Below are 69711 nucleotides of genomic sequence, written 5' to 3'. Positions count from 1 at the left end.
GGGGCACAGATAAGTATTTCCATTTTATCCTCATTTAGTTGGAGAAAATTGTCTGCCAACCATGTTTTAATAGAGTCTAAGCACAAAGTTAGCACCTGTAGCCTAGAAACATGTTCGTGCTTAAAGGAGATATAAAGTTGAGTGTCATCAGCGTAACAGTGATATGAAATTCCGTCAAAGGTACCCAGGATGTGCTTTAATGGGAGTAAGTATAAAAGAAACAATAAAGGCCCCAAAACAGAGCCCTGGGGGACACCACAAGAGAGATAAGCACAAGAGGACCTGAAATCAGAAATAGCCACATGAAAGGATCGTTCAGATAAATAGGAGGCGAACCACTTCAAAGCAGATCCTGATACACCGACCCAGTGTTTCAACCTATCAAGCAGAATTGTATGGTCCACAGTATCAAAGGCAGACGTGAGATCCAACAGCAATAATAGAGAACATTCTCCTGCATCACTACTCAACAAAATGTCATTTGAAACTCTAAGGAGAGCTGTTTCTGTGGAGTGGGGCTCTCTGAAAGCCAGACTGAAATTTGTCAAAAATATTATGTTTTTCTAAGAAGGCTGAAAGCTGATTAGCTACAACCTTCTCTAAAATCTTAGCTAAAAAAGGCAGTTTAGAAACTGGTCTGTAATTATTAAAGGTAGTAGTGTCAAGATTAGATTTCTTTAAAAGAGGATGAATAACAGCAGTCTTAAGATAAGCTGGAACACGGCCAGAGGCTAATGACGTATTAATTATGGAAAGGATGCATGGACTGATGTGACGAAAGACATTTTTGAACAGTGGTGCAGGCAGGATGTCCAGAGTACATGAAGATACTTTCAATGATTCAACCAATTTTATCAGCTCAGGTAAGGAAACAGGAGAAAAGCTTTCCAGAGTAACAGACCGGGCTGGAAGAGAAATGGCTATTGAAAAACCTGGGTGCGAAATATTGGATCTTAATTTACTGACCTTGTCTATCAGAAAGGATAGAAAATTATTACAATCTTCACTTGAAAAAATTGGCACAGAGGGTAGAGCAGGAGTAACGATATCAGTAATTGTGTCAAATAACACCTTTGGATTTCCTCTACTTCTCATCACCAGCTGAGAAAAGTAGGAAGCCCTCGCATCTTTAACAGAATTATTATTACTAATCATTCCCCACATTGGACTGACATGGAGACTCAATCTCCAGACTAAATCTGACTCTCCCCTCATATATTTATTCGAATACAATAACTAAACTGCTGAAAAAAACTGAAAACCCATTCCTTAAAAATATGATAAGGGTATGGAGGGATGTAAAGAAACTTTTAAACGAGCCATTTTGCCTATCTCAGTTCAGTCCAGTGTGGGGTAATCAATTATTTTTACCTGGTAGAGCGGATGCAACATTTAAACTATGGAAAGACAAAGGACTTCAAACAATTCAAGATCTTTATTTGCCTGAGTCTGATATATTAATGAGCTTCCAGGATGTACAAAGACAATTCCACCTAGATAAGAAACATTTCTTTAAATATCTCCAACTTAGAGACTTTATAAGAAGACATCAAAACAATGTACTGACAAAACCTGGTCTATCAACTTTGGAAGAAATGCTGACAAAAGATAGTGGGAAGAAAGGTATAATATCTGAGTTTTATCATTTAATGATGTTGCATGTTTCTGAAGGATCCTATGATAGACTTAATGCTTGGAAGGAAGACTTGTCACTAGAACTATCTAAGGAGGATTGGCAAGAGGCATGTGCATTGGCCCACACTAGATCTATCAACACACGTTTCAAAATGATGCAGTATAAATGGTTAATGTGGGTTTATGTAACACCAGTAGATCTCAACAGGTACAAGAGCGAGATACCTGATGTATGTCCAAAATGTGCAGAATACAGAGGAACACTGATCCACTGCATGTGGTATTGCAGGAAAACAACACTGTTTTGGAAAGAGGTCAAGGATATAATTGAGAGAATGTCTGTGTAGATTCTCAGTTATCCAGGTCATAGTAGTCTCTGGAGCTTGAAAAAGGCGACTGGACTTCTTTTTGTTTCTTGAAGACGTTTCACCTCTCATCCGAAAGGCTTCTTCAGTTCTCAACCAAATGGTGGAGAGACCCAGGTATTTAAACCCCTGTGGGCGTAGTCCCCTGGAGGTGGTTATGACCCTCTATTGATCATGTGCTTGAACACATGTGCCCAGGTGTGAAGGGGGCGTGGGTCATATTTAATCAGTGGTTTCAGTTGAAACCAACTTAGGACTCCGCTCCATTGTTTCCTGTGGCCTATTGAGGTCACTGGAACAAAGCACCTGGACTGTGCGGTGCTTATCGAGGAAGATGGAAGCCTCAACATTGAAGTTTACCGGAAGCCCACACACACAGACCAGTATCTCCTCTTTGACTCCCACCACCCTCTGGAACACAAACTTGGGGTGATCAGGACCCTACAACACCGTGCGGAAAGTGTTCCCTCTAAGGCAGAAGGGAAGCATAAGGAACACACACACATTAAGAAAGCCCTCAAAACATGCGGTTACCCCAACTGGGCCTTCATCAAATCAGCTAAGATGCACAGGAATGAAGGCCAAACACAAACTACAGAGAATGGGAAGGACAAGAGGAACAACATTGTCATCCCATATGTGTCAGGCTTGTCAGAGAAACTCAGAAGAATTTTCTCCAAGCATGACATCTCAGTATACTTCAAACCAAGTCACACCCTAAGACAAAAACTGGTTCATCCCAAGGACAAACCCGCCAAACACAAGATCAGCGATGTAGTGTATGCTGTTCAGTGCAGTGAAGAGTGCTCGGACCTCTACATTGGTGAAACCAAACAGCCTCTTCACAAACGAATGGCACAACATAGAAGAGCCACCTCGACAGGACAAGATTCAGCAGTACATCTGCATCTGAAGGAAAAAGGGCACTCTTTTGAGGATGCCAATGTCCACATTTTGGACAGGGAAAACAGATGGTTTGAAAGAGGAGTGAAAGAAGCCATCTATGTCCACTGTGAACAACCATCATTGAACAGAGGAGGTGGATTACGTCACCAACTTTCCCCCGCTTACAGTGCTGTCCTGAGCTCCCTTCCCAGACGTCTCAACCCCCATTCACACCTTTGTTCCAGTGACCTCAATAGGCCACAGGAAACAATGGAGCGGAGTCCTAAGTTGGTTTCAACTGAAACCACTGATTAAATATGACCCACGCCCCCTTCACACCTGGGCACATGTGTTCAAGCACATGATCAATAGAGGGTCATAACCACCTCCAGGGGACTACGCCCACAGGGGTTTAAATACCTGGGTCTCTCCACCATTTGGTTGAGAACTGAAGAAGCCTTTCGGATGAGAGGTGAAACGTCTTCAAGAAACAAAAAGAAGTCCAGTCGCCTTTTTCAAGCTCCAGAGACTAATTGAGAGAATGATTTCCAAACAATTAAAACTGGATCCAAAGCTGTTTTTACTTGGATTGTACCCAGAAAAATGCACATACACTAAAAATGAACGGATATTTATAGATTTAGGCCTGCTCAATGCAAAAAGATGTATATCGTTGTTTTGGAAAAAAATTCATAGACCGACTGTCAACCAGTGGATCCAACAGATGCTAAATGCCCTCCCATTAGAGAAGATTACGTATGTACTAAAGGGCAAACAAGACTTGTTTGACAGTATTTGGAACCCTTTCATTATGTATATTAAAAACCTAAAAATGCCAGAGGGCGGGACAGGTGACTGAAGGAAATGGACACTGCAGTTCCTAAATATGAACAATCCTTTTTTTCATTTTTTGTTGTTTGTGGCACTGATGTTACTGTGTGTAGATCTGTGGCAGGTTGCATTGCATTCAGGGTTTTGTGAAAGGCATCTTGTTGTATTGTTCGGTTTTGCTTTTGAGTGAATTTGGTTCTGTTATTGTAACGGGGTTTGCTTGTTTTTGGTTTTTGGTTTATCTTTGTTCCTTTGGCTAAATCATTGAAAATTTAATAAAGATACTTTGGCAAAAAGAATGATATACACACATACATACACGCATCCACATATCTATACACATGCACATACATACACACACACACAATCCTGCTGTTGCTTGAAAATAATGTGTGTATGTGCCTCTGTCATGGAACGTACTCCGCAACCATGTCCCACAGGTGCCAAGGCTCAGCAAGCCACAGACCCAGGCCCTGTTGTCCCCCCACACACACACACACACACACACACACACACACACACACACACGCAAGAGAGATAAGTGGAACCACTTCATGTTCATTCATGATATTTCATAAACAGTGAAAAAAGTATGGGAGGAATGCTTGTGTACAGCTAGATGAAATTGTGTGCATCCAGTGAACAGGAAGATTTTATTTATTTTGTTTTCTTAAATGAACAAATAAGACAAACTGTTTTTAATCCGATTGACTCAGTGCAGCTCCTTTTCTCATTAGTCATGGCCAAAATGCAGTGTGGTTGTGGACCGTGGTGGAAATCGCTATTTACTTTTATGGGTTTATGTTTTATTCCATCTAAAAAAATAACCGAAATAAAAATCCGCTTGAAACGCACACACCGCCAGGCCGACGTGCAGAACCGTTGTAATTGAGAAGCATTGTTTGCAGAGGTACTGCTGACACTTTGAGATTGAAAAAGTGGAGTGGCGGCCGTGGTAACAGGCAGACATTATTGTTTCCAGAATCACCCTGTTGACACTCTGAAGACTAAAGCAGACTGAATGCAGAGAAAAAACTGGAGCCGTTCCCCTGAACGCTCCCAGCGGGATGCCGCTGAGAGCCACCGATCATGAAAGGCCAGAGAGTGTCATGGCCGGGGAGGAAACAGGCGAGGAATGGCTGACACGAAGGACTCCAGAAGTCAGCGTAACTTAAAAGGGATTTATTTCAACGGGAAAAAACAAATACAAAAACCTTGGATGACAGATAAGAGGAGACGAAGAGGAGACGAAGGGAAGCCACAGGGAGCACAGGAACATACGGGCACAAAAACGTCACACGCAGGCACAATAACATCAACGACGCGACAAGGAGCATGGGAAACACAAGACTTAAATACACAGAGGGGCTGATGAGGGAAGAGGAAACAGGTGGGCACACAGGTGATTATGATTACCCTAACGGGGGGAAAGCAAAACTGAAGACAAGGAACAGACGACCATCAAAGTAAAACAGGAAGCCAGAAGGGGGAGACAAAGACGCAGACGCAGACTAGACACCAGGAAAACATGTGGAACAAGATGACAACATAGAAACCGAGAAAATAACAAACACCAAGAAAACATAACACTGGGCCACCGGCCCAGGACATGACAGAGAGGCTCTCCAAAGACTCCCCTCCCCTCAATCCAGGGGTTGCAGGTACCCCCTTCCCCTTCAACATCAAACCATTTGGCTGATAACCCCCCCCTTCCTCGGGCTGCACCAAACAATCTGTATGATCTTCTGAAAATTATGACACCTTAACCGGAGATAAGGCCAGATGTGTGTCATAAACGCCCCCCCTCCCTTGCCTCATCTGCACCCCCGGATCTCAGCGGGGGTTTTCAGGAGCCTTTCAGGCGGACCCCCCTCGCTGCCCCTCCTGACCTGAACTAGCACTGAGGATCGGAAGGTTCACTGGAGACGGTTGGAAGCTGACTGACCCCACCAGAGACCTCAGACCTCTGCGGGCAAAGCCCCGCCTCGGGAGACCTGGGCTCACGGGCCTGTCAGGTGTGCGTATTCCCCCGGGGGGCGAAAAGAGCGAATCAGCGGCCGGTCACATGGAATGAGCCGAGAGCCAATCAGTGCGATGTCCTACCGATAAATTAAGAGGTTTGTGTGCTTAATCATCACTGAAAATCTAAAAAACCAATCCAGGTTTCAAAACAACCTTGTCTATCAGCCGTGGAGACTGTGATGTCTCATGAGCTTGCAGCTGTCCCACCTTCTTTGTTTTATGATGATGTCATCATGAAGAAGATGACACAAGCTGACATTGCCAAGAAACTGGAGTCTGTCACTGAAGAGAGACAGCAGCTTCATAATGTTGATGAACCATCAGCATATATCATCGATGGCACGGCTCTTCTACAGAGTCTCCGTGATTCGTTCAAACATTCAATGATCTCAGAGAATGTGTTTGGGACAAGATCACAATGTTAATGAGAGAGGAAGCAGCGAGCTGTGTTGTTCTAGTATTTGATATATATGACCATCAACACTCAGTCAAAGATCTTGAAAGGCAAAGAAGAGGCACCATCCAAACCAGCAGGCCAACACATGTTGATGTAATGGAAACATACCTAATTGAACATTCACATAGTTAGCATATGCAGAATTGTTTGCTTGTACCTTATGTTTTGCAGAGATCAGCTTAAAGCATAGGCTAACCAAACACATATGTGTGTGTCCCGTGGGTACTGTGTAAGCTGTGTAAATAGTGTGTGTACGTGACCTTATGCAGCTGTCTTGCTCTAAGAACTGTCTGTAGAGTTTAGTTGTCAGACTTCTGCTGCTGTTTGGCAGGAAGAACTCTGTCCCTGTTTGGCCAAACAGAACGGTTTTGACTTGACCTTTGACTCTTCCTCTGACTCGTGTGTGAACGATTTTGTATTGAAAGGGTTAAAATCTGTAACGGTTCTTTGTGATATTTTTATTTGGAAAACTAAATTCCACCACAATTTTGGCGACGAAAGGATGAGATTGGATGCGCGACCCTGGACTCTGGCTGACTGACAGAGGGCCGCGGCACTTGATCCTCCTGTTAGGGTGAGGAGCTGTCATCTAGCAGCACCCGGGTTGCCAATCCAATCCAGAAAAACAGTAAAGCAAAGTCCTGTATGAGAACACTCAAGACCTCTAACACACAGAGTCATAGTGAGACTCCAAACTGAGGCAAGCCATTGGTCTGAGAGAGTTGGTGACAGACATGTCTTGGTTATGACTGTAGTGTGATCGGGGTTTGCCCGAGCTGAATTGTTTAGTGGTGCACACCTCACTGGTACCTGAAAAGTACAGGGGTTTGTATGCATTGTCTGAACCTTTAAGTAGCGTGCACCTTAGGTCACACAGAAAGACGGATAATCAGAGATATGAAGCAGCCAGAGAGGGCCTGCTGCAGACAGGGGGGGTCCTGTTCCCATTATGCAAATGTATGTTTTGACAGTACCCTGGCAATCTGAATTAAATACAAAATGGATGGAGCTGGAATTTCCTGCAAAAGGGTGCCTGAGCATCAACGAACTGAAGCACCTGGGGCCTCAGTTGTAGAAGTTGGAGGTGAGTAGTGCAGGCCAGCATGCAGCATTATCTAGTTGGAGACAGAGAATGAATGTAGTGTTTAATATTAAAAAAGAACTATGTGGAAAAGTGAAGCAGAGAAGGAGGGAAAGACAGAAAACAAGAACCTCTGACCCATCCACGGTTAATAAAAGACTAAAGTCTTGACTGCATCAACTAATATTAACCCACTTTATCCCTGTCTTTCCCAGGAACTGAGGGGACTCAACCTGGAGTCCGTGCCTCCTGCCCCCCCCACTCCTACATCATCCACAATTCAACTGTCTACACACCTGTAATGACCCAGTGGGTTCACCAGATGCTCGCTGCTGTTAGGAGCAACAAGGAAGCTCCTGTGTCATCTGAAGTTCCTGCTGCAACCACCGTGCCCATGGTTGAAGTGACTGGCCCTGAAGGAGTAATGTTGGTGTTTAGACCCTGCTCAGAGGTTGACATGGCAGAGGCAATGAAACACATTTGCAGCCCAATTGACAACCTGACCTGATGGGAGACTGAAACACTAGAGTTTGTCACTAAATGCAGACCTACAATTACGATTATAAAGTGGACCAAGATGTCTGATGAACTGGTCTCTGGGTAATGATTATCACAAAATCCAGAGTGTGTTTACCCCACACAGGATGATGGCTCAACTGGAGCATGTGGAGTTTGACCATGGGGACAATGCAGAATTCAGAAGAGCACTATTGACATTGTGAAAGATGAATTCCCTCGGAGGCTCAACTTATCAGCCATCACTACCCGCAAACACGAGCCAGACGAAACGCACAGTGTCTTCTTGTCACACCTGATGTCAGCCTTTGATCTGCAAAGTTGCCCCACGAGACCCGGCCCCACGGGCAGAGTTTTTTCAACTTTATGAAGTGCATCTCAAAGAACATTTTCTGAGCAGCATGAGACCTGAACTGTCACAAATGGTGAGAAAATCCTGCATAACTTGGAAGACTCGTCCACTCGCGGACATCCTCCAGCACGCTGAACATGCACAGGAGGGGCTGTTCCATAGAGTTGAAACAGAAGATTCAATTCAATTCAATTCAGTTTTATTTATATAGCGCCAAATCACAACAAACTGTCGCCTCAAGGCGCTTTGTATTGTGGGTAAAGACCCTACAATACAGAGAAAACCCAACAGTCAAAACGACCCCCTATGAGCAGCACTTGGTGACAGTGGAAAGGAAAAACTCCCTTTTAACAGGAAGAAACCTCCAGCAGAACCAGGCTCAGGGAGGGGGGGTCATCTGCCGCGACCGGTTGGGCTGAGGGGAGAGAAAGACATGCTGTGGAAGAGAGCCAGAGATTAATATCAATTAATGATTAAATGCAGAGTGGAGTATAAACAAAGTAAATAAGGTGAATGAGAAGAAACAGTGCATTATGTGAACCCCCCAGCAGACTAGGCCTATAGCAGCATAACTAAGGGAGGGTTCAGGGTCACCTGATCCAGCCCTAACTATTAGCGTTATCATAAAGGAAAGTTTTAAGCCTAATCTTAAAAATAGAGAGGGTGTCTGTCTCTCGAATCCAAGCTGGGAGCTGGTTCCACAGAAGAGGGGCCTGAAAGCTGAAGGCTCTGCCTCCCATTCTACTCTTAAGTATCCTAGGAACCACAAGTAAGCCAGCAGTCTGAGAGCGAAGTGCTCTGTTGGGGTGATATGGTACTATGAGGTCTTTGAGATAAGATGGTGCCTGATTATTCAAGACCTTGTAGGTGAGGAGAAGGATTTTAAATTCTATTCTAGATTTAACAGGGAGCCAATGAAGAGAAGCCAATATGGGAGAAATCTGCTCTCTCTTTCTAGTCCCTGTCAGTACTCTAGCTGCAGCATTTTGGATCAGCTGAAGGCTTTTCAGGGAGCTTTTAGGACAGCCTGATAATAATGAATTACAATAGTCCACCATAGAAGTAATAAATGCATGAATTAGCTTTTCAGCATCACTCTGAGAAAGGATGTTTCTAATTTTAGAAATATTGCGCAAATGCAAAAAAGCGGTCCTACATATTTGTTTAATATGTGCATTGAAGGACATATCCTGGTCAAAAATGACTCCAAGATTTCTCACAGTGTTACTGGAGGCCAAAGTAAGTATATTTGCACTGACTCATATTATGCGTTCGGTGTAGTGTAAGATTTTGGTACCCTATGGAAACATAGGGGATTCCTCACTTCATCAGGTGAACACATCGCACACCACACCTTTGTTGCCCCCCTTATGAGCATGCTGTTGCTGGTCTTAAATGTGAAGCTCATACCTCCTCCTCTGTTTCTGTTTCTCTAGGTAACAGAGCTGCGGCAGATGCAGCTCGATCTGGGTCCTTCTTCCCTCCCATGATTCTGCTTTCAACACCTGTTGACCTTGACCCATATGCTGGCCTGCCCATACTTCAGTCCCTTCCTGGTGCACAGGCACAGTCCCTCTGGGCTCGTTCCAGCATCACTCTCCTAAGAGTAGTGTGGATAGAGTCCTGACAGTAAGCCATTTTTGCCACGTGCTCTCTTCCATGTGTACACTAAGCTATTCCATGGGAAGGACCGTGGGTGCAAAGGGGGGAATGTGGGCTGCTATAAACATAAATTGGTACACTAGAAGGCTTTCAACTTTTGCAGCCAAATATCATAGAAGGTGTGTTATTTGTATAGCATATAATGCTGATCCAGGATTTGCCAAACAAACCTGGGCTGAAATTTTGCAATATTTGGATTTTAATATTCCACATCACTTATCATCCAGTCAGCAGGTGCAGTGGAATGAGAGAATGGAACCATCAGAGCTAAGCTGACCAAAGCTCTCAGGACACAGGTTTAATTTCCACTGGTGCTTTTCTGTATGCACATGTGAACTATGGACAAACATGGTCTCAGCCCCTTTGAGCTTGTGTTTGGAAAAAGTCTCCCTTTACTGGTCTGGGTCTAGTTACAGTAGTTATAATTTGGTGGCCCTTTCACACCTAGGTGTGAAAAAGCCTTGCGCGTGCGTGTGCATGCGTCCGTGCGTGTTTGCGCTGACGTGTGATAATGACGTATACGTGTCTCCGATCAAAACAATGGAGCTCATTGTCTCTTCTTTACAACTGTTTTCCCCCCAGACGGACAAAGAGGTTCAAACTCACAAGACAGTGGTTAATTAAAAATACAAAGGTAAATAATCTAATATCTGAGCTCACCTGTCTAGCATGATACAGACAGTAGCTAATTAAAATACGGTTGTTAAATAATAGCCCTATATCCTCCTCAACAGTGGGGCTGTTCATTTACATACAGTAGGTCTGAGGGTCCTGGCTACACATCAAAAGGTTTATGAGGTGTGTCTCCACCTAGTGGGATGTGTCTTAAGTTATAGGGTGTATATAAGATCGTATGTAGCTCACTTCTTCAATTGACCTCCAACATCAGCACATCTCCGGAGAATTTATTTATTTATTTATTTATTTTTTACATCGACAGCGTGCGGCATATACAACTTTGGAGATAATTAGCACCAGCTAGTGATCAACCAACCCCCATCTAAACAGCCATGAAGTCCTTCAACCCACTTGCCGGAGTGAACCCGTCTGACCCTTTTGGAATCAGGACCGACTTCGGAGGTACATCATCAGGTGCGCAGATTGATGCATGATGATGAAGAGGGTGTATTTAAAACAGATTACCAGGGTGTGAACGGGTACGTGTATTCAGCTAAATATAGGGACGGTAAGGTGTTGCTGTGTGTGAATTGTGGGGATGAAGAGATTTGGGGCGTTGGTGGTTCACACCATATGTCTATCAAAAACTGGAGACTTTTTCGCACCGTGGTCGGGCCTGACCTGGACCAGACAGGCTTCCCCTACATGCTGTATGCATCCCAGTGGTATTCACCAACAGGGCCTGAGTTGTACAGAGTGGAGGCTGATCGTTACAACCGTCCCACCGAGGAGTTTATTTTTTTGAGTGTTTGTGAAGACAGGGAGAAAGTTATTGCATCCAGAGGAGTCGAGAGCTGGAGATTAAACCCATATCCTACCACAAAAGCTGAGCGCATGAGTTGGTTTACGGACTTGTTTTTTATCCAGTGGGCAGATTGGAGAGCTGTGCAGCGAATGTTTAAGGAAGTCGATGCGTTTATCAAGAGAGACCAGCTCAACAAGGGTTATGAGAACGTTAGAAAACGCCTTGTTTTTGATGATTTCACCCTTACTACGAAGACTGCTGAGCCTTCTGCCTTGTGTAGGCCGAAAATCATCAGACTGTCAGACTACTAGGAATAAAAATAAATAAATAATGGGACGTTTTTTAGTGTTCTGTATATATATGTATATATTACATTAATGCTGGATACATAACTAATGATGATTGTTTTCCAGACGTTAAAACAGCCTCATCTGTTACACCTCCACATCCAACACAGATGTTGACCATTCCTCCTCCTGATTCACCACCTCGGTCACCATCATCACCGCCCCACCCATGGGTAGTGGAGCTGTCAGACGAGAGTTTGAAAAACGTCAAAATCGCCACCATTCGTCTACTGACGTGTGCTATACGAAAGTATAGAGAAGAAGGTGTATGTTTCGGATGTATCGTTAATCACCCGAGCCAAATGCAGCATGAATGCATATGGGAAATCCCAGATTTCTATTTCGCTACACATTATGATGAGATAGTAAAGATATTGTGGACCCCAAGATTCATCCCGGCGGTCAGGCTCTTTCTCTGTGCCACCAGCAGCCTGTGGGAGTCACGCAACGAGCTAATGTAACGGATTGAAACAAATTTTGTGTTAAAACAGAGACCCCCCTCTATTTTTTTTAAATATACTAATGTGTATTTCTTAAGTCAGAGGCACAAAATGTATGTCACCAATAGGGGGTGCTATTGCATTACTGTGGAGACTAGAGGGCCGATACGCAGCCGCAGCGTCAGAATTAAACGAGCTGGTGGCCTGTTGTCATCGTCTCCTCTCCGTCTTTTCCACAGGTAAGCGATCAAAGTTCTTTTAGTGATCCAAACCTTGTTCTAAAGTTATCTTAATGAGTGTGGAGTTATGTACAAACGTTTTGAATAAGATGGGAATGTTTAAGTGTGTTTTAGTGTGGGAAAGAGTTGTATTTGCCAGTAAGGCAGGCAGCTTCATTTCTATCGCAAGTCCGCCATTGCTCGGGGCTAGAGGAGACAGTAGTAAAAGAAGTTGCTGTTAGGCACTATACAAGCGGTGTGATTTACAGAAGTGCCTTTAATAAGATGAGGTCAGTTTGGATTATATTGTGTATGATTACTCTCTGACTTTAGGGCGAAGTCAGACCGCCATGTTAAGTCTTTTCAGTGTGTTACCCGCCATCAGGCATACTTCCGGTTATGGGGCTAATAAGCTCTTGGGGGTGTGTTTGGGGGTGTGTGCGTGGGTGTGTTATACTGGAAGTGAGGTAAAGCTACGAAAGCTGTCTGAAGCAGCATCATAGAGTGGGTTAAGCTATATTACAGTCAAATCGAAGTAAGCTATTGTACAAATGGAAATACAAATGGTTTGTTTACATTATTTTGTTACAATTTATTACTGTCCTGTTTGAAATGTGCATTATTTGGGCGTTATGTATCATATTATTTGCACTTTATGAACAAGTTATTTGTCTACTGTAGTTTTGGTTTATTACTAATAATTATTGAAGTTGTTTTTATATCATTTGATGTTTATTGTAAGCAATGAGTTTGGTTTTTCTCATGATGTCAGAATTAAACGAGCTGGTGGCCTGTTGTCATCGTCTCCTCTCCGTCTTTTCCACAGCCACTGCATTAATTCTCACCCGCGGGCAACACAGCCTGACCTCAGCTGTGTGCCGCTTGCTACCACCCAGCTTCCCCTAGGGCTGGCGCCGGTAACACTAACAGCCGTAAATATCATTCTAACTGAATTGTTGCCTTCAGCAAACATTGAGCAGGCTATGAATGACGTATTCCTTCCTCTGATGAGTGAAGATGGGGATGCATCTGTTAAATACGCCCATCTAGGAATGATAGAACACTATTGGTCTGGAAGACACATGTTGTAACATAATCATTGCATTTTTGTTCTTGTCATCCGTGTGTTTGAAATAAAAACGTGTGTTATTCCACACAGACTGTTCATTTTACCTTTGCATTCATCATGGAAAACGCACTGCGCAAAATATATCATAACCACGCTCACCCTGCGGGGTTGGCTAGTGTGAATAAATTATACAATGGTGGAGTTGAGTTGCTTGATAAACCACCAACATACACTGAGGTGAAACAATATTTAATGACAGATGATACATATACTCTCCATAAACCTGCCAGGGTAAACTTTCGCAGAAACAGAGTATTGGTGAACGGCATAGACAAGCAATTTCAGGCTGACTTGGTTGACATGCGCGAATATGCATGTGATAACGACGATGTGAATTATTTGCTAACCTGTATAGATGTATTTTCAAAGTATGCGTGGGTTAGGTGTGTTAAAACAAAGTCCGGACGTGCTGTAGCTGCTGCTTTTGAGGATATTTTGGCTGAAGGACGCATCCCTCTTAAAATTCAAACAGACAAAGGAACTGAATTCTATAACGCACATTTTCAAAAAGTGTTAGACAAATATAATATTACACAGTTCTCAACACATACTGAAATCAAGGCCGGTGTCGTCGAACGTTTTAACAGAAGTCTGAAAACACGAATGTGGAAATATTTGACCTCTGCAAACTCTAGAAGATATATAAACATCATACAGGATTTTGTACAAGCATATAACGGCTCATATCATAGATCTATTAAAATGGTACCAAAAGAAGTGAACGCAGAGAATGAGGAATTAGTGTTTAAAACATTGTACAAATCGAAGCCTGATGGGGTGAATGGTTTTAAATTTAATGTGGGGGACAAGGTAAGAATTTCAAAACTGAGAGGTAAATTTAGAAAAGGCTATGAACAGACTTATACGGACGAGTTGTTTACCATAAAACAGCGACTGGGGAGAAGATCACCACATGTCTATATATTAAATGATCTTAGCGGGCAAGAGATCGAGGGAACATTTTATGAACAGGAAATACATGTTATTATCGATAAGAATAAAATCTTTAAAATTGAAAAAATACTAGCTAGAAAAAAAGTGGGCAGGAAAAAGATGGTTCTGGTGAAATGACTAGGTTGGCCGTCTCATTTTAATTCCTGGATACCTGAAAAAAGCATATTAAATGTGAAATAAAAACACGTAACACAGACTACAACACAGCACTCTTTTTTAAGATTGTGAAGATGAAAGATGGAGAAAAAGAATGGGTTTTATGTTACGCTACCATCAAATGCCTCACACCACGTTTATCCAAATAATAAGATATGGAGTTTCAGAACTAAACTGGCTAAACCTATCATTCTGAATGAGCCGTATGAAGTTGGTATTATCGAATTTCAATACCCTAGAATCTGGAACACCTTTTCAAAATCTGACTCTATAGTAGCTGTGTATGTCCCTAAAAGAAAATCAAATGTCTATGTGCACCTTCCCGTGGGATATTATGATTCAATAGCGCAAATAATAAAAGAGTTTTATTCTGAATACCTTAAGCTGACACAGTCCACGGACTTCAGCATTTATCACAACCTGATTACAAATAGAATACATGCAGTAGCACAGGAAGGAGTTACTTTAACGTTTAAAGGTCGGCTAGCCGAAATACTGGGTTTTAATCCTGGAGAAGCTTTTACACTCTCTAAGACATCCAAATCCGCCCCTCATCCAGCTGACATTCACGGGGGAAGATATAATATTTTTATATACAGCGATATTGTAGATTACCAGCTGGTAGGCGACTCCCATGTACCCCTCCTCAGATGTATAAATGTAGCGAACGAAGACAGCTCCATACCCATTCTCACATTTGACAGATCGCATTACACATCGGTGTGCAAATCTGTTATAGACGATATTGAATTATCTTTGAAAGACGATCAGAATCAGTTCATTCCCTTCATCTACGGCAAAGTAATTGTAAAATTACACTTCAGACTGGCGAGACATTATTTTAAAAAAATAAATTAAAAAAAAAATGTTACGCACACCATACATTCGCGACGAGACCAAATATCTCAACTACTATATCAACCAGGCTGGTGGAGATATGCCCGGGTTCATAGGAAGCAGTGTACAATACGGTAGCGAATTAGGAGGAATCTTTCGCACACTCTTCAGGTTTGCTGTCCCGTTGATAAAAAGGGGATTTAATATTGCCAAGCCTCATCTTAAATCGGCCGCCACGGGGATCGTATCAGATGTGGTTTCAAACATCGCAAGACGTGTGGGGTCTGAAAAACAAGAGGGAAATGGATTATTGGTTTACACATCTAAACCGTCGAGATCCCCTCCCACTTCACACACACGTCACACCAAATCGTCCAAGAAACGCAAAACACGCTCCTCCTCATCCTCCTCCTCCAAAAAAAGAAGAAAAGCCATCAAAACAAGAAGAAGCACCACTTCAAATTCGGCTTTTAAAGGGAGAGGACCGGTGAAAGACATATTCTAAGATTAGATAATCATGTCTCTCATCCATACACAATCAGCTGATTGCTTGAAGTCTGAGCTGGATATTTTTACAGTACCGTTTACACAAACGTCAATTGAAAAATGTACATTTATTGAAATTCCTCCCCTGTCGGCTGTGACAGACAGTGGGCCTCTTGAGTTTTTTATTTCATCAAGCGGTGAAGATTATCTGGATTTGAATGACTCTTATATATTTATAAGATTATTTATATTATTTATAAGATTATTTTATAAGATCCTGTGATTTGCTTACATGCAAATCACAGGAGACATGTGAGAGGAATGAGAGCAGTGAGAAGGCAGGACTGCTCCTTGCCTCCTTTGCATGATCTATCCAACTTTTATTTCCAACAGGCCAAAAAGGGCACGTTACTGTGCATTATTAAACAGTCCATTACAGCTTTAGGGTCTGTGAGGCAGGATGATGTTTATGTTTCCATTGGCAAGTTGAAAGCCTGAAATAAACCTGAATGCTGCTGAAGGCGTGCCAGAGGCTCACACAGCACCCCGCTCCCACCCCCCCTTATATATTTACACACACACAGTGGGTCACAGACGAGGGGCCGTGATCACAGGTATACCTGTAGTCCTTTAGGGTTAGGTCCTTTAGGTTAGGGTTATGTTTCTCCCACTGTGGCTGGTGATGGCCAGCTAGCAATGAAATCTAAACAGGTTTGAAAAAAGAGCATGAAGCTTAAAACAAAAATTTGTTTGACGATGTCCACACAATGTCTTGGCATAATTTTCAGCCATTGTAGAAGCTGTTCAGGGAGCTGAATCTTGTCCTGATCCACCTGAGGCTGCAGCTGGGTCAGTCACATAAAAAGGTGCCAGTTCTGCCCCTGGAAGAAGGACAGCAAGACAAAAGCTGTGTGCTGCACAAATACATCTGCAAAGCCCATTCTCACTGTCCCACATGTACTAAATATAGTGTATGTTCAAAGTTGTTCACAAAATCAAGCAACACTTTGTTGTGTTATTGACAGAAGGATTTTTATTATTTCACTTCCTAAAAAATATGAAAGAATAAAGTCTTGTCAAAAAAGTCCAGATTGTTGACTGTTTTTTTCCCTATCAATGCAATTAATTCAGAAGTAAATACTTCACATTTATATAATAGCAATGATAAACCTTTACTGTGTAAAAGAAAAATGTTACGACAGTCGGTTTGTGGGGGAAAAAAGTGTAACACAGTTCACTGCTGATTGTCTTTTTGTACTGTGTAACAAAAAAAAGAAGATATTCCAACATGCAGTGCCAATCAATAGTTTGAACAGACTAACATGAACATTTGAGTGTGTCCAAACTTTTGACCAGAACACTCAGAGCAACTTCACTAAGCACTTACCCTGCCATGCAGGTACAATTCGCTGTGAGGACGTAGTTCTCTGACTGGTTTACAGGGATCCAAGCCTCATACACAGCGGTCCTGTTTCCTTTTCTTTGACTTGGAAGAACTCCTGTCTGCAAGACACAAAACTCCGAGTCTGTGTCATGACATCTGAGGTTCGGTACATGGCCACAGAGAGCATGACTGTAAGCATCCAGTGACGTGTTCTCTCCGGTGTATATGTATGGGTTTGTGCACCTATATATCAGTCCGCTGGATATTGGACCACTTGCTAACGTACCGCAAGTGGTCCAATTGCCAGTAGTCAAAGTTATTGATAATCCCTTCTTGTCGATTGAAATCATCAGTCATCGGTGAAAATGTTTGTATACTTCACAAATTCATTGTGAATTTCACCTCTTTGTACCGATTGTCAGATGATTGTCAGATCTACTTACCACTCAAGCGTAAAGACCCTAACTCTTTTAGACCTTTGTTAGAATGTCTTAAAGATATCAGAGCGTGGCTGGCTCTGAACTTCTTGGATTGTAATGATAAGAAAACAGAGGTCATTATAATTGTGCCAAGTGGCCCAGGTGTTCCTCCATCTGACCTGGGTCTGCTTACATCCTGTGTAAAAACAGTTGTGACCAATCTTGGGGTAAAAATCGATACAGCTTTTAAAATGGACAAACAGATAAATGCAGTGGTGAGAAATGGCTTTTTTCAGCTGAGACAGCTTTCCAAAATTAAGTCATTTATATCTTTTCGAGACTTAGAGAGGGTTTTGCATGCTTTTGTGACCACCCGTCTTGATTATTGTAATGCACTTTATGTTGGTATTGACCAGGCTTCACTGTCGCGCTTACAAATGGTCCAAAATGCTGCTCGTCTATTGACAGGGACACGTAAATGCGAGCACATCACCCCTGTTCTTGCTTCTCTACACTGGCTGCCTGTCTATTTTAGAATTTATTTTAAAATTTTATTGTTTGCTTTTAAAGTCTTAAGTGGCGTGGCCCCCACATACCTAACAGACCTCTTACACACATACACCCCACAAAGGTCCCTCAGGTCGGCTGACCAGCTACTTCTTACTGTCCCCAAGTCGAGACTGAAACACCGAGGTGACCGAGCTTTTTCTGTGGTGGCGCCTAAACTATGGAATGGGTTGCCTCTCTATGTTACGCTGGCCCCAACACTAGAGGTCTTTAAATCTCGATTAAAAACACACCTTTTTTCTGAGGCATTTCAAAATAATAGTCTCTAGTTAGTATTGAGTCATTTTGGGAACTGTTTTTTCTTTTTTTAAGTACTCCTTTTATGGTTTAGCCTTTTAAATTATTATTATTATTTTATGTACTCCTTTTTTTTAAGTACTCCTTTTATGGTTTATCCTTTTAAATTATTATTATTTTTTTTTTTGTGCTGTATTGTATTGCTGTCTTTTATCTGGAAAGTGCTTTGTTCAACTTTGTTGTCTTTTAAAGCGCTCTATAAATAAAGTTGGATTGGATTGGATTGGACGGCCCGTCGGCGGGCCCGTCGGTGTCCTCATTTGCATGCGCATTTTGTAATGACGCTTGAACTGCAACAAATAAGAGAGAGCAGTCATTCTTTTTGTATATAAAACCAGAACATTTACAGTTACATATCATGCATTCAACATGTCCCCAGAGCACTATATCCTTCCTCCAGCAGGTTCGCAGAAATCGTGTAAAATCGCATATAAAGCGCAAACAACAAAACATTATAATCCTTGCGGTCATTGTTTTCATTAGCTGCTAACAGCACTTCTTATGTTGGAAAGTCCGTCATCACGTTGTCACACGAACTATCACATGATTTCATGCAAGCCACTACCTGCAGCAACCGGAAGTGACGTCATTTCCCCGCGAATCGCTCATATTCTTGCCGGGAAACGTAGTTTTATTCTCCTAGGCCTGGCACAGCAGAAACCACTGCATGTTTGACTTTATACCTTCCTGTATACGTTCCAGAGACACTTAGAACTTTGATTACACTGTTGAAAGTAGTTTATTTTGATGCACATGCTGTCTTTTTGCAAATTCTGCACAGTATTCATTTTTTTTCCTTTTTCCTACACTTTATAAAATGAGTGTATCTTACAAATGAAATTAGGAACAGACTCAAAATGTATTTTCTGTGGTTTGAAAGGCCTCTGTGCATCTTTTTCTCATTTACACTTTTGAAGAATACAGCTATGGCTTTTCTGTATCTAGAAAAATATGTAAAAATAAAACACGATTTTCAAATGTTTTTGTGGGTTATTGGACTTTTTAGCTAATTTCTGTAGGTACTATGGATTTCTTTCATACATATTTTGAAATCTTAGGATATAAAGATTCTACTGATGTATAGAAAATTGAAATATTCCAAAAAATGGCACTACAGCATGTAAAACTGTAAAGATATGGCCTGGCGGACCTGTTCTGTTGTAGGTCATATTAATCTCCGCCATCTATCTTCTTCCGACATTCCCGCGCGTCGTTTCCTACGTCATCTTTGTTTACAAACAGTAAACGGGACCCTAGCGTGGTCTGACAGGCGTGGCGAATTCTGGCCAACAGAGGCCGCCAGAGGAACCGAGCTCCATGAGTATTCCAGGGGCACGAAGATTGTAAAAGATGAGGCGATGAATCAAAAACAGAACTCTGAGCATTAAAATGATCTTAAACACACAATTGCAAGTTTAGAGGAAAAATGTCAGCTTTTACTTTGAAATACAGGAAGTGACATCATGGCTCAAACTGTTTGCTGTGAAACCATTTCTGTATTTTTCACACCTAACTGTTATTAAAACAACCCTTACAGAGAATTCATCAAATATATCTAACAGTTTAACATTTGCAGGATTTGACAACACAAACATAAAGTCAGCAAGAAAACAGCTGGAGAGCACGTGGATCACAGTGGGTTTATTAAAAACGAACATGTGGCCCTCGAGGTTACAGAACACCAACTGAAGCTAAATTAAGAACTAAACCTGGAGGTTTAAAAGCCTTTGAATTAACTAAAAATTAAAAACTAGCAGGAAATTGTCAGTGTTGTCATACTCATTAACATAAACATCAGACATTATACTCTCAACTGACTTTTCTGTTCCATTTTATTCTGATCCTTTTCCAACTGTATTATTCTGTTTATCTGTGTATTTCTATCTCACCTTTATCCCTTCTGTCTCTCTCTGTGTTTGTGTGTGTGTTTAAATGTACTTGGGGACAGGCTTATTGAATGCACACCAGCTCCTGCATCTCAGCCTCCTCAGCATCTTTGCAGGAGTGACAGTGACAGCAGAGCCTTGACCAGTGACTTGGTCAAAGCTCTGCTGTCACCAGGTTGGTTCGAGCCTGGTCGTTTGGATTGGAGGACTTGTTGAGTTCTTCACAGGCTGAAACATCTGACCTCTCAGTCCTAATACTTCACTTTTTGGGGCTCTACTTGCTCTTAAGCTTGTTTATACAAAGTTTTGACCTTTATTTCAAGTCACTGAAATCTGTGGAATAAATTAATAGAAAGGATAAAAACTGCACATCCTAATCACAGTCGCTGCTTTTATAGAAACGTCTCCTTTGTTTTTTGAATAACCCGTTCGTTTGTTAGTTGTCTGCAAGAGATTATTCTGCAGTGTGATTTCCACAACTGAAAAGGGAACTCTTTTCTTCTTTGTTAAATATACACTCAACTGCCACTTTATTCAGTACATCTCGCTAGTACCGGGTTGGACCCTTTTTGTCTTCAGAACTGCCTCAATTCTTCATGGCATAAGTTCAACAAGGTGCTGGACTGTGTATCACACCGTTGCTGCAGATCTGTCAGCGGCACATCCATAATGTGAATCTCCCATTCCACCACATCCCGCAGGTGCCCTATTGGACTGAGGTCTGGTACCTTTGGAGGCCATTTAAGTCCAGTGAACTCACTGTCATGTTCAAGGAACCAGTTTGAGAGGATTTGAACTGTTGGAAACAGCCATCAGAAGATGGATACACGTGGTCATAAAGGGATAGACGTGGTCCAACAACAATACTCGGTTAGGCTGTGGCACTTTAACAATGCTCATCTGTTACTGAGGGGCTTAAAATGTGCAGAGAAGGTAGCACCCACACCCTTACACCAGCAGCAGCAACTGTCTGAATTGTTGATGCAAAGCAGGATCACAGTAAATTTTGCAGTGTTAAATCAACACTTAGAGTTAAATTTAACACTGCGCCCGAGTCTATTTGGTCCTTATCGGAATTGGTGTCAATTTAACTCTTTCCATAGTGTTACATTTTCAGAGTACAATTTAACTCAAATTAGAATTAAAAATTAACACTGACTAACACTGTACAGTGTTAATAAAACTTAACACTACAAGTCAAATAACTCTGATGAGTGTAAATATGATTCTAAGCAGAGTTAATAAGTTACTCCACTGTGGTGACAAATCAACTCTGATTCTCATGCTATTTAACACTGCATTGAGTTATTAAAGGTTAACACTGGAGGCTCATATAACTCCTATGAGTGTTAATTTGGCACTCTACTGTGTTGATTATTTACTCTATTGCTGTGAAAAAACTAGTCAAATTCTAACACTGCACATAAATATGTAGTGCTATTTTTACACTTTTGTAGTGTTAAATTGCATCAATCCATTATAACTTAATGCTTTTAAAATGTACAATTGAGTAAAATAAGGTTACCACAGAAATTCATTTAAATGTATTTTATTGAACAAAATCACCTTTTAAAAGATCCATTGTCAGCTATTAGTAATGTTACAGTAACATATGGTGTACTTCCCACTATGTTGGAGGGCTTTAAGTTAACTGTAAAGCTTTTGCAGTAAATGGTTTCAGGTGTGCTTGCCGTGCCAAGCAACTGATCTCAAGTCCACAAACAGTTAACATTATAAGGACACCATTAGGTCTGCATAAAATGGCAATATGGAACCACATATAAGGCGGTATCTGTCATACCATACTTCATTTGAACATCAAATGGTTTGAAGTAGAAAAGATCATTTATGTGCAAAACTTTAAGAACATTGTGTTCTTACAGATCACAGTTCTGTTTGCAAGATCTGCCAGACATGACAGGCAAAAAAAAAAAAAAAAAAGAACATTGTGTGAATGCAGCTTGACCTTAAAGGCGTGGTAGTGGTTATTAAAACACATGGTTTCCATCAATTTTCCACAGAGTAAAACACTGTCATCTTTTACAGCAATAGTTTTGATCTTACAAAATACAGGCATCTCACATACTACCTCAGTACATATAATAAAGCCAGGACGGTACTCTGTACCATAGTATTTTATCCACTTGGCAGAAAACACACTGGTTGATAAAACAATCCCAAATTTTGCAGCCATCGCTGCACCCTCTTTTAACTGATAAAGTGTCACCATCTTTCCTGGACCTAAAGTTAATCTTTCCTTGCCAAAAGATTCATGATACATTGCCATGTAACTTTGGTGCTTTTTGGCCAATGTTTTTGTAATGTTTTTAAAGCTTTTTAGTTGTTGCTTGAAGAAATTATGTTTGGCTTCGTAACCCATGCACCATGTATGCAAAATTGGACCAATGTGCCTTATGCTACGAGGATAATGTATCATGAAGTGATGCTTTGGCAAGAGATTTATTTCAGGAAATAATTGCTTGAACAGCCGATGATGCTCAGTGATTAAATGTTTGAGGTACACTGTCATGCCTTCTGACAAGACTGGTGAAAATACAATGCTAACAATATGTAGAAGCAAAAGTAGGAGATGCCAGTGTCACCAAATAGCAGAGGCATATTGCGTAGCAAGCACCAAGATTGTATGGCTGTTAAACCCAAATCATTACTTCCATCCAGCATCTTATCTGTTGACATAGGTGGACGGTTTCGCTGCTGATTGAAACCATAGTCATATGCATGTATTCTACCAGAAACTTGTTCAGCACTTAGGAAGTGGCCATGAATGTATTTTAGAATCAGTTTCACCTCAAACTGACCAACCCCCTCTAGAATATCATGCATGATATCTACAGAAAAGTTTTTGGCTGTGTTGAAATACTGAAGTGAATTCAACAGACAAATGTGTTTCACACCATATACATGAGGGAGCCTAGGATCTGCTTGTACAGTCTGACAGTGTTGTGCATGCCCATCAACCGTTCTTAAAACAACTTCAGGGTCATCTTCACAGAATACAGTTTGAAAACTGTGTTTTTCAAGGAGACAAAAACGACAGCAATAGTGAGCGCCAAACGACTCCACAAAGCCAAACAGACCATGCAAACCAAGATTGTCCCCTGTGACCTGAACAACAGTACCACGAATCGCATGTTCAAAAATTGGAATTTGAAGCTCCTCTGTCTCAAGCAGTTTCAGATCATTAACAAGAGGTTCAAGTATCAAATTAAAGCTGTATCGTTTGATGTCCTGTGCATGGAATAGAGCACATAAATGAATATTAATCAATGATGAATTAAAAATTGGATTAAAATTTCTTAGAGTAAAATATGTAGTACCTAATTTATGTAAACCCTTTTTAGGTCCCAAGACATTTGCAGTTGTCATAAAACAGCTGAATCTGAAGGGCATCTTTTTGAATAGAAAATAGGGGACTTTCTTTAAAATAGGTGGCATCCCTCAAGTCTGCATATACACCTTCTTTGGGAATATACCCGAGCTTGAACAGGTCTGCAAGTTCTTTTTTTGTAAAATACTCTTCAGGGTTTCCAAAATGGGAATATAAGCAAACTTCTCAGTTACAATAACTTGATCATATGTCCCAGTACTTTTGTTTCTTCTGCTGTCAAATCTTGTGCCAAGCACTTTCTCAATAGGCTCAACAAATCCCCATTTCTCTCTTAAATGTTTGTTTAGCTTTGCTTCAGAATTTAAAGTTTCAAATGGATTTTCCAATGTTTTGAATGATTGCTCTACTTTGTTCCTATTTTCTGTATCCTCTGAAGACAAGCACTGTAAAGCTACATACATAGCCTGACTGAGTCTCAAAAATCACTTCTTCCATGGATGACACAAATCTCTTAACATTAGAATGACTTAATCCAGCTGCTCTGAGTTGTGCAATAGCAGTAGCACACATATCTAAAATGCTGCTCTTGGACTTCAACAGAGTAGATGATGTGGCTCTCTCTTCTAGATTAGCAGTCAACAGCTCTCCCACATCACCAAGATCTGCTCTGCTTGAATTGACATTGTTAACTTGTTGGTCAATATTGTTGGTGTGTTTGGTGTTTAAATGTTTCCTAAACCCAGAAAACGTTCCAAGCACACGGCCACATCCAGACTCAGCACATTTAAGGCGAAGATTTTTTCCATCCAAATAACCATGAACTACTCGTATATGCCGAACAAGTGCATTTGTGCAACTTAACTCGGTTTCACAAACAAAACACTTCATGCCAAACAGATCTGTTCAAGTACTAGTGAAGCAACCTAGCCCGAATTTCTGCCACACGAGGACTCTCCTTCATTTTGCCAACATCTATATTGTACACAGTGGTCTGGATGAATGTAAACATGTTGCACAGCATGGGGTTGTATATTGTGGCAAATACATAATGTGCCTTAAACAGTTCGTCAAAGGCACCAAGAGAGGAGGTTGACCTGCAAGCAATGGCATTTTTGTCAAGGATGATGAAGAACTGGTGGACTGCTTTCTTCCTTCGTCCTACAGCCAGGAGATAGGGTTGTGTACTTGTCGTGATGCCATCAAGATGTTCTTGGATGTTGGTTCCTGTCTGAGAAAAGAAAAAACACCAATACCATTACAATTCAACGGCTGTAATATTACACAAAAACAGCTTTCATGGGTGTATATCATTTAACTAGGTGTGTGTCACCATTACCCTAAAACTGAAACTACCTCGGTGAAACAACCTCACAAACAAAATTAGCAACAAATACAAACCTTCTTGAAAACCACAAGATGCTTCTCTGCTTGGGAAGCAGACACCTTCCCTGGTCTCTTACGACCCATGGCAGAGGGGGGAATCAGGTGTAGCAGCAGCAAAATTGATGAGAGGTCACTGTCCCAACCTGTGACAACAGAAATTTGATGTTAAATTGACCATCAGCAAAATTTGGTTATTTGTTATGTGTGCATCACAAAGCCAGGCTCAGATGATAACTGCACCCAATGGAATATGGAAAGAGTCATACTTACCAATGTCATCATCCACTTCAGTGCCATCCTCCGGAGTATCAGCTGCCAGGAGAAGATCTTCTAACTCACTAGTGGGTGGAAGCTTTTTGCATTGTTGGATGATCTTTCTCTTGAATGTGGTCGTCCATTTCTCCAGAAACTTGCCGGAGACATCTTCTCCAAACATCAGAACAAAATCCTGCTCCACCTAGGGTGAGGATAATGAAGGACTTTAACATTTCACAGCCAGATTAATTGTATTCATTTCACAGAAATACACATCATTTTTGCTCAACTGTGAAATTGTCAAAACAATCATTTAAATAATTACCAAGCCTTTGACATCTTTGAAACGTGGAAAGACATAGAGTACGTTGCTCGACTGTTGTGGGTCGAGGACCATGTTGCGTCGGAAGTCAAATGTGAGCTTCATCTTCTTCTTGATTGTGTCTTCATCAGCTGAATGTTTAATCAGTGCGATGGCTTCCTTACACTCTTCTTCACTCAGGACAGTCTCTGGAACAAAGTAGGATTCCCGTCTGGCAGCTGGTCCTCCAAGCCCATGCTCACAAGATGCTTCTTCAGATGATGCTATACAATATAACAAAATACTTAAAAAAATAAAATAAAATAAAAAAAAATAAAAAATTCACCCCCATCCCCGTAGCTTCAGATCTTCCTCAGGTGTTGTTAGTGGTTTACCTCCATATGATGATCGTCTGTCTCGAGCAGTGGATCTCTGAATAGTTTTTATCCTCCAGGCCAAGTACCCAGTGCTGCTTGCACCATCATAATAATGCTCCTTGGGGGTTGAAAGGATGACAAAAACAGACAAACATATTTAATAGCCACAGAAACATCAGTCATAGCTAAAAGCTGATAAAATGCATTTCTATGCAAACCAAACAGTTAAACCTACAAGCAAGTGAATCCAAAAATAAGCAAATGCCAATGAAATGACATCATTGCACATCTCGGGCTGAGCAGATGACACGGCTTTGACCAACACAACCAGGAAATCTGCTGAGAGCAGACATCTCAGAATCTAAAAATATAACTTGTCCCATCCACCCAGGAGTTACACCATAACATGCACCCACACCCACATCAACACTAACTGCATTTCACATTACTATGGTAGTGATGCAACCCAGTCAAGGAGGGATTGCAGGTGGTGCCAGGAGGCTGGCATCTTGAAGGTGAAAACTCCAATTTATTGTAGAGCTTGTAATGTCTGTCTGATCTCAAAAGTAAATTGTTTTGAGCTGTGGCATGGCGAGCACATTTGAGTACCTTAGAGTTCCAAATATTTGATGACAGATTTTTGATTAGACTCATGAAAATGTTAAGTGTTTGCATGTAAACGTTGCAATTAATGTGCTCCAGTTGGAGTCAAGCACAGGAGATTCTTTTTGTTTGATTAAAATTAGGTTTTTAAAAAAAGAAAGGAAAACAAAACAAAACAAAAACAAAAAAACACTAAGAACCCCCACTTTTCTAGATGGTGGCAAACTAAACACTTTAGTATGTCTACACTAAAATGTCTATAAGTTTGCTTTAATTTACCTCAGCTGCATACATCTTTGCACAGGTAATGTCCAAAACTGGATTTATGGTTTTCAAGTGCTTGTAGCCTTATTTATTATATTTCTAAAAGGTTGAAAGGTTGAAAGGTGAAAAATCATCTCAGCAATACTTAAACAACTGCAACTTAAGGAAACACTTTTAACAGTAACACAGCTATAATAAACTGTGTTACTGTTAAAAGAAATCTCAATGCATCATTTAACAGTAACACAGCTTATTATAGCGTGACTTACATATCCAGTCCTGGAGAAGGGATCGCTGAGGTGGGGGAATAAGTTCACAATTCCTCTGGCGTACATTTCTTTAACCTCTCTGGGTGGTGATGTCCTGCAAGAATAAAAAGGTCAAGGTATATTATCCATTGTATGCACTAGATTTGACAAAGATTTGAATTGAATCTAAGCACTACATTGAGCTAACTAAAAACTATTTAAAAATTACCCATTCTTCTCTGTCATATCAGCTGCCGGTATGCTCACCATTTTCCTTCTGGTTTCATCTGTAAGGCACTTGCTTCGATTATATTCCTTTATTATGCGTTCCCCACCAGGTTTGTTGTTCAGAATGGATTCCACCAACTTCAAACAAGGAGCAAAACAATTCAGCTTTTAAAAAATACATCCCAAAAAACACACCAGTAATTGTTAGTAAAAAAAACATGACATTATCTTTCCAAATTGGGAATTAAAAAAAAAAAAATTCTTAAAAACATAAGCCATATTAGAGGCTATTAAAACACAACACTTTTTTTCCAAGTTTTTGAGTTAATTCTTACGTGCTTGGCTTCTGTGTCCAGCCTCTGCCATTTCACGGAAGGACTCTCTGAAAGAATCAGTGTATCTTGAGAATCAGACGAACCACGGGATAATGGTTCAGATAGCTCTGGAGATTCCACCAAGGAGACAAACTCTGACCATAAGAGAAGCAGATGGAAGAAAAAATGTTAACCACAATGAACTAAGTTCATTAAACACTAACATTGATTATAGATGTAGCTGAAACAAACCAGTTTCATATTTGATTGTTAGAACTCCAGCTGAGGGATCCTTAACAACACTTGGTGTTGGCTCTCACTGCGGTATTGTATCACTTCCTGTTCCTGTTTCGGAGCACAGTGTTTTGCTGTCTGTTAGCTGTTATATCTGTATAACTCGATTTATCTGGATAATAACATATTTTAGTGTAATCTTCACCTACTTTAAATAGCATACTCTTTGCTGAATCACCTGTATTCACATTACTCACGTTATTTGTTTTTAGAAATTCGCTAGCTTAGCTCAGCTAGTAGCTTAGCCCTTAGCCGACTCACTACCAGCATGGCTTCTTCTCCTGTCTCTCCTGCACTTTCCTGCTCTGGGTGTCACATGCTTAGTTACTCCTCGGCCTCCTTTAGCAGTAACGGTACTTGTAATAAATGTAGTCTGTTTGTAGCTCTGGAGGCCAGGCTTTCTGAACTGGAGACTCGGCTCCGCACCCTGGAAAATCCTACATCTAGCCAGGCCCCTGTAGCGGGTGCGGACCATGGTAGCTTAGCCGCCGTTAGCTCCCCCCCAGCAGATCCCGAGCAGCAGGGAAAACAGGCCGGCTGGGTGACGGTGAGGAGGAAGCGTAGTCCTAAGCAGAAGCCCCGGGTACACCACCAACCTGTTCACGTCTCTAACCGTTTTTCTCCACTCGGCGACACACCCGCCGAGGAACAAACTCTGGTTATTGGCGACTCTGTTTTGAGAAACGTGAAGCTAGAGACACCGGCGACCATAGTCAAATGTCTTCCAGGGGCCAGAGCGGGCGACATTCATGGAAATTTGAAACTGCTGGCTAAGGCTAATCGTAGATTTGGTAAGATCGTTATTCACGTCGGCAGTAATGACACCCGGTTACGCCAATCGGAGGTCACTAAAATTAATATTGACTCGGTGTGTAACTTTGCAAAAACGATGTCGGACTCTGTAGTTTTCTCTGGGCCCCTCCCCAATCAGACCAGGAGCGACATGTTTAGCCGCATGTTCTCCTTGAATCGCTGGCTGTCTTAGTGGTGTCCAAAAAACGACGTGGGCTTCATAGATAATTGGCAAAGTTTCTGGGGAAAACCTGGTCTTGTTAGGAGAGACGGCATCCATCCCACTTTGGATGGAGCAGCTCTCATTTCTAGAAATCTGCCCAAATTTATTAACCCTCCTAAAAACTGACTACCCAGGGTTGAGACCAGGAAGCAGAGTTGCAGTCTTACACGCCTCTCTGCAGCTTCTCTCCTCCTGCCATCCCCCCAAAACCCCATCCCCACAGAGTCGGTGCCTGCTCCCAGACCACCAAACACCAAAGCTAAAATAAGCAAAAAGCTATTTAAGCATAAAAATTCAAAAACAATAAATAATACAGCTTCATCAACTGCACCAAAAAATAAAACAATTAAATGTGGATTGTTAAACATTAGGTCTCTCTCTTCCAAGTCCCTATTAGTAAATGATTTAATAATTGATCAACGTATTGATTTATTCTGCCTTACAGAAACCTGGTTACAGCAGGATGAATATGTTAGTTTAAATGAATCAACACCCCCGAGTCACAGTAACTGTCAGAATGCTCGAAGCACAGGTCGAGGAGGAGGATTAGCAGCAATCTTCAATTCCAGCTTATTAATTAATCAAAGACCCAGACAAAGTTTTCATTCTTTTGAAAGCCTGACTCTTAGTCTTGTCCATCCTAATTGGGAAAATCAAAAACCTGTTTTATTTGTTATTATCTATCGTCCACCTGGTCCTTACTCAGAGTTTCTGTCTGATTTCTCAGACTTTTTATCTGATTTAGTGCTCAGTTCAGATAAAATCTTTATAGTGGGTGATTTTAACATCCATGTAGATGCTGAGAATGACAGCCTCAACACTGCATTTAATCTATTGTTAGATTCAATTGGCTTCTCTCAAAATGTAAAGGAGCCCACCCACCACTTTAATCATACTCTGGATCTTGTCCTGACATATGGCATAGAAACTGAAGACTTAACAGTATTCCCTGAAAGCCCCCTCCTGTCTGATCATTTCTTAGTAACATTTACATTTACTTTAATGGATTACACAGCAGTGGGGAATAAGTTTTATTACAGTAGAAGTCTTTCTGAAAGTGCTGTAACTAAGTTTAAGGATCTAATTCCTTCATTGTTATGCTCTTCAGTGCCAACACAGTGCAGAGCAGCTACCTAAACTCTGCTCCCAGTGAGGTCGATTATCTCGTCAATAGTTTTACATCCTCACTGCGTATAACTTTGGATACTGTGCCTCCTCTGAAAAGGAAAGCTTCAAATCAGAAGTGCCTGACTCCGTGGTATAATTCACAAACGCACAGCTTAAAGCAGATAACCCGAAAGCTGGAGAGGGAATGGCGTCTCACTAAATTAGAAGATGCTCAGTTAGCCTGGAAAAAGAGTTTGTTGCTCTATAAAAAAGCCCTCCGTAAAGCTAGGGCATCTTACTATTCATCATTAATTGAAGAAAATAAGAGCAACCCCAGGTTTCTTTTCAGCACTGTAGCCAGGCTGACAAAGAGTCAGAGCTCTGTAGAGCCGAGTATTCCTTTCACGTTAACTAGTAGTGACTTCATGGATTTCTTTACAAATAAAATTTTAGACATTAGAGAAAAAATTATTCATAACCACCTCAAAGATTTATCTTCATGTTCGGCTGCTTTCAGCACTGCTGGTATTTGTTTAGACTCTTTGGCTCCAGTTGATCTTTCAGAGTTAACTTCAATAGTTACTTCCTCCAAACCAGCAACATGTTTGTTAGATCCCATTCCTACTAGACTGTTCAAAGAAGTCTTTCCAATTATTGATGCTTCAATCTTAAAAATGATCAATCAGTCTTTATTAGTTGGCTATGTACCACAGATTTTCAAGGTGGCTGTAATTAAACCTCTGCTTAAAAAGCCATCACTGACCCAGCTGTCCTAGCTAATTATAGGCCAATCTCCAACCTTCCTTTTCTCTCAAAGATTCTTGAAAGAGTAGTTGTAAAACAGCTAACTGATCATCTGCAGAGGAACGGTTTATTTGAAGAGTTTCAGTCAGGTTTCAGAATTCATCACAGTACAGAAACAGCATTAGTGAAGGTTACCAATGATCTTCTTACAGCCTCTGACAGTGGACTCATCTCTGTGCTTGTCCTGTTGGACCTCAGTGCAGCTTTTGATACTGTTGACCATAACATTTTATTACAGAGATTAGAGCTTGCTATAGGTATTAAAGGTACTGCACTGCAGTGGTTTGAATCATATTTATCTCATAGACTCCAATTTGTTCATGTAAATGGGGAGTCTTCTTCACACACTAAGGTTAATTATGGAGTTCCACAGGGTTCTGTGCTAGGACCAATTCTATTTACATTATACATGCTTCCCTTAGGCAGTATTATTAGAAAGCACTGCATCAATTTTCATTGTTATGCAGATGATACTCAGCTTTACCTATCAATGAAGCCAGATGACACACATCAATTAATTAAACAGCAGGAATGTCTTAAAGACATTAAGGCCTGGATGACCTCTAATTTCCTGCTTCTAAATTCAGATCAAACTGAAATTCTTGTTCTCGGCCCCACAAATCTTAGAAACATGGTGTCTAACCAGATACTTACTCTGGATGGCATTACTTTGGCCTCCAGTAACACTGTGAGAAATCTTGGAGTCATTTTTGACCAGGATATGTCCTTCAATGCACATATTAAACAAATATGTAGGACCGCTTTTTTGCATTTGCGCAATATTTCTAAAATTAGAAACATCCTTTCTCAGAGTGATGCTGAAAAGCTCATTCATGCATTTATTACTTCTAGGCTGGACTATTGTAATTCATTATTATCAGGCTGTCCTAAAAGCTCCCTGAAAAGCCTTCAGCTGATCCAAAATGCTGCAGCTAGAGTACTGACAGGGACTAGAAAGAGAGAGCAGATTTCTCCCATATTGGCTTCTCTTCATTGGCTCCCTGTTAAATCTAGAATAGAATTTAAAATCCTTCTCCTCACATACAAGGTCTTGAATAATCAGGCCCCATCTTATCTCAAAGACCTCATAGTACCATATCACCCCAACAGAGCACTTCTCTCTCAGACTGCTGGCTTACTTGTGGTTCCTAGGATACTTAAGAGTAGAATGGGAGGCAGAGCCTTCAGCTTTCAGGCCCCTCTTCTGTGGAACCAGCTCCCAGCTTGGATTCAGGAGACAGACACCCTCTCTATTTTTAAGATTAGGCTTAAAACTTTCCTTTATGATAAAGCTTATAATTAGGGCTGGATCAGGTGACCCTGAACCATCCCTTAGTTATGCTGCTATAGGCCTAGGCTGCTGGGGGGTTCACATAATGCACTGTTTCTTTTCATTCACCTTATTTACTTTGTTTATACTCCACTCTGCATTTAATCATTAATTGATATTAATCTCTGGCTCTCTTCCACAGCATGTCTTTCTCTCCCCTCAGCCCAACCGGTCGCGGCAGATGACCCCCCCTCCCTGAGCCTGGTTCTGCTGGAGGTTTCTTCCTGTTAAAAGGGAGTTTTTCCTTTCCACTGTCACCAAGTGCTGCTCATAGGGGGTCGTTTTGACTGTTCGGTTTCTCTGTATTATTGTAGGGTCTTTACCCACAATACAAAGCGCCTTGAGGCGACAGTTTGTTGTGATTTGGTGCTATATAAATAAAATTGAATTGAATTGAATTGAATCCTCAAATACATCCTCATCCAACTCAGTCCCAGAACTGTCAACAACCTTCACACCTTCAGTTACAGCTGGCACACCAAACTTCGCAAATGCTAGAGAAAAAGACAAACGCTTGTGAAAACCACAATTATGAGGTTACTTGCTCTAATCCTCACATATTCATATAATCTGGAACATTACTTTTGAAAAAACCTCATTAATGTGTGAAGTAACATTACAAGCACCTCATAGCTTCCAGTTTAAAGCTTGATTAATGCCAATTTCTTACCTGCAATCAAAAACTCCTTCAGATCCGGCTCTGTTAGTCGAACAAATTTTTGTTCATCTCCAAGTCTTGTTTTAATCAACATGGTTCCTGCAGCACATAATACCTTAATGTCAAACATCTTAAATACTGGAATGCTGTCAATTTGAAACGTGCCAACTGCTTTACAACAAATAAAGCTTACATCACACCATATACATAGACTACAATGATTAAAGTTTACACATTAATGTCTTGGGCACAAAGTAATTTGACTTCGTGATACTCTTATCAAGGTTAGACAGTTACTAAAACCCTTTTCCATTAGCACCTACTAAAAACGTTAACCAAGTCCCTGGCTTCTTTTTTGGCTTTTCCATTAGTGCAGGGATGCTCAAATTCAGGCCTTGAGGGCCGGTGTCCTGCAGGTTTTAGATGTGTCCCTGATTCAACACACCTGAATCACCTCCACAGTATGCAGTCAGGTTCTACAGAGTCCTGCTAATGACTTCTATATTTGACTCAGGTGTGTTGAAGAAGAGACATCTAAAAGTTGCAGGACACCGGCCCTCGAGGCCTGAATTTGAGGATCCCTGCATTAGTGGAACCATTTAGCAAGGTTTATAGTTGAAGGATTGCGCTAGGCACGAGGGGGCTCGCGCAAATTACCACGCGCGCCCAGTCCAATGCGTCAACTACAAAGCTAGCTCGACTATTAGCAGCTGCTTGCTGCAACAGTTCTGAGTCGCGATGTCAGAAGACTGCCAGTCACTAGTCAAAGCATATTTCAGTCACTAATATCTTCAAACATTAAAACAGTTTTATGCTGGGCTTATTGTGTATAAAATATGAGCACCATTATTCCAAGCTAGCATTACCTTACCCTCACACGTTCTCTCATCTGTATCCTTCCGTCTGCCGCTCTTTATTCACTTTGAGTCTGGTAACAGCCATAAAGTGAGCAGCAGCCTATGCTGCTGTTTCTCTAAAAACCAAATCATGACTATGGGGCTGTCTTGATATCAACGATCCCGCCCACAATGAGATGCCACTCAATTGTAATTGAAAATTAACCAAACTGTGTTAAACAGAAGCAACCCGAATAAAATAGGGACTAACGGAAAAAGAAGCAGAGCAGCTACTAGCTATTTAACCAAACAACGCTGGCAATTGCCGATTTATTAATTTACCTAGCACATAAAAAAAAAAAAAAAAAAAAGGACTGTTAACATTACTGTTGATCTGAAAAGCCATACAGCCAATGTGAGTTATTTTTTCTCAACCCACACAATTTTTGCTGAATGTTATGTTTCTTAAGAAAACAAAACAAAAGAAAAAAAAATGTATAATATGGCTTGGACATGGATTAAGCCAGCGGACATTTTAAGCTAGGCATTCACTCGGTCAGGTTAGCCGTGTTAAACTTGGTATTCAGATATCAAAACTCACTAAAATACCAGGGCCTACAAAACAATGTAATTCTAAAACAATTCTTGTTTAAATTACAATATAAAATTGGGTCATTATCTCATAATAAGAAACTTACCACAGTCGATCGAGCGGGAGAAAAATGGCATCCACACAACGGTTTGACTTGTTGGTTTGAGAGGAGGAGGTGGGCGGAGCTTTCCAGAGTCAAATTGACACGATGTCTATTCACTCTACAAATTTCCACCAACACTAGGAGGCATTATACTCAACCTGTTGTTGTAATAGCTCTGAAAGAGTCAATGAATTTGGACACTGCATATTTAACACTGCGAAATTTACTGTGATGGAGCCATGCTTTCATGTTGTCTATGCCAAATGCTGACCCTGCATTCCAAATGTTTTAGCAGAAATCAATACTCATCAAACCAGGGAATGTTTTTTCAATCTTCTATTGTCCAATTTTGGTGAGTCTATGTGAACTGTGGCCTCGGTTTCTGGTTATTAGCTGACAGGCGTGATGGGTGTGGTCTTCTGTTTATTCAGAGATGCTCTTCTGCATACCTTTCTCATAACCAGTTATTTGAGTTAAGGCCCTTTCACACCGGACATGTATATTCCGTGCGAATGTTTCGTGCGTTAAAAATATATTTCGGACTCTCCTGTTCTTAATGCAGCCGTTCACACCGACCGCGTCATTTCACAGGACGAATTTGCGGCATTTATTTTTTCGGATCAAGTTCGATTTTTCTGACTTTCGCAAGCGAACAAACAGGACTGACCAATCAGAGCGCTGCATTTAGCAGCATGCGAGGTCATAGCTCAAAACACGAACCGATGTACTGAATATACAGTGATGTGGGAACAATAAAATCATAATATTTTCCCTCAGACACACAGCTACACGCTGCTCCGGGTCAGTCGGCTCTCTGATATTATCCTCTGCCTCCTCACATGTGATCCTAACTCTGCCAACAAGAGCTTAAACTGTCCCACTGACATCCAGAAATTTGAGTGAAAGCATCCGTGATGCAGCTTCAGCTCCGGGATCAAACCATGAAACTCTCCCTGCTGCTGCAGAACCCATAAACTGTTTCTTCCTTCTCTTGTTTAGAAACATCAGGGCCTCATTACATCATCACTTGATGTCGACTGCATTTTTTTTTCCACCGTGCGTTATATGAGGAGGATTTAGTCGCAAAAACGCAACGCGTCCGGTGTGTATGTAGGTTACACGACAGGTTCGCATCCGAAAGATTCGGAATTTCGTGTCGTTTTTATGCAACGCATCCGGTGTGAAAGGGCCTTTACTCTGCAAAGCGATCTGGCCGTTCTCCTCTTACCTCTGACATCAACAAGGCATCGTCACCCAGAGAGCTGCTGCTCACTGGATTTTTTTTTTTCTTTTATAGACCTGTGCATGAAAATCCCAGCAGACCAGCCGGACACCAACAAACATGCTACCAAAGTCACTTAAACCACCTTTCTTCCCCATTCATTCGCTTTGAACTTCAGCAGGTCACCTTGGCCATGTCTACATGCACCGAGTTGCTGCCATGTGACTGTCAAAAGTTTGGACACTGGTACTGTATTTGTATTTGCACAGGTGTACTTATTAGTGTCTGGTGCATGTATGTTACACAACTTGTTTGTAAATATTATTTATGCTAAAAGAAGGCAGTACTACATACAGTGAGAAACAGATTTTTTGCCAAAAATCTATCAATGGGATTTTTATGCAAAGATTGAAGCATTTAACACCTGGAACTTGATGTTTCATCAAAATATTCTTACATGTGTGCATTTAAAATGGTTTATCAAATCCCACCTTATTTGATATAATGTGTTTGTTTTTGATAAATAATTTAAAAAATAATAAATGTGCAAACCATACTTTGAAATAATAGCAAAGATTTGTGCAATAAAGAGAAAAACAGAAATCCAGGAATTGTTTGCAGAGTTTATGGAATAATTCAGGGTTATAACTTTATTCTGTTCAGATTAACCCCTAAAAACCCACCACAACAGAGGTAATCTTTTCCATTAGAGAGATGAACAAATAAAAATATGCTGAGGAAAAGGTGATATTCACTTATCATAAATGACTACTTGAGTGACTTATGTGAATGTTGACCTCAAGTGTGTACAAGTCACATAATGTGCCTTTAAAACATTTATTTTGCAGGAGAAAAGTAAAAAAATAAAAAGGTACTCATAACACATGCCATCAGACGATCCTCCCTGATGGTGTAAAGTAAACAGCTGACTCACTTCAGGATTCATTTCCTGCCAAAACGTTATATTTCTGTTCAGTCTTCTGCTGGAGTCCTTAAAAAGAGACAGAACAGGAATTCTTCTTATCCAGCAGCAGAAGAAAAACAAACCTGACCTGAAAGAAGTCGTTGCACTTCTGCTCCTGCTTTGCTTAGAAGCAGGAGTTGTTAAACACACAGAGAACAAGCAGCTTATGCTTCTTATATATATATATATATATATATATATATATATATATATATATATATATATATATATATATATCAAAATAAAAAGGGAAGAGAAAGCACCACTTGAATCCAGCAATGATTATTTTCAGCTGTTTTTCAGCTGTTTCTATAATAAATAAAGATGATAAAAATCTAAATGCTGCTCCAGTGTTTTGCCCTTGGTTTCTGGGATGAAGGCCATGGTAAAGATGATGTTGAGGGTGCACATAGAGGCAAAGAGCCAGAAGGTTCCTGCACTGGTTAGAAGATTCTGCAAAACAAAGAGATTCAGAGATAGAGAAAGAAAAGGCCACAGAGAAATATCCCAAAAAACACAAATTCATAAGACTGCAGGGCTGTTTGAATTATGACACAATTTTTTTCATGAACTTAAGTGTTATTTTTTGGTATTTCATTCATGAATCCATTCATTTTCTTATTCTCTTAAGGAGAGAGAATGGAGTGGAGGCTGGAGCCCATCCCAGCTGTCACAGGGTGAGAGGTGGGGTATACCCTGGAAAGGCTCACCAACCCATCACAGGGTCAACACAGACAACCACACAATCCCACATCCACACCTACAGCCAATTTAGAATAACCAGTTAATGTAACGTATTTCTTTGACCTGTGGAAGGAAACTACAATCACTATCCTCTGAACTGAGAACTTCTAAAGGTGACAGCAGCTAACCTAAGCAGGCTATAGACCGATTACAGACTGCTTAAGCTGCAGTTATGGTTTGCGTGTTGGTCATTGCTCACTCATAATGTGATGTCAACACAGCCCTTGAGGAACACTGGACTTGCTCGAGTCTTTGCATAATCATGTTTTGCAACTCAAAAAAAAAGGTCAAAAGAGGAAACAGAGATTTTGGTATTTTTCACAAGAAAAGCTCATCTTTTATTCCAGCTGCTGCAGCATCTGTGTGCCTTCTGCTTACCTCAGTGTTCCTGTATTGATATATCACTGAAACAGCAATGAACCCTAACCTATTCATACATTTCTCCAACATAGGCATGTCATGTTTAACAAATAAATGATTGGTTTTGCAAGTGTTTTGCTTGATGGCGACAGGAGGTATAAGGTACCACCTTCTGTCAAATGCATGTCAAGATCTTATCAGTAATAGATAAAGATCTATAGCATAGATAGGATAAGCAATTTACATATAGATGACGTCATATTTTTAATTGAATGTAGATTATAAAAATAGATAATATTGTATAAGGGGTATATGGAATGAATGTCAGGGCTGGTGCTTATGTGTCACTATAGGGGAGGTGGGTGAAAGTACATATATATATATATATATATATATATATATATATTTATATATATATATATTTATATATTTATTTTAATTGGGTATTTTCTTTTTATTTTGTAAACATAAATAAATAAAAAGGCACAGGACTTGTCATTTCATTTTTGTGAGACATTACAGCATGTATAGTTTGTTTTTTACTTTACATTTTTCATTCAACTATGACCGAAACATTTTGCTTTGGACCACATTGGAAATCTTTACTTAATTTTATTTGTATATGTTTAATTCCTTCTAAAAAAATTAATGAAATCAAGATTCGTTTTACCCGAGTTTCACAAAGAAGACAGCACCAGGACACCGTTAGTGAGCCTACTGAGACCTCTGAGTGCCACCGTGAATGTGATCAGAAATAGGCTTACTGACAGAAAGGTCAGTAAGCCTGAACTTTCGCCCCTCCTCCCTTCCTCTCTCCCCCCGCCTCTCTCTCCTCCTACCTCCTCCTCCTCCTCCTCCTCCTCTGCTAAACATCAGATTAGCCTCAGTCAGGGTTTTGTGTTTAATTCCTCTGAGAAAAAGAAAAATTAAAAAATAAAATTGAAAATAAAAGCAAATAAAATAAATACAAAGAAGAAAAGCAAAATGAAAAATATAACCAAAAAAAAAAAAAAAGTAAATGAAAAAAACTAAAAAGTAAATGAAAAACAAAAAAAATGAAAGCAAATAAAATTGAAAATTAAAAAATAAAATTGAAAATAAAAAAATAAAATTGAAAATTAAAAAATAAAATTGAAAATAAAAGTAAATAAAATAAATAAAAAGAAGAAAAGCAAAATGAAAAATATAACCAAAAAAAAATAAAAGTAAATGAAAAAAACTAAAAAGTAAATGAAAAACAAAAAAAATGAAAGCAAATAAAATTGAAAATTAAAAAATAAAATTGAAAATAAAAAAATAAAATTGAAAATTAAAAAATAAAATTGAAAAGTAAAAAATGAAATTGTAAATTTAAAATAAAATGTAAAAACTAAAATGTAAAAAATACAATTGAAAAAATAAAAGTAAATGAAAAAAATGAAAGCAAATGAAATTGTAAATTAAAAAAATAAAATTGTAAATTTAAAAATAAAATTGTAAATTAAAAAATAAAATTTAAAAAGTAAACTAAAAATTAAATTTTTAAAAAGTAAAATAAAAGTAAATTAGTGAAATCATCTGTTTTTTTTTAAAAAAAGTTTCTGTTTTCTAGTTCCACTGACCTGTAACAGAAAATAGACACTAAAAACCTCCCCTCCCTCCTCCCTCCTCCCCCCTATGTTGAGCCTCTTTGAGATCTTATCCACCTCTCTGTATTACAGTGTATTACGGTATTGAAAAAAGAAAACCAATAATTTAGACTTCAGTGGGGGCCACACCTATGCCCCCCTATTCACGGCCTCTCTTTTCACGGTAACACCTCTGTTTGCTTTAGGTAAGATACAGAAAAATAACGGTCACCGAACCTCTTTAGCTTGCTGTACACATCTGTTTTTGTAAGATAAGTAACCCCCCACCTCTTTTTACTACCACCCCCTAAAAAAGGTCTTACATAACTCGGTAATAAGTATAAATGAGCAGCCTTTTGCACTGAAATACCTCTTTGAAAATCTGAAATTTTTTCAGCTCCTCTAAGCAACATCATCTGTAACCATGGCATCAACAGCGCGCAAACTGAACATTATCAGTCAAACGCCTGTTTCAAATTACCGAGCTTATGGCGAACCGCCTGCAAAACGAAGCATGTACCGTATTTTTCGGACTATACGTCGCTCCGGAGTATAGGTCGCACCAGCCAAAAATGCATAATAAAGAAGAAAAAAACATATATAGGTCGCACTGGACTATAAGTCGCACTTTTTTTTGGGGGGGGGGGGGGGGGGGGTGATAGAATCCGAGACTCAGAGCAGAAATTCCATCTTGAACGGCAATTTAAAATAATAATGGATTAAAGAACAGGACGAACACGGTTACGCCTACGTTATGCTAACGTAACACGTTCAGCTACATGACGCACAACGAACACGTGTTCGGTATGTTAACGTAACATTAAGTTATTCAGATAACCATAGCATAAAGAACATACTAACAAGTTAACCAAACCATCAATCCATTGAATTCTTCATCCTCGGTGTCACTTCTAAACAATTCCGTACACTCCGTAGACGAAGCGCCGCTTCCTCTTCTGTGTCGCGTTAGTCAGACTCGTCGTCAGCTGCAGTTCCAATTATTCCAGCCTTTCTGAATCCCAACAGGATGGTTTGTCACTGAAGCCCATGTTTTCTTGATCCATCCAATGACTTCCAGGAAAGTTGGGTGGCGCATTCTCCCAGTTGCCGTTAAGCTGTGCTCTCCATCCATCATCCACTGCGCCCACAGGTTACGCAAGACTGCCTTAAAGCTGCAGTTCACGGAGATGTCAAGTGGCTGGAGTATTTTGGTTCATGTGTTATAAATGTCACATATACGTCGCTCCGGAGTATAGGTCGCACCCCCAGCCAAACTATGAAAAAAAGTGCGACTTATACTCCGGAAAATACGGTATGTTTGCCGTGTTCAATTTCCAGCGGATGAAAAATTCGACGATCATTGCAGCCTACCAAACGGGGAGACGTGGGGCTTCAGTTTTAAAAGCCTGACCAATGAGCTCTTGATTTGTCAACTTAAGGCTGGAGAAACCTATGGACCAGGCACGACCACGGTCACCGTCACTGCATCCGACTGGGCTGTTTTAAGTTTAATCGTAAACCCTGAGATTCGTCGCAGCATGGCCATCTTTCCCTGTAAGGAGACTCACAGCCGACGTGAAGAACCAGAGCCACCTGCAAAAGACCAGGCCACCCAGACAGATTTCTGCGAGATTAAACAAGAAAAGGACGATGATGATGACCGTCCTTTGGTGATCGCCGAAAGAGAAGAACATCAGAGCACACGGCCATCTCTCACCGGTGCTGTGACCTTTAGCTTCTGGGAGACCAGAAAATCAGCATTCGGTAGATAGTGTTTTAAGGCTAGTAGACAGATTACAGAACAAAATGATGATCTGTTTTTATTAGACATTTACAGTTCTCAGTCAAACATGGTTCACACTGTACTGTGTGGATGAAGATTATGGACTTGAAAACCTCAAAAATTGATGAACTATTTAATATTTCACAAAGACAACAAAATGCTGTTTTTATTAAGAAAAAACTATAATTCTGTAAAAACAGAGCCCCTCTTACCAGCTTCGAAATCCCCTCCCTCTTTCTCCCTCTCACCCTTTAAAAGCACCCTCGCTGACTCATTTTTTTGTAAAACACAACCATGGACAGTCACGACAACACACAGAACCGGTCTCGGAGCGCCTCAACCATCCTGCGGCCTGCAGACCCTGAAACTGAATCTGAATTAGCCGTGGATTGGTCTCCGCCTGGCTGGAACGATTGGTCGGATGATCATCTTTGGCAAAGCCTTGGAGACGAGGCTATCTCGGGTGATTTGCAGGTCACAGACCTCAGGTCTCCCAGCTCAACGGGACCCCCTGTGGCTGGCGACATTCATTGCATGCGTGCGATTGCCCCCGCCCCCCAGTGGCCAGCGATAGTCATTGCACCGCGTGTGACGGGGACACTCGCACGCACACACAGACACACACGCACGCGCACACAGACACACACTCGCACACACAAACGCACACACTCACACACACACACACACACACATACACACACACACACACACACACACACAGACACTCACACACACAGACACAGACACACTCAAGCACACCAGACCGGACCAGACCGGACCGAAAGCGAGGCTACGCAAAGGCCGCTGCAATCGCAGGTCGAGGACTCGACGACGCGAACCCGGGGATCGCGATCACGATGGCCATCGTCATCGACTTCAGCATCGCCAAACAACCGCTCGATCGCGATTGCGATAAAAAAAAAAATCGCACTCGTGGGGTTGGCCGGCTTCGTTTATCGATGAGGCGACACGACGCGAACCTACGATCGCCATCATCATCATCATCATCACCATCGCCAAACAACCACACTCAATAGCGATTGAGATAAAAAAAAAAAAAAAACACCCAAAAAACCGCGCACCACCGAGCGCGGACTTTGCAACGCGCCACTGCCCAATACGCCTCGGCCCCGTGTTAGTGATAAACACACACACACACACACACACACACACACACACACACACACACACACACACACACACACACACACACACACACACAGGGTCTAAGCAGCACTATGGGGATTCACTCTGTCAGGGGGTTGGTTCGATCCCACCTGAGACCCACGTATGTATCACGCGTTTGCGAGTCCCCATTGCAGAGGGGGTCCTTCGTGCCCCGGACACATTCTCGTGAATTCAAACGCAGTGGGAGCACAAGGGTTAAAGACTGTTCTGAATCTGGTCATACAAAAGCACATGCATGAGATATGCGAGGGATGCAAGGTGTTTCACCCTTCTCAGAGGAGACACTCCTGTCTTTATCCTCCTGAACGACATTTTTTCAGGTATTTTGAGGACTTAACAAAAAGATTTTGGAACGGTCATTTCATCGACACTCTATTGAAAATCCTCCGTTTGGAAGGGTTTACACCTGACCGTGTTTGCCTCATGGGGGCTGCCGAAGCGTATTTGTATGAGCTTCTGGAAGCCAAAGACATTTTCCAGGCTCTTTCAGAATTTGAAGATACCGTTGTTGATGTGAAACGAACATTTGTAGATCGAATCTTAAATGAAAATTATCTTTTGTGGGTTGAATCTGACTTATCACTCATGCCGTCTACTTAAAAATAATAAATGTTTTGACTTTACTTGAATAATGTTTTATGGTTTGAAGTTTTAGAAAAATGTTTTATTTTTGTTTGAAAAAAAAATGTTTTATGGTATGAAGTTTAGAAAAATGTTTTATTTTTGTTTGAAAAAAAAATGTTTTATGGTATGAAGTTTAGAAAAATGTTTTATTGTGTGAAGTTTAGAAAAATTTAAGAAAAATGTTTTATGGTTTGAATAAGGTTTTATTTTTGTTTGAAAAAAAAATGTTTTATGGTTTGAAGTTTGCTTGAAAATAAAAGTTATGGAATCTTTTAACTATTTTGTGTGTTTGTTCATTAAATAAATTACACTATCACATTTAAAATGTTTTCATATATGTAAAACACATTAAGGATCACAGATGGCTGAGACTGATACACTGAAAAAGATATATTATGACCCAGCTCATCCTGGGAGCTTAGGAGGGGTTGAGAAACTTTATAGAGCTGCACAAACGAAATCAACAACCACACTTAACAAGGTGAAAGAGTTCTTATCAGGGCAGGATGCATATACGCTTCATAAACCAGTACGAATTAACTTTCTCCGAAATAGGGTTTTTGTCCCCCGCCCTATGAATCAGTTCCAAGCTGATCTCTGTGACATGCAGGCCTTATCTAAGTTTAATAATCAGTACAAGTACATGCTTACTGTGATCGATGTTTTTTCAAAGAGGGCGTTTGCAATCGCCTTGAGGTCTAAGTCAGCTGCTGACGTCACGCGTGCCTTTGCTGCAGTTTTGAGACAAAGTGGAGTGCCTGAAAAGTTACAAACTGATAAAGGAAGTGAGTTTTTCAATAAAAGTTTCCAGAAATTAATGAAGAAGAATTCTAGTAATCATTTTTCTTCAGCTAGTAATCTGAAGGCATCTGTAGTTGAACGTTTCAATAGAACACTTAAATCCCGAATGTTTAGATATTTTACAGCTGAAAATACATTCAGGTATATTGAGATATTGCCTGATTTATTGAACAGCTATAATAATACTTATCACAGATCCATTAAAATGACACCTAATCAAGTAAATTTTGCAAATACACCCCAGGTATTTCAAAATTTATACGGAACTTTTCCATATACCAAGAAAGTAAAGATGAAGCTTAAAGAGGGTGACTTGGTAAGGTTATCTAAGTTGAGAGGGGTGTTTGATAAAAAATATGAGCAAGGCTGGACCAGTGAGATCTTTTCTGTGAGCAAATGTATCCCGTCTACACCACCAATCTATAAAATTAAAGATTATGATCGTGAGGAAATATTAGGATCGTTTTATGAACATGAACTTCAGAAAGTTAATGTGTGCAAAGACAAGCTATATCATGTGGAGAAGATATTAGCTAAACGTAAACAGGGTCGTGAGAGAATCGTGTTAGTTAAATGGAGAAACTGGCCAAGTAAATTTAACAGTTGGATTAAGGAAAAGGACATTATCAACGTGAACCTAAGAAGTAAAGCACGAAGAGGGGGCTCCACTAAAAAAAACTAAAGATGGCACACCAAAGTGAGGGGTTCTATGTAACTTTGCCATCAAATTCTAGTATGAATGTTTTCAAAAATAACACCAGTTCAAGTTTCAGAGTCGATTTAGCCAATCATCTTGACCAACAAGAAGACTGGCAGGTTGCTTTAACGGAAATATCTTATCCGAGAACATGGCACAATCTTCCTACGGAGTTGGTTTATTTTGAATGGAGAAAAAAATCAACACCAGCTCAAAAACTACCTCCAGTCCATAAAATACATTTTAGAGGAGGGTTCTACTCAGACCTCACTCAACTCTGTGCTGAATTGGATTTTACTCTATGTAAAATTGATCCTCTGGTACAGATAAGATTTAATCCAATAGAAAAAAAAATTGAATTAGCTGGCAATAGTCTGTTTCAAATCCGAACCTTTGCACCTCTGGCTTATATGCTAGGCCTGCCCTCTGGGAATTGGTTTAAGTGTGACAGCATAGTTCCTTATCCCCCTGATTTAAATGCTGGTAATTACCATCTATACTGTTATTCCGACGTTGTCAGTCTTCAGCTGGTCGGTGATTCCTATGCGCCCTTACTGAGAACTGAGAATACGGTGAAATTGTTACTCAGGTTTTTAACAAACCAGATTACCTACCTCTGGCTAAAAAACATTTGGAAAATATCCAAATTGAAATTAAAACGGATCAGAACGAGCCTGTGAACTTTACATACGGAAAAACAATTGTAAAACTCCATTTCAGACCTGCAAAAAAGTTTTAGTGTTTTTTTCCTCCAAAATGATCACCGATAATAACAGATTTATACCATACTATCAGGCACAAGCAGGTCATGGATTGCCAGGTTTTTCCGGAGCACCTGTGATGTATGGTAAAGGTTTTGCGTCCATGTTTTCTAAATTGTTCAGATTTGTAACCCCATTTTTAAGAAGAGGATTCAATGTCGTCCAACCTCATCTTAAGACGGCTGTTAAGAGCATAGCGTCTGATGTGATCACGAAAGCAGCAAATCATTTTATCTGACCGGACACGGAAAGTCAGGATGGTTCAGGGATATCTTTTTTATCTAGGCAGCCCCTAAAATGCCCCCCTGGTGAGCAACTGCCTGGCTATAAAAAAACAACAAAACGCCAGAAGAAACAAAAAACAAAATCATTTGTAACTAGGAAGCAGACCAGCAAGAAGTCAACTAAACGTGTGAAAGATATATTTTAGAATGGCTCTGTTACATGAGAAATCAGGGGAATGTACACTCAGTGAGCTGGATCTTTTCACCTCTCCTTTAACACAACTTTCGATAGATGAGAAGACTTACACGGAAGTCAGGCTCATTTCAGCTGTGTCTGATAGGGGACCTTTGGAATTTTTTGTGCCTGTTAATAGTTCAAAATATTTAGACCTCAATGACACTCTCCTGTACCTAAGGCTGAAAGTATCCAATGCTGATGGAACAGACTTGGCCGCTGATGCACGTGTGGCTACAATCAACTATCCTCTCAATACAATTTTCAGTCAGTGTGATGTTACCCTAGGTGATAGGCTAATTTCACAAGCCAGTTCAACCCATTCTTACCGGGCAATTATTGAGACTTTACTGAATTACTCTGATCACACGCTCAAGACTCAGTTCAGTGCGGGCTTGTTTGTAAAAGATACCGCTGGATCAATAGATTCCACTATACTTGATAATGGACCTAATAAGGGGTTCGTAAAGAGGGCCAGGTACTGTGAAAGATCCCGAGAATCGGTGCTCTGTGAAATTGTGTATGTTGTTATGTGTGCTTCAACTGTGGCTCAACACATCACCATTATGTCGGGCGGACATTATAACATACAGACGGCACGAACTCCTACATATAGGAGCACAAAGTGAGCAGGCGGTTATGGCTGACTTCCTCCACTCTCACAACATCCCGGTGGACATCGCCAGACCACCTGGCTCTTTGTGGTTCATCATCCCTGTGAGGGGGGGTCGCAGACGGAGACGGCGCAGAGAAAGGAGGCAGAAAAGAGGCGGCAGAGCTGGCGTTTTGGAGAGGCTACGTAAACGGCCTCATAGACCTCCGTTACCCAGTGTTTTCCTCGCCAATGTAAGATCACTCCCGAATAAAATGGATGAGTTGAGACTGCTGGTGGCTACAAACAGGACCGTGAAGGACTGCTGCGTTTTGCTCTTCACTGAGACCTGGCTTCATTCATCCATTCCTGATGCAGCCATCGAGCTAGCCGGCAGGACAACGCACCGGCATGACAGAATGCGGACCTCCGGTAAGAGCAGAGGAGGGGGTGTGTGCTTGTATGTAAACAACAGCTGGTGTACAGACAGTATAACTGTGAACAGCCACTGCTCTCCGGACCTGGAGTACATGACTGTTAAATGCAGGCCCATCTATCTGCCCCGTGAGTTTACAGTTGTTTTGATCACTGTTGTTTATCTTCCCCCTGATGCTAATGCTAACTCGGCTGTTAGTCTCTTACATGACACGGTTTGCAGTCAACAGAGCAGATATCCTGAGGCTGTACACATCATTGCAGGAGAATTTAACCATGTCGATTTAAAGACTGTTCTACCCAAGTTCCATCAGCATGTTAAATGCCCTACAAGAGGGAACAACACACTGGATAAAGTCTACTCTAACATCAAGCTGGGTTTCAGGGCTGTGCCACTGCCACATCTGGGCCAGTCAGACCATCTGTCCCTGCTTATGATTCCAGCATACACCCCCCTCAGCAAAACTGCTCTTTCTACATCTAAGACTGTTCAGACCTGGCCTGAAGGTGCCTCTCAACAGCTGCAGGACTGCTTTGAAACAACTGACTGGGACGTATTCAAGCACCAGGACCTGGAGCAGTATACCTCGGCTGTTCTGGACTACATCAAGTTCTGCACCGACACTGTAACTGTGGACAAGAATATCCGGGTTTTTCCAAATAGAAAGCCATGGATGAATGGAAAGGTGCAGAGCTTACTCAGAGAAAGGAACATCGCCTTCAGAGCTGGTGATTGGGCGCTTTTCAGCGCTGCCAGAGCCAACCTGAAGAGGGGCATCAGGGAGGCCAAGGCTGTGTATAAGAGGAGGATTGAGGACTGTTTCCAGAGCCACGACTTCAGGCAGGTGTGGCAAGGGGTTCGGCATATTTTGAACTACAAACCCAGCCTGTTAGTTGATCAGCGTAACATCAATCTGGCAGAGGAGCTGAACAGCTTCTTTGCACGCTTTGAGGTACAGCAACCAGAGACAGCCATCCAACATCCCTCAGCAGGCAGCAGCAGCATCCTCAGGCTGCAAGAGCAAGAGGTGAGGCGTATGCTGGAAACTGTGAACCCCAGGAAAGCTGTGGGGCCCGATGGTGTCTCTGGACGGATACTGAAGGTCTGTGCGGCTCAGCTGGCTGGTATTTTTACCAGCATTTTTAACCAGTCCCTGAGCCAGGCTGCTGTCCCTTCCTGCCTGAAGTCCTCCATTATCGTCCCCATCCCCAAGAAGAAGACTATCAGAGGTTTGAATGACTACAGGCCAGTAGCACTAACACCAATTGTTATGAAGTGCTTTGAAAAGCTTGTCCGGGCTCACGTCATCTCCAGTCTCTCTCCCAGACTAGACCCCCACCAGTTTGCCTACAGAGCCAACCGGTCCACAGAGGACGCCATTGCCACGGCCCTCCACTCTGCCTTCTCTCACCTGGAGCAGGGGGGGAACTACGCTCGGCTGCTCTTTGTGGACTTCAGCTCGGCGTTTAACACCATCCTTCCTGGCAGACTGGTGACTAAACTGTCAGATCTGGGGATACCACGCTCCACCTGTCTTTGGATCAAGGACTTCCTGACAGACCGTTCCCAGAGGGTAAGAGTAGGTCCCCACCTCTCTTCAGCCATCAGCCTCAGCACCGGCTCTCCACAGGGCTGTGTGCTGAGTCCCCTACTCTTCACCCTCTACACACATGACTGCACCTCCATACATGCCAGTAACTGCATCATTAAGTTTGCGGATGACACCACTGTGGTGGGGCTCATATCAGGCGGGGATGAGTCAGCATACCGGGACGAGGTGCAGCGGCTGTCAAGGTGGTGCAGTGAGAATAACTTGATCCTGAACACCACTAAGACAAAGGAGATGGTAGTAGACTTTAGGAGGACAACACATGTCATTCAACCTCTGTTCATCGAGGGGGATGAAGTGGAGCTGGTTTCAGATTTTAGGTTCCTGGGAGTACATCTGCAGGATGATTTGACCTGGAGTATCAATACGACCAGCATTGTCAGGAAGGCCCAACAGAGACTGCATTTCCTGAGGGTTCTTAGGAGCAACTATCTGACCCAGAATCTGCTGGTGTCCTTCTACCGTTGCTGTGTAGAGAGCATCCTGACCTACTGTCTGTGCGTGTGGTTCAACAGCTGCACAGCAGCAGACAGGAAAACACTCCAGCGAATCATCAACACGGCTCAAAAGATCATAGGCTGTCCCCTGCCCTCCCTCCAGGAACTGTTCAATGCCCGCTGCCAGAGGAGGGCACAGAACATCCTCCAGGACCCCTCACACCCTGGACACTCCTTGTTTCAGCTACTGCCATCAGGCAGACGTTTCAGGACAATGAAGGCCAGAACAAACAGACTGAGGAACAGCTTTTATGCCAGGGCTATCATTGAACTGAACTCTGTGTGGTTTGGACAGTGATGGGGGGTGGTAGTGCTGACTGTGTGCGTGCGTTGGTGTGTGTATTGGGGCTAGATTCGTCTTAATTTACTATTGTGCACTGTATTTTAGTAATCATTTTTATCACTCATATTTTTATTATTTTATTATTTATTGTCTGAGGCACCTAGAAAGGAATGCATTTTAAATTTCGTTGTGCAACTTCTGTGTACAATGACAATAAAGATTCTGATTCTGATTCTGATTCTGATTCTGAAGTGATAGGCCCTTTACATGCGGACATATTTTTTTGTGAGAGGTTGCTATTAAATTCTGTTGACCTAAGAATCAAACTCACAAGAGCCAGTGACTCATTCTGTCTGATGGCACCAAGAGACTCCAATTTCAAGCTGAGTGTGACAGGAGCCTCTCTATTTGTTAAAAAGGTGACAGTCTCACCAGCTGTTAGAATTGGGCATTCATCTGCTTTATTAAAGGCAAATGCCTTGTACCCCCTATCGCGCATAAACGTCAAGACTTATTCAATTCCTGAAAAGGCAAGGATATGTAATAGGGATGCGCCAATCCGAAAATCAGTATCGGTATTGGGTCCGATACTGGCCTAAATTACTGGATCGGATATCGGAAAGAAATCAAAAATGCAATCCGATCCGACCCACATTAGCTGCATTGCAGTTTTCGGTCGTCTTCTTCTTCTTGTGGGTCTGCGGTTGAACAAACCAGCTTAGAGCTGCATTACCACCACCTACTGGAATGTAGTGGATCAGGAGTTAGAAAAAACCCTCAGATTCTATGAAGTTCTCCGTCGCTGCGACGGACTCCCTTTGACACTGAGTGGATCATCGCTGACATATTTTTCCGCCTCCACCGCTCTCTGCGTGTTTGTGTGTTGTGCTCGCTGTGCTGAGAATCAGCTGTTATTTCTTTCTCTACGTCAGCTCCCGGACATACTGCTAGCAAGCGCAGCTATTAGCACTAGTGAGCGTCCGGTACCGGAAGGACCTCTTCTCCGTCAAAATATTTTTTATACTTTAATCCCTGATGTGTGACTAAATATAGACCTGCTGTAGAAACGTATTTAGGAGAATGCTTGTGAATATAAAGTATTACAAGATTGCGCTCACGCAGCCCCTAGTTTTTCAACATAAACACTGATGACGCAAAAGCAGCAGTCAGCTGATTTACGTGCAGTCTGTCTCCACAAGCAAAGAGGCGGAGCCGGTGAGCTCAGATGGAGTGGACTAAATGTTTTTCTAGTGTCCAAATGAAGCTTTTCCCTCTGTAACCTCCATTAAACCTTTACTGTGAAACAGCTGGAGGTCCTTCATCAACCACCTGATCAGTAATTGAAGAAAAGAGAACTTTGTAGCTGGTCCATCCACCCTGTTTGTTTCACACAGGGAAAAACTGCAGTACGGAAGTTAAAATATGCAGATGAACTGTTAATACGAAAAAAGTATTTCTTATCCAGTTACTCGGGTAATCGATGGAATAATCAATAAAATACTCGATTGCTAAAATAATCAATAGTTGCAGCCCTAATGAAATTTGCAACATACCATAAGCCAACGCATCACCTTCTCACATAGGAGCAACAGGATTCAGGTTATAGAGCGATTGTTGTAAGTAAGTAAAGTTTATTTATATAGTGCTTTACACAGACAGAGTCACAAAGTGCTGTACAATAATTAAAACACAATGTCCAAAAAAAAACAAAAAACAGATAAAACACCATGTTAAAATGTAACATTACCATATTAAAAGAAAAAGAATAAAAATAAAGTCAACAGAAAGTCTGGTTAAACAGAAAAGTTTTCAGCTGTTTTTTAAAAGACTCCACAGAGTCAGCTAAATGGAGATGGAGTGGTAAAAAGTTCCAGAGCTTTGGTGCCACTGCCTGAAAAGCTCTGCCCCCCGGTCCTTAGTCTTGTATGTGGGACAACTAAAAGATTTTGATTTTGATTTAAAAACAATTTTTAAAAATAATAATACAAAAAAGATCGGATTTGTATCGGTATCGGCGATAGCCAAATTTAAAATATCGGTATCGGTATCGGACATAAAAAAGTGGTATCGTGCCATCCCTAATATGTAACCAGGAGAATTTATTTCTAGGAACCTTACCAAAATATGTGGTTTTGGGTTTAGTAGATCACGAAGCTTTCACAGGAAGATATGACCTGTCTCCATTCAATTTTCACCATCATGATCTTGAGTACTTAGCTCTTTGTTTGGAGGGGAAACAAATTCCAGCTAAGGCCTTTCAACCGGACTTTGTTAACGAGAGGTTCGCTAGAGAGTATTACAGCATGTACACCGAGACAGGGCGAAATCTAAAAGACATCTCTTTAAGTATAGAAAGCGATGACTATTCAAATGGCTATACATTATTTGTCTTTAATCTCAACCCCACCGAGGATACAGGAGCCCTCTCGGCTGTGAGCTCTGGGAGCTTAAGACTTGAAATGCGTTTCAGGAGGCCCTTAAACCATACAACAACTTTGATTGTTTATGCATGTTATGACAGCATATTAGAAATTAATGCTAAACGTCAAGTCTTAGTTGATTATTACTGAATAATGAATAATCATCAGCTGGAGAGTATCCTTCATACTCTAATTGGGAATAAATTCTGCGGAGTTTGGGCATCTGATGAACTGGTTTCCCTAAATAAGACTTTTAAGTTACCAGCATATTTTGTAGTGAACACCGACCCGAGGAACCTACCAGGAACTCACTGGCTTGGATTAAGCTTGGATGAAGATGGATGTGGTACATTTTTTGATTCATTTGGACTTCGACCTGATTATCCATTTTATCCTAAAAGCATTTTACAGTTTCTCCAGACACGTGCAAAAAGAATATCATTTCACGAGAAGCAGCTTCAGAATGTTACGTAACTCCACTGTATGTGGCCAGCATTGTGTTTTTTATCTAACCAACAGATCAAGGGGATTATCGTATCAAAATGTATTGTCTTTATATCATAAAAATTCTGAAAAAAATGATGTCATGGTTGATAATTTTGTTAAAAGATATAATAATTGTATAAGAAAATGTCGTTCAGGATCCTTTAATCATTCATCATGCTCTCTGAAGACATTTAATAAATATTGTTGTGATTAACAAAAAAAAAAGTTAATAAAGTATTCATGTCTGAAATTTAAGATTTATGTGTGTGAATTTGTTTTCATAAAATGAGCCAGAACACAAGTAACTTAAAATAGCAAAAATCTTTATCAAGACTTTACTGAATTACTTTGATCACACACAAAAAAAAAAGTGAAGTCATCTCTGTCTCATGGGAAAGTCACCCAGTTTGGTGACATCTGGAATATCCTCTTCCTAATCCTCTTTCTTTTATTTGGAGGGTCTTCAGATGACATTTGTGATGTCCTGAGATCAGAATCAGAATCAGAATCAGAATCAGAAGGTTTTTATTGCCATATGGGTGAACAGGTTCACAGCATTAGGAAATTGCTGCGGTACTTCGTGCTTACAGAAAAAAACAAATAAGTATAAAAACTATAAGACAATATACAAGTATACAATTGCAAATATACAGAGATATTAGAGCTATAACTATAGCACAATATTACAAAATTACAAAATATACAGTGCAGAGACTAATTAAAAGATAGAAGAATGTAGACTATATTCCACTAATATGTACATCAGTGCAGTCAGACAGGTGCATAGACATAGGGTCATCAGCGTTTGTGGAGGGTGGTGGTAACAGTCTTAGGGTAATTGTTCATGAGTCCAACAGCAGAGGGGAAGAAACTGTTCTTATGGCGGGAGGTTCTGGTCCGTATGGACCGTAGCCTCCTGCCTGAGGGGAGAGGGTCAAAAAGTCTGTGCCCAGGGTGAGAGTGGTCGGCTGTGATCCGACCTGCACGCCCCAGTGTCCTGGAGGTGTACAGGTCCTGGAGAGATGGGAGGTTACAGCCAATCACCTTCTCAGCAGAGTGCACAACGCGCTGTAGTCTCTGTTTGTCCCTAGTGGTGGCTCCAGCGTACCACACAGTGATGGAGGAGGTGAGGATGGACTCAATGATGGCAGTATAGAACTGCACCATGGTCCTTGCTGGCAAGTTGAATTTCTTCAACTGCCGCAGGAAGTACATCCTCTGCTGGGCCTTTTTGACGACAGAGGTGATGGTGGGCTCCCACTTGAGGTCCTGGGTGATGGTAGTTCCCAGGAAGCGAAAAGAGTCCACTGTGGTGATGGGAGTGTCAGTCAGGATGATAGAGGGTAGAGGGGCTGTGTGCTTCCTAAAGTCCACTATAATCTCCACTGTCTTCTGGGCGTTCAGCACCAGGTTATTGTGGCTGCACCAGGACACCAGACGTTTGACCTCCATCCTGTAGGCCGACTCGTCAGGAGCGGTTGTAGAATCAGATTGTCTCATATCTGAAATCTCCATCCTAACTTGGGTGTTACCCACTGTGGTTAAAGGTATTTTTAATTCTGTTAATACATTCAAAAGCTCCTGCCATCCTAGAGGTCTCTGAGAATGCTTAACGGACCTTGGGTTTGATATAAATTTCATTAAATCAAGCATGTGACTTCCACGAACTGGTATGTTGTTATGTATTAATTCCCCATGAGTATTCCAGCCACTCTTGCTTTTAGAGTCCACAAGTTTACGCATAATATATTCAATGTTTCTCTTAAATCTTGGATTTATATTGCTTAATACGTCTGTAAGCACAGTGTTGTCCTCAATCTGAGGACTTGTCACAGACATGTCTTCTCTCTTGGGCTCTTCAGGCAGGGTCAGAGTTATTTTCTTGGTTTCAGTATTTGATTGTTTTTGCAAATTGAGAAAATGGTGCAAAAGTAAATTAAACTTTTTAATTTTTTTATCCGGTAACAGTTCAATTTTATGCAGTAACTCTTGCATCTCACGTTCCAGATCATCTTGCGCTTTCTGGAGAATATTTTTTGGTCCTGAATAAGATCCTTGATCATGCAGATGTTTAAGCTGATCTTGTGTCATTAAGTACATTTTTTGCATCTTCACAATAAAATCATTTACCCCCTAATAGCCCCTGTAACTAAGCTTGAAACAATAGTTAACAGAGTACTAAGTAAAGGTAGGATGAAACCTCCTTTTTGAGTCAGTATCAGTCTCTTCTTTTTGATTCCTGTACGTTTGGTAGCTAGAAGTCTGATGTTTTTCTTGTGTACTTTAAGCTTTTTAATTTGACATGCAGTTACGGGTATATTACCTTTCAGAAGATTAATACACAGTTCCCCTAATGCATGTATAGCATCATCTGAGCAAGTACCTAATAGTACTTTACGCTGTGAGGGTGTACATTTGACCAAAGTTTTCAGCATTGGGAGGTTTCTTTTCACACGATTCGACATATTATTTCCTCTTGGGTATATAAACGCACTGTAGTTCATGAGGGAGTATACTGGACCTCAATCTCAGATGATCTGGGCATGTCGGTGTTAAATCAACTAATAAATATCCGTGAGGGGTTTTGGTTGCCTCTTCAAAGCTTTCCATGAAAAACTGTTTCCTTCCAGGATAAATTTGCTGGGCCAATATATTCATCTGTAATTTATCACGGGGGTTTTTAAATAACACAAAATAATTACTGTTTAAACTAATTGTTCTGGAGTGTTTACCTTGCATAAACACATTCTGGGTAGGCAAAACAACACTCATATTTTTATGGTGTCTGTATTGTGTAAAAAGCCGTACGACTTCTGGATGGTTAGAAGCTTGAAAGATGACATCATCCAGGACAATTAGATGGTTCAGGCCATGTGGAAAGAGATTCTCATCGTCAAATGAATCAGGCAAGCCTTCAATACATTTTATATTTTTATTGTTCTTGCGCAGTTCATCATACAAAGGCTGAAAAGATGTATATATCCACACAATATTTTCAATTGGCTTATTCAATACATACATTGCATTATCCAACAATGATTTTACAAAAAAAGTTTTCCCAGATCCACTTGGGCCGGAGACCAGACATGAAAAAGGCACTTGAAGCCGATGATCGAAATCCACAGTATTAAACATCTTTTATCTCAGTATCCAAATGGTTGTGTCTGGCCGTCTGATAGCAACCTTCGCTTGTCAAAAACAACCCTGAATTTTTTAATAAACCTGGAATTTCTGAGTGAAAACTCAGATTTATCACGGACTATATTGTGCTGTGGTACTTCTATTACAGAATCCACCTGTGATTTATCAATGTACCCTTCAACAAGAGATTTTATACTCTCGAAATTCACTTTTTCACAACAATCATGTGTCTGTGTTATTCCTTTAGCTTTTAAAACAACTTTAAAATTTTTGGTTTTATAACCATAACTTTTAGCCCCTGAAGAGACAAAATCGATAATAAAATCATCAGGATCTAATTCACTTGTTAACTCCCCTAGATATTTGCCTAAAGGCAGAGGACAATCCCCATCTCTATTAATATATATTAAACTGTCTGTGTCGTAATATAGAACTTTTTCCTGTAGCTTATCTAAATACTTGTACAGCTCTAGGCGCCCGTAAGCTGTGGTGAAAACAGCAACAAAGATGTTGTCTGTGCGGTTTGGTATGGAGATATCAGGATGAACCCACTGAACAAGGGCTAATTGATCACTGACAAAAGAGAAATATTTTACTTTATATTTAGGTGAAAACATATAATTGAAAAATTGTTCAGGCTCACTGACCAGAGTGTTTTGGGTTAGATTGTTTCTCTGTCCAAACTTTCCCCAAAGGCTATTTAGACATAGTTTAGCAACCTGTCTTTTAGCTTGATTAAAATTTATTTTTTCTGGGTCTAAGGCAATCCCCTGGTTGATTAAATAATCTGCAATGTAACTCTGTTTACTGTCTTCATCGACAGCATCATCAGGGTACCCTGAAGCCTCCTGTTTATCCTTTAAAAAAGTTTTCACATAATCACTAAATAACGTATTACTTTTTCTTTCAAAATGCCAAACTTCTGTGATTTTAATTATTTGATACCCCTTATCAAGAGCAGTATTGAATTCAGGAGTAGTCCAGACACCTGTCAGAGCCCGGGCCTCATTGCTGTGGTTACAGGCTGAATCTTGGTTGTTTTGCTCAGCACAAGTTTTACAGAGTGTGAATATCAACTTCCCTGACCTGGTTCGGAAAGGTAATACAGGAAAAAGCAGCCCTCGTGGGGGTTGTACTATGGCTCTTATGAGTCCAAAATAGTTTTTAGGGTTTTGAAAGTCCCTGAATATAATTTTAGGATGCCCTAGAGGGTAATGCTTAGTGGAATTAACATAAGGATACAGAGAGGTAAAGTCCACGTAGTGGACCTTCTCATTTTCCTGGGCTGTATATCTCAAACGTGCAGCACACGTTCGGCCTCCAAACAAAGCGTCACGGGGGTGTAGAGGTTCTGGAGGGTTGAAAGCATTTAAGAATGCCTTAACATCTGGGTCATACTGTTTAAGACTATTCCAAGTATGTTCCCACATAACATGTATTACAAACCCATTGTTTCTTAATCGTTGTAATTTGGTAAGTGTGGCAACATAAACATCTCCGAAAGATTTCCCCAGAAAAGGGTGTTTTTCATGTTGATTTGGGTAACACATGGCACAGCCGTGCCAGAAACAGCCAAGAAACTCAAACACATGTCTGACCTCTGAATCTAAAAAGCCATCAACATAAAAATTTTCAACTTGTCTTTTGCCTTTATTAAGGGCATGTTGTATGACAGACCCTCGTGTATAAGATTCGTATTCTAACCACTGGATCGATGCTGAAGAAAAAGATTTTACCTGCCTTCTGTACAGTTCAGGGACAGTTAATGCTAAAGTGTTTGGGGTCATAAAATTTGTGTGAAAAGATTTCATACAGGCTGATGCAATGGTAGTGCAAGCAAAAGGATCAATTCCTGCTACTTCCACGAAGCCCTTTCTAAAAATGGTACAACCTTGAGCTAATATGTCCACATCATTTTCACAGTACAATAATGCCTCTCTCATAAAATCAAAAACTTTACCTCTTTTAGTGTTGTACCACTTATAAAAGTTTCTCTGACCCTCTGTTGTCATACGTTCTAGACCATAAGCTGATGGTGCTGGATAAGGTCCTATGTATGACAGATTATTCTTACAACTAAATGAATGGGGAAAATAGCCCTTAACTTTGTCGTGAAAACCTAAGGCTTTTGGTATTGCTGATAAAGGCATTGGGAGGAAACTGGAAGAATCAATATATTTTTGGTTAAAGTCAGGGTCTATGAAACTGATAACTTTAGATCCTTGCATTATTATGTTTGGTTTAAGACCCTGTCGAGCCATTACAGATAATATTAAATAGCCATCGAACCCTTTAGAATTATGAGCAATGAGAACACTATCCTTGAAATAAGGTCTTCTAAAATGGAGTAAGAAAGCTTCAACACAATTGCAACCTTTAGCAAACCACTTGTGACCCTGATTTGTTTCTGTACATACAAGAAATGGTTTGTGTTCACCAGTCTGGTCTACAAATGTCTCAAAATCATAGTAAACTATTTTCTTACTGTCTTTTGTTTCTTTTTCCAATTTCCTAATGTAACACTGATGAGTATCACCCCCAGAGATCTCCATACCACAGATTAAACATTTGACATCATTACATTTATGCTGGGTACCTTTTTTAGTTACATAGAAAACATAACCGCATTGTTGACATTTTTTATAAATTTGGCAGTTGCTAACAAATCTGTCACCTATCTGTTTTGGTTTTTTATGACGGATGTAACATTCTTTAGACCTGCAGACTCTATTACAATCAGAACAGATTTCTGAATAATAAAAAAAACCCTGTTTACATTCAGGATCCAGACACACTGCACAGTAGCCTCCACAATGATGGGATACAGGGTTATTAAACCCTGTGTAACAGTATTGACATGCATGCTTGGTGCCCAGAAAAGCTTTTAGATTTTTAATTGCATAATAATGATTTTGAAACAGAAAAAGAAATAAAACTTTTTCCCTTTTGGGAGATTGTGTATCAAATTTCATTGAATCACGATCCCATTCGGTTCTGTAAAAGGCAACAATCTTACAATCCAGAGCTAATTCAAATTTATAAACATCATTAAAGCTGACAGGTCGGTCTTCAGATATACCGGCACTTGCCTGGATTTGTTTACCTAAGTCCTCTGTCTGGGAATGATTTAATTCGGGGTTCAAAAGATGAGCTAAATTGATTGCAAAACACAGGTGATTGTTATTCCCGAGAACATATAAAAAATGTCTTTTTTTACGTATTATTTCATTGTTGAGGATTTTTTTCAAAAGTCTCTTACCACTACCGCTAGGAGGCCTAACAATTTGAGCCGTTAACGTTAATGACGAGTCAGTAAAAACACTCCAGTTTGACTGTACAGCTCTTAGTAAGAGGCTTTCAAATTCAGATAAATTGATATCATCATAACTGTCATGAACTCTGATAACTGAAGAGACATTATGTTGTAGATCTCTGCCCTGTAGTTCTAATTGCACTAAATCGCCATGCTGAATCTGCGCCAGAAGCCTACTTATAATCTCACGTGCGGATGTTAATACAGCCTGGTAGTACTGTCCGTAGTCAGGGACATTTTCAGGCATCGGGAAATTTAAAATCTGTCTAATTTCAAGGTTATTGAATTTACTACGTGAAACAATATCAAAGGGAGGTCCCTGAGTCTCAGAAATAGGATTCTCTTCACCACCCCCCTGCTGGATGCTTGGCACAGTTGGAAAAGTACCTACAGTAGCTGATGCTGGTGATGTTGGTGATGCTGGTGATGTTGGGGGTGCTGGTGATGCTGGTGATGTTGGGGATGCTGGTGATGCAATTGAAGCAGGTACAGCAGCAGGTACAGCAGCAGGTGCTGGAACAGTAGGTACAGCAAAATGTACTGTAGAACAATTTGTTTGAACCGAACAGGGATTTTCACAGGGTCTCTGATTTAACAGGTTTATCTCATCTAATAATTCAGATGGTATAGGCGGTTGATTAGACTGTAATTGAGCTAAAGCATTATCGATAGCGTCAAAAACATCAAATGCATTGTGATTTTGAGGGGGATCAGTACTGTTATCAGATGTATTATCAACATGTGAAGAGCTTAAAGAGTTCTCAGAATCAATAACAGGATTGGACTGACTAGTGTTCTCTCTATTTTCAGCCCCTAACAAGGCTAAAGCTGCATTTAAATCTCTAAAATAATCATTATTAGACATTTTAATGTTGTTAAATCAAAACACAGTCCAAAACAAAACAAACAAACAAAAAAACAAAAAAACAAAAAAAAGATTAGGTCACTTTTTCAGGCATAAGTGATTTAATAAGTTTAATAACTCTAACAAGAGTGTAAATATTTTACGAAGAACTCGGGTGTATTCGCGTCTGGACCTCCTCTCATTTCTCCGCCTCCTTCTGCGTATTGGTCTGCATGCTCCAGTGACACTTTTGCCTCCTGAAAGATAGATTTTTAAAAAATAATAAAACAAAACATAGTTAACATTCTCACCTATCTTTAATACTTATGTGGGGTAAATGGATTAGGGTTTGTCACCTCTGTCAACTGTGAGATGTTTTCCTATTGAGGTAGCACCACGGAGAATCTGTCTTTGGCTGTCTGTGAGTTTACAGCCTTTAGAAGCTGAACCGAGGCGAGTTCTTTTCGGAGAGGAGAAAGCTCTCTGATCGTGAAGATAGCGGTCTAAGTCAGATATGTCTGAAATGGTTTTTTAAAAAGTGTGTTATTTTTAAGTCGTTTTGTTTTTTTTTTGTCTGAAAAAATATATATAACAAAAAAAAAAGCCATACCAACATCTGACTCCTCAATCAATTCAACATCTGAAAGAAAAAAAACGTCATATGACCTCATTATTCATCAAAAAAGACGTGGTGAAAAAAGAGAAAAAAAAAACTTACCGTAATCTGTGTCTGAAATAGAGCCAATGAGCGTGTCATCTAAAAGTAAAAAACAATTTAGAAAAGTAGTTTTTTAAATGATCTAAAACCTAAAAACAGAATTTAGGTTTTAGATCTGAATAATCCATGTCTTTACCAAAAATCCTAGTGACAGTCACATTTAGAGGAACAAACTAACAACATATTTACACCGAGGTTCTTTTATACTTTTGTGTTTGACAGATTTTATCATACTTCTTTCTAAGGCGGGTCTGTGATCTATAATAACCTATATATTTTTTAAGTTATGAAGCTGAAACTAAGCATACAAAAAAAAAAAGTGGAAATAAAACCTAACTTACCTCAAAAAAGGTGTCAGTCGCTTGCTTTACAGGGTTGTCAGCATTTAGTAGATTCAGTTGTTTTTTTCATAAACAAGACAGGCTCTGATGTGCTCACTGTTCTGTCCAAACCATTTATGAAATTGATTGATCGGAAAAAGAGGTGGGGGTTACTTATCTTACAAAAACAGATGTGTACAGCAAGCTAAAGAGGTTCGGTGACTGTTATTTTTCTGTATCTTACCTAAAGCAAACAGAGGTGTTACTGTGAAAAGAGAGGCCCTGAATAGGGGGCATAGGTGTGGCCCCCACTGAAGTCTAAATTATTGGTTTTCTTTTTTCAATACTGTAATACACTGTAATACAGAGAGGTGGATAAGATCTCAAAGAGGCTCAACATAGGGGGGAGGAGGGAGGAGGGAGGGGAGGTTTTTAGTGTCTATTTTCTGTTACAGGTCAGTGGAACTAGAAAACAGAAACTTTTTTTAAAAAAAAACAGATGATTTCACTAATTTACTTTTATTTTACTTTTTAAAAATTTAATTTTTAGTTTACTTTTTAAATTTTATTTTTTAATTTACAATTTTATTTTTAAATTTACAATTTCATTTTTTTAATTTTTCTTTTTCTCAGAGGAATTAAACACAAAACCCTGACTGAGGCTAATCTGATGTTTAGCAGAGGAGGAGGAGCAGGAGGAGGAGGTAGGAGGAGAGAGAGGCGGGGGCAGAGAGGAAGGGAGGAGGGGCAAAAGTTCAGGCTTACTGACCTTTCTGTCTGACCTATTTCTGATCACATTCACGGTGGCACTCAGAGGTCTCAGTAGGCTCACTAACGGTGTCCTGGTGCTGTCTTCTTTGTGAAAATCGGGTAAAACGAATCTTGATTTCATTAATTTTTTTAGAAGGAATTAAACATATACAAATAAAATTAAGTAAAGATTTCCAATGTGGTCCACAGCAAAATGTTTCGGTCATAGTTGAATGAAAAATGAAAAGAAAAAAACAAACTATACATGCTGTAATGTCTCACAAAAATGAAATGACAAGTCCTGTGCCTTTTTATTTATTTATGTTTACAAAATAAAAAGAAAATACCCAATTAAAATAAATATATAAATATATATATATATATATATTTATATATATATATATATATATATATATCTATATATATATATATATATGTACTTTCACCCACCTCCCCTATAGTGACTAGGGTTTAATCCCGGGATCCGGGATTCCCAGGAAATGCGATCAGAACCATTTCCCGTTTCCCGGGAAACGTTAGACGGGAAACCGGGAAAAAAGTCGTGCGCGTCGATTTGACTTTCAGAAAGAGAAGAAAGCTTCAGAAAGTTAAATTTAAGGAAATATTGAGAGAAGGGTTCGTTTAATGCGAAAAGCATTACTCTTCATTTCAGGCACGTTCAGCCTCTGTTTAAGGCTTCAGCCTTCATCTCAAGCGTTTTAATAGAGGTATTACACAGTTGTACTTTTTTCCTCTTTAATTTGTTGAAATGGTAGGCAATGTGTTTACCCTAAGGCATTTTGTATTATATAATTTTATATTATTATATATTGTTATATTGCATTATATAGCCTATAAAATATGCCTGCCCTGAACAATAAAGAAATATCTGTTTAACTTCGAGTGTTTCTTTTCCTCGTTTGCAGCCGCTTACTAACAATCATGAATTAGGATACGGGCCTAATGTGTGAAGAAAGTATCATGAAATAGATGCTTTAACATATTTCGCTTTTAAAATGGAGTTGAGTAAAATGTATATTTTTTAGGCTATAAGGATCGGCCAGTTTTTCAATAGACGATTCACAGCGAACCTACTTTAACCCTCAGACACGGTGTTATAAATTTGCTGTTGCCAGAATGGCAATGACCAAGTCGTAGTGCATTACTCAAGGCCCTGTGTTATGCCATATTATAGTGTAGTACGGTAGTTAACTTTTCAATGACTATTACAGCGTTCCACTGGTGGAGATATAGTGCAACAGATGTCGCCACGACAGCGTGGCTGAGCCATTATCAATGCTGTGGAGATGAACCGTATTGTTTTGCACCAGCAGTTGTAAAATATCTTGGTATAATTCCATGTACAATGGAGGAATATTTGAATTATATTTGTTAAGGGAGTGTTGAGGAACGATACAACACCGCATAGCTCGAGCACTCGAATGTCGAGATGTAGGTTTTATTGCGTTAATCAAGCCGACGTTGCCCCCTACTGGGCATAACAGGACATAGCTGGAAAGCTACCTCTACAATATCACAATAGGTTAAGGCCGACACAGGCTACAGAAGGCCTAATTAAAATAAAAAAATAAATAAACTTTTTCCCGGGATGGCTCGTCATTTCCCGGGATTTGATTCATGTCATTTTCGGGAAAAATATTAAACCCTAATACACATAAGCACCAGCCCTGACATTCATTCCATATACCCCTTATACAATATTATCTATTTTTATAATCTACATTCAATTAAAAATATGACGTCATCTATATGAAAATTGCTTATCTTATCTATGCTATAGATCCTTATCTATTACTGATAAGATCTTGACATGCATTTGACAGAAGGTGGTACCTTATACCTCCTGGCAACTCTCAATGAATGAGGAAAAAGGCATTTATTTTACATTGCACTTATTCTTAAGGCGTGCCAGGCTGTTCATCCGCTCTTAAAATGATTAAAAAAAAACACCACCTGTCATTATCTGGCAAATTTGTAAGGGAGTGGGAATAGTTTGGGCTTTTTTGTGTTTTTTCCTTTAAATCTCACCTCTGGTCCAGAAGAACCTTTTCAGGATGTACTTCTGAAGAAAGGCAAACATTTTTTTTTCTTCAGGAAATACTTTTATCGGTCAAGCCCACCTGAGACCAGACAGGACTGTATGTGACCCATGAACTCAAATGAGTTGATACTACATGAAATTTTTAGCTGTTCCACCATCGTAATTAAACATGCTCTGTGCTCATGCAGCCTAATTTACAGAGCCTCATTTGTTTGTGGGGAGAACCCTTGATTTACATCTATTCATTCAACAAGATAAAATTGTGTTCACTAGAAAAAAGGATCGAAAATATTTGATTAAATTTCACTTTTGTTTGCGATTCCTGGCTGAAATGTGGTTTATGCAGATTTGGTATCCTGTTCAGTGCTCACCATCATATCCTGGAAGTTTTTGGTGACGAAGAATGCCATGCTCCAGTTGGTGAGGACACAGACGGCGCTGGCAAACCCCCTCACTTTGACTGGGAAAATCTCTGACATCACCAGCCATGGGATCGGACCCCAACCGAGAGCAAAACCTGAACAAGACAGGAACAGTTATTAAAGCGGTCTGTGGGGGGAATACACCCAGTTCTTTTGGTGCCAATTAGTTCTTTTGGTGTATTAAACATTTTGCAGATGACCTATAAGTTTATCTCTGAGTTTGTGATGGAATATCCAAAAACATTAAATATCCAGTTTTCTGCTTATGAACCTAGAATTGAAGCAAACTCTTAAAATACCCTTTCTTTGTCCCCTTTTACACAAAACATTTCACACAAACCTATAGATGCTACAGAGAACATTAACTAGACAAAATGAAGGGGAAAATTTAGGATGCATAGCTGTAAGGGAGTTGTATAACTGAAATCTGAAGCGATTTGTAGCGTGTGTGCGGTATGGGATGATGAAAGGACTAAGTGATGTTAGCATTTTGTACTGGGACTGACTGACCTGTTTTAACATGGTGCAAAACTGACCTGTGATGAAAACCACTATGCTGGCCAGAGCCATCCAGGCCAGGTCACCATGGGGTTCAGGAAGTCTGGACATCAGGTTGAAGTACACTCCAAATGCTGTGGTGCTGATGGCCATAGCAACACCTGGGTCATGAAATTAAAATCAAGGCCGTGCTACAAAGAGATGTCAGGAATTATGGATAAATATATTTAAAGACTCTGGCTACCTGAGATAATGAGAAGGACTTTCCTTCCAGCCTTGTCCATGATCAGTGCTGCTACTGCAGTAAACACGACTTGAATCAGACCCACGATCACCGACGCCAGCTCACTTTGCTGTAGCAACAATAACATTTCCATCACAAAATTATGTTTTCACTGAAAAGCACTCTTTATATTGGAAATTAAAAAATGAAATATGTAAAACAAAAAATAAATGTTGTAGAAAGGCACTTTTTGAACTACTCTCTGCAGTTTGATTCAAATTTTCACCATGAAGGGGAAGCATTTTATCAGTGGTGTGTCCCTACCCCATTTCCCAAAGAGGCTTTGATTGTTTGCAGGTCTCTGCTGTAAATACAAACGTGTCCTTTTTGTTATTCATTTGAGGAAAGACATTTTGAAGCTGGCTGTCTCGTTCACAGAAACGACTGGTATTTGAGGTTTATTGGCTTGATTTAGCAACTTTTCTTTCAAAAAGTGTAAAGCAACAAATCTTTTTTAGTTTTTTTTAATAAGCAGCTGCCAGCACTGCCCTGTGGAGGAGCAGCAGCACCTGTGAATAAGCTACCTGAAAATGTGCCTGTTCAAATATGTCCTCAGCATAGAACATGATGGCATTGATCCCGCTCATTTGCTGGAAGACCATCAGCATGATGCCAATCAGCAGAGGCTTGTAGACACCGGGGTCCTTCAGGTCAGACAGCTGGAAATTAGAACCCTAAGAGAAGACAGAATAACCCTGATCACCAGGCTAAGTACCAACACGCTTCCAACAGCAGTGGGGAGGGCAAAGGCGTCAGAAAACCATTTGTCTTAGACCACCTGCTCATCACGTGCTTCCTCAATTCGACTGCACTCCCATTCAACAGGCGCATCTGGTCTTCGTAGGAAGCGCAGTGCCTCCTCGGCCTCCCTTCTCCTGCCCTGTGACAGCAGGAAGCGGGGTGTCTCAGGCATGAAACACATAAAGACCATCAGCAGCGTCGGTGGGATGGAACAGCAAACCGCCAGCCTGCGCCAGTCCATGAAGAGACCTGCAGGATGGGTTCACACACTCGGGATGAGCCATTTCTACTTTGGTGGAAACAATCATTTAGGAGTGGTTTATTTACATTGTAAGGATACTTATTGAGTAACTAAGTCATACAAGAACCACTTGTACCAACAGTTTCAGTTTTTCCTTCGTTAATTAGCAAAGTCATTTATGAATCCTCAAGCTTTATGTTTGCGCTGTTTTAAAACCAACCATCACAAATGAGCGGTGGATTTAAATGAGAGGGACACTGCATGTTAGCGACTTGTCAGTAAGGTAGGCCTGTCCTAAAGCATGCTCTTATCATCCTTCTGTATGCTAACGGCACCATCATTTATAAAAGGGACATGATTTTGTATTCAGGAACACTTGAATAGACTAGCGACTGAAACCATAAGCTAATCAGGAAGTGTGTGAGTGTGGGTAATGTTGCTACTTGAGTAGTCACCCCCTGCAGGCCATTAATAAGAAGGCATGTTGAGGTTAAACTTTCAGAGACTAAGGACCAATATGGCCAACATGTTTTTCTTCTCGGGTTTTTGGTGCATTTTAAGACCACCACCCTGCACCCTAGCATTTTCCTCTTTCTCATGGATAATTTGCATGACCCTCAAACTTTATCCATAAACTATGCTTTGACTTATGTAACTCAAGTTGCCACATTTTATATTAAATGCAGTCCACATACTATATCCACACACTGTATACACTTTCAAACATCTGTCATGGAAACCTAGCAATCTATACAATCCAGTTCAGCTTCTCTCTGTGTGTGTATGTGTGTGTGTGTGTCCAGTTTTCCAGTACTGCAGTGACTTCAGTTCCCAATTCCTCCTGCCAGAGTACCATGAATGAGTTTGCAGAAATAAAACAGAGCACCTTTAATACAGGGTTCAATAGTAACGACACTTAATTAAGTAACATGATGAGATTTCATCTTGTCTTTTCTTTACTTGACCAGTCAAAAAACTCAGCCTTATACTGTAAACCTGAAAAGCTGGAGTTGAAAAATAGTTTTTTTTGTGTGTGTGTTAGTAATTACTAGCTTTGGACAGGCACACAGAGGGCCAGCAGTTATAATATGTTCGGGTCAAAATTCAATCACAAAGCTCAGACAGAGAAAACAGGAAACTCACTGAGTTCTAAACCAGTTTACTGATATCAGAATAGTTCCTATCCAACGGATTTATAAACCAATTATTATTATTACACTATTAATGGCACTATTCTCCAATTTATCACTGCAAACTCAGAAACCTTTGACACAATTCAAACACCACGTTTACCCACAACCAAACTGCCTGCCTGCCTAAAACGTGGTTCACAGCCTGCACAGCGTCCCACCTCCAGAACACCACGAGACAAACAACTTAGAAAACATTCCAGCTTTTATTAGGAAATCACAAACAGCATCCAGCTAACAAGATTAGCCAGAAGCAGCTATTTTCACACAGGTCAAGCAGCGTTCCTGCCATCGAAGTGGCAGCAGAGGAATCAGGTTGTATATGAAGATGATCATGTGAACGCCACATGTGCTACATCATGGGGAGCCTTTCAGTCATTTACAGCTTGTAAACCATTGTCGTTACCTGATGCTTTTACATTCTTCCTCAAGTTTAATGGTCCTGCCATCATGCAGATTTTGCAAACTGATGATGCCATAAACACTTAAAACAGCAGCTTCGTACCTCCAAGATAAGCTCCCATGATGCCCATCACCACCATGAGCTGCACACAGGAGCCTAAAGTCCCACGGACCCGTTCATGTGCCATCTCAGAGATATACACCTGTGTGAGGAGAGAAAAGGAGAACATGAAACAGGAGCAACGTAACAGAACATCAGGGTTACAAACAGCGTTCAACCAACTTTTTCTAAAAGGTTTTGATCCAACAAAAACAACAAATAATCTTGGAGAAAAGGAAAGTGTTCAAACTAATTCATCTAATGCTGCTGCTATTACTGCCTACTTCTCTGCTAACCTGGTGCACTGTTTGGAAAATGAACATTACTAGTCTCACATTTTTAGGCCAAAGAAACGATCAAAGACAAGAAGTTTAGTAAACGACATACCGGGACGACCAGCGAGGTGATGCCGCTGGCGAGGCCTGTGAGCGCTCTGCCGACGTAAAACATCCACACGTTCTGTGCCGCGATGATGATGGTGAAGCCGAAGATGAACGGTAGCGTACACAACATCAGACTGAGCTTCCTGCCGATCTTCTCCACCATCCAACCACCCAGCAGCCCACCCACCGCCGCTCCCAGCGTCACTATGGACTGAAACAGACAACAGATCTTCAGCAATAAACACTGAGAAATTATTGGGACTTTAAAACTGACCAAATGCAGCCTAATCGTTAATTTGGGTAGAAAGAATTTATTCTTTGAGTTGTTTTTATGTGCTTAAAAATCTATTTTTTAATGGTAAAACTCCAGTAGCACTTACAGTATATAGAAAACCTTTACTGCTAGATCAGCATGCCATGTACCACATGACCAAGTCATCCTTGGAGTTGGACCAATGTACATGAATGAATATGATTGGGTGTTTTCTGTATTCATTTTATGTAAAATGCTATCTGCAGTGTGTTTTATGATGGCTCCAATAAAGTTGTTTTAAAGAGCACAGGGCTCAGGGTGAGTGGTTTGGAGACAGAGTTAGAGAGGCGAGGCTCAGACGGTTTGGACGTGCACAGAGGAACAGTTCATGTACTGGCCAAATTATTCTGCAGATGGAGCTGCCAGGCAGGAGGAACAGAGAAAGATCACAGAGAAGACTGATGGATGTAGTGAAGGAGGACATGCAGAGGGTTGGTATGACAGAAGACGATGCTGGGATAGGGTGAGATGGAGGCAGATGATCTGCTGTGGCGCCCCCTATAGGAAGAAGAAAATTATTATTATTATAAACTGGTGGGAAACCTTAGATCCTGCCATTCATGCGGATTCTACTTTAACACATCGTTCCCAAGCAGAAGCCTCTGGAAAACGAAAATACAACCAAGTAGTGCCAAAAACTGTACTTCCTATTATGGCCACTTGGGGCTTACTGAAAAAGTGAGTCCATTCCCACAGAGTCCAAATGGCCAACTTCACAGCAGAAATAAACACTTGTTCAGCCTGGTAAAATAAATGTTTCTGGTTTCTATGGATAGTTTCTCCCTTTATAATAACTGTACAGGAAATTAGTTTTTTAATATCACCTGCTGGACTGTCTTAAAGCTTAAAGATAGGGGTGACCAGCTGTAGCCGACTGCCATCAGTGTGACAATTAATTTTACAGATACAGACGACACATTTTCATCCAGATCTTTCTCTTTACACCCTTTGTCTTCATACTGCAGCTTTAATAACAGGATGTTTTGGATGAACTGAGATGTTAAAAGTTTAAAATACACAGCCTGGTGCAATATTGAATCAGCATGGCTGCCATTGTACCCCAAACCAGGAAGCCTGGTTATCGTCCAGTCTCAGCCGAGAGTCAGCGATCTTGGTGAGTTCAGGGATGGCGGGAGAGCTGTATCCCAGCACGAACCCAAAGCTCATGGGACCCAGAACAGAGGCAAATGTCGCAAGGTACAACTTCCGATTCTTCACCTTGCTGTGGAGAGAAAGAGGAACACAGAGGTAAAGGTCAAGTGTCACGTATGATAAAAGGACGTTCAGCAGCCTCATTAATGTGCCTCAGTTACAGAACAGAAAATAATCTCCATATTTTTAGCATTGCATATTACAACCCACACGAGCATTTTTTCCAACAGCTGTTCAGTCAGAAGGACTGTAGTCAAAAGAATACTGAGTTTTATTAATACTGGGAGAGCAGCAGCAGCAGGAATCCAGCACAGAACAGAGCAAGCATCACTAAAAGCAGACATGACACCGATGAAGTCAGACTGCACGTGAAGAGGCAGAGCTGGGGTTGTGTTGGGTTGTTAAATGGTTTGCAAAACGGCTTAAATAGCACAAGAGTGCAACTGGATCTGAGAAAGGGTTCAGCTGAGCCATCAGAAAGGTGCTGTAGAAATAAAGTTTATCATCATTATTATAATGTTATATAACTTATTACTGAGATGAATTGATTTTTGATGGTAGCTTGACCGTGTGGCCTGACTGAAGTAATACTTTGCTCAAGTTAATAACTTACAGTTAAGTAAGTCCCACGTTGACTGAAATTCATCATACTGCAGTTTATCTTTAATTATTACATTTTATAATAATTTTTCATGTAATTTACCTGGCTCTGGAACAGTGAAGAAATAAATGGGAACATCAGAAATGTGTTTAAAGTGTGTGCAGTGTTCAAAAAGTGTGAATCAGATGTGTTCCTGAGTTTCAGCTCTTTAAATATGCGAACTTTCTCAACATAACCAACAGGAAGTGTTTTATTGAGGTATTCAGCCGCAGGTCACTAGAGCAGTTTCAGTGC

General features: G+C 40.6%; 1 protein-coding gene and 1 long non-coding RNA gene across 2 annotated transcripts; both read right to left on the bottom strand.

Moving 5' to 3' along the window:
- Positions 1-16105: 16105 nt before the first annotated feature.
- On the bottom strand, positions 16106-18959 carry LOC115774209 (uncharacterized). Its single transcript, XR_004019174.1, has 3 exons — positions 18817-18959; positions 17184-17299; positions 16106-16677 (listed from the first exon to the last, which is right to left on the bottom strand). It is a non-coding gene; the product is annotated as an uncharacterized LOC115774209 (long non-coding RNA).
- A 5649-nt stretch (positions 18960-24608) lies between these two features.
- LOC115774030 (solute carrier family 2, facilitated glucose transporter member 8-like) lies at positions 24609-69034 on the bottom strand. Its single transcript, XM_030721038.1, has 16 exons — positions 69027-69034; positions 68724-68886; positions 67356-67562; positions 66972-67071; positions 65073-65284; positions 64819-64968; positions 64256-64364; positions 64050-64172; positions 63463-63608; positions 36940-37049; positions 27151-27244; positions 26033-26132; positions 25662-25921; positions 25352-25538; positions 25097-25224; positions 24609-24926 (listed from the first exon to the last, which is right to left on the bottom strand). Exons 1-16 carry the CDS (start codon positions 69032-69034, stop codon positions 24609-24611), a joined length of 2415 nt encoding a protein of 804 aa, XP_030576898.1.
- Positions 69035-69711: the final 677 nt, after the last annotated feature.

The sequence above is a fragment of the Archocentrus centrarchus genome, chromosome 24, assembly GCF_007364275.1.
Source record: "Archocentrus centrarchus isolate MPI-CPG fArcCen1 chromosome 24, fArcCen1, whole genome shotgun sequence".
In the NCBI taxonomy this organism is placed as follows: Eukaryota; Metazoa; Chordata; class Actinopteri; order Cichliformes; family Cichlidae; genus Archocentrus; species Archocentrus centrarchus.
This window is presented reverse-complemented; position numbering and strand designations above follow the sequence as displayed.

Bases quoted from the DNA above. Each gene is read 5' to 3' on its own strand.
- LOC115774030 (XM_030721038.1), bottom strand. The intron at 64,969-65,072 runs GTGGTCTAAGAC...GTCTTCTCTTAG, and splicing joins AGGAAGCACGTGATGAGCAG to GGTTCTAATTTCCAGCTGTC. The intron at 37,050-63,462 runs GTGAGCACTGAA...TTTGTTTTGCAG, and splicing joins AAAACTTCCAGGATATGATG to AATCTTCTAACCAGTGCAGG.